We start from the raw sequence: 72089 nt of genomic DNA on the forward strand, positions 1-72089 counted from the left end.
TGAATCATCCACTGTTGCTTATACATTTAAAAAAAAAAAAAAAAGCAATTGTATGTAAGTCTATGAATACACCTCTTCAGCATCTACTGATACAACAGTGTTGAAGCTCCTAATACATGTTTTACTGCACGATTCCAATGACCTTGAATGTGATATACCACGCCATCTCATGTGGAAGGTTTGCCTCGCCCCAGAGGTTTGGATTTTAATTATACTACCAGCCCATTAAATAGCAGTGACGATTATTAGGCGACAGAGGAAAATAAACAAGCCTTAATTGGCCGACATCAGAGCAGGTTCCTTTCCCCTCTCCCGTCATTTGAAGACAGACATGGGAGCACTAAACAAACACATTGAGAACGACAGATAGCGCTGACCTTTTACCCTCAAGCTGCCATTGTTATATGTGTTCAATCGTTATGGTGATTAACTCGAAAGGTCAACAAATAGTGTCAACTGCTTAAAGAAACATTGCACAAGATCCTTGCTGTCTAGAGACACAAAGCTTCTACAAGTGATTGGGATCAAGGAGACGTTTCAAATGCTTTTTTTCTGATAAGACAAGGAAAGCCGTGGCTGTGGGGAAAATATGGATGAGAAAGTATTCAACTTTAAATGAAAACGTTGATAATTCTGACTTTAAAATTATCATCAGTGTTTAAAACAGTTGTGTTAATTTTAGTGGAAACCATAATACAATTTTACAGGATGCTTTAAAGAACAAAAAGTTCAAAAGAACAGCATTTATTTGGAACAGACGCCTTAAAAAAATCTAAAAAAAAAAAAAAAAAAAAGTAGTGTACAAAAAATTTAATATGGTATTAGTATGGCAAAAGTCTTGTATTTGTAAACATATTTGTAAAGAAGTAGTTTTGTTTCTACACTATCAACATGCAGTAATTTAGGTGTGTAGTGATGTAATTGCAGGTTATAGAATAAAAATTTTTTAATTATAGAGTAAAATGACTGCACACTTAATTTGTTGAACATATTAGCCAGTTATTTTATAATATTTTTAACTTAATTTGTTTTAGCATCTTCCATGTTTATTGCATTTCAAAGAAAAATTAATCGGACATGATTCCAGATAATGAATTGTGATTAAGGACTGTTGCGGTGTCTGTTTAGTTTATTTCAAATAATAATTAGTGGTGCTTGCCGAGGCGAGCATCTCTGTTGGTGTTGCTTATAATTTTAGGTTTACCCCTAAAAATTAATTATAATTAATAAAATTAGAAATATAAAGTCATTATTTAAAGCACTGTGGACATGATTGATGATTCAGATCATGCGACACCAACAACCACAAACAAAACAAGCACCTAGAACTAGTCTAGCATCATTTCAGAACACTTCTTAAAGCTTCCTAGCAAATATCCAGCACACCCTAATACCAAGAACTGGTCTAGCATCCATAATAATAACCCTAGGAACTACCAGAACACCATATCAGCCTTGAACCAGCCTAGCAACCATCAAAACTGGTCTAGCATCCATCAGTAAACCCTAAGAACCACCAAAACTCGAACACTGTGACGGTGACTTCAGCACAAGTACATACAAGAAAAGGTGCTTACATCTAATTATGGAATTTTGATGAATTGTGGGATTTTATCTGCCCACCACTAACCAATCACAGCCAAGCAGAACATCCGGAGGTGGTGTTCACAAGAAAAAGTGCATCGGGAATAAACTCAAATGAATGTTTAATCCCAGTGTTATGCGAACTGACAGCCCACAATGGAGAAGTGCCGCCCTATCTCTGCCTTGCAGCCGTCGCCCTCGCTCAACAGAGGCGACTCAGCAGCACAGGAGAAATCTTATTAGTGTGCACCGGTGATATTATTCACTATCTGCCATAGACAACAGAATAAACAATAATGTTACAAAGTATGCTTGTTTGTTCTTGTGCCGCCTCCAGAGATACAGCATAAACTTTTATTAAACAGGCACAAATTTGCTGCTGGATTGTCTTGTGAGTATGCAGGGGTTGCTGCTATGGTAATTACTGTACCCTTGGTTCGGTCTGCTATCTTTTATTACAATTATATTTTATTTGTATTTTTTAAGAAAAAAAAGAAACTACAAAGTTTATTTACTGCTTATAAACAGTTATTGTTTATTACACCAAATCAAAGTCATTTGTTTTCACCAAATATATAATTGATTTACTGCTTATTAATATTTTTTTTTTGTTCCACCAGATTTAAGTAAATTGATGCAAATAAATAAATATATAAAATAAAATAAAATAAAATAAAATAAAATAAAATAAAATAAAATAAAATAAAATAAATGTAAATGTCAAAGTAATCTGTTGCAACCAAAAAATGAACAAACACAAATATTTTAGCAAAGCTGGTTTACTGCTCATAAATATTTATTGTTTGTTCCACCAAATTCCAAAGTAATTTGTTGCAACCAAAGAATACATTTATTTATTTATTATTACTGATTTATTACTTTATTTATTTATTCATTCACCAAATCAAAGTAATTATACACCAAATAAATAAAATAAATAAATATTTTACACATATTTACTGCTTATAAATAATTATTGTTTATTCCCTATTTTATTTATTTCCCAACTTGTTACAACCCCAATTTCTATGACAAAATGTAATATAAGATATTTAGATGTAATTAGATAATTTCAGGATTATAAAATGTCATGTGGTGTGATGATATTTGTAGAAATGAAACATTTTATTGGATTTAGTTATCATATTAATGGCATAATTTTAACTGCATTTATAAAATTATGTCTACTCATTTTTTTATAACAAGGGTCTCCAAACTCGGTCCTGGAGGGCCGCTGTCGTGCAGAGTTTAGCTCCAACTTGCCTCAACACACCTGCCTAGAAGTTTCTATGCCTAGTAAGACATTGATTAGCTGGTTCAGGTGTGTTTAATTAGGGTTGCAGCTGCAGGACCGAGTTTGGAGACCCTTGATTTAAAATATGAAAGGATAACATTTCATTCTGTTCTGTGCGATTTCTGCTGCCAGTGCCAACAGTTAGAGTTGTGTGACACTCAGTTGCCATTTACAGATACCAGAGGAACGAATGAGAATTGCCGTAAGCTGAATCCCACCTGTCGCAAAAAGTCCATGACTTTTCTTATAAAACGACATTTTTCTTTTTCTCCAGTGTAAAGTCTAAAAATAGTTCAATCCAAAAATACTGTTTAGTGTGAAATATGTTGAAAATTAGCCTATAGGCTGTCGATTCATTAAGTCATGTTTTTCTTTATACTGTACATATTTTTAAGATTTTATTACTTTTTACTAGGTTGCATCTCATGACATTTTCAGAGTCATCATCTTGAAATCTTTTTTGGAAAAAAAAAGGCTCAAAATCATATGAAACCAACGTGAATGCAAACACAACACTAATAACAACCCACCATTTAAACAAAATCTATTCTTTCCTTTCTCACTCACACACACTCTTATACGCTATTGACCTTTTATAATACAAATATCAATGTCATGAATTATCGTTTGCTTTCCACCAGTCTTTTTTTCAGTACCTAATGGGGCATATTCAGATTTTGCTTCAATCTGCGTGTTTATGTGCTGTTTTGATTTTTTCTTCTTCCCTAATGCACCACTGCATTATCTATATTCCGCAGTATAATAAGCCTCCCCTCCCCAGCAGTGACACAAAGCCATATTTCACCCGAAGCCATTCCCCTTGCAGGGATGGGAAGGATAGATCATATAGCCTGTGCTGTAGATTTGTGGAAATGGGAAGACATCGTGGATGCCACATCCTGATACCCCCTCCATGGCTCAAGCCGGTTTGATGCATGGAGAGGGTCGACAAGCCTGACATACAGTAAATCAAGCACTCTTGTGCACATTCTACTCCTTAGTCAGTTTTTTTTTTTTTTTTTTTTTTTTTTTTCTTCACCAGGTGAAGGAAGGTGTAGGTCCTCTTGCCATACTTGTTTGGACAGAGATGAAGAGTACATCTGAGGAGAGAGATTTTCCAGGTACCGTGTCACTAAATGCATAATGGCTGCCAAAAAGCCCTGTAGGAGCAGATGTTATCACTCTGCCAATCCCTCCTCGTCTACTTTTTGGATCCCTCTGTTTCAGTTTTGTAGATTTTGTGCCATCTGATACATTTTTTATGCATTAATAACCTCCACTTGTTCTGGACATCTTATGTTTTCAAGCTTATTCTACCATAACTGTCTACTATGCATGACAATGCACAATACAAATCAGTATTTCTGTAGTAAAAATGTCTGTCATTCTTAAAACAAGATAAATGTACATGAGAATCCAGATTTTAAAGGAGTAGATGAACTATAAAATCTTATGTGATTTTGCTCCTCGTTTACACTAATTTTAAGGTCAAAGTTTGGGGTTAATTAGATTTTTATTATTATTTTATTATATATATATATATATATATATATATATATATATATATATATATAATTCAAATGTAAATACATAAGACCATATGTATTCAAGATTTAGTGTATATTTTACATGGTTTCCATACATTTCCATACATTTCATGCACCAGCACCTTGAAAACATGCCTGTTCTACTTACAGAGGTACAATCATTCCAGAACAAGCTGTACTCCTATCCATATATGCATCTGACTTGCTATTATGTGCAAAAAATCATGTTTGGCTTATGGCTGTTTCTGGATACCCTGAAGATGAATTAAGACTCGTCGCCCAGAGTGTCAGCAGAGGTGTGGGAGAGGAGCGCAGTGATAGCAGCATAATGCAGAGGCAGAGAAACCAGAAGAATGCCATGAGAGCAGGTAGAGCGGGATTCACATTGTCTCAGCAGAACAGCAGTGCATGACAGTTAAAGGCTGTCTCATTAATAATCCAAATGAAACCGAATCAAGAGATACTTAAGATGGCAGAGTAAGGGAATCGTACGATGATTTCGGGAAAGGCAGGTGGTGACTCTAGAAGATGATTAATTGTTATGCCAGGCGCCAAATGAAACTGTTTGCTTGTGGTAGGATGTGAGAAACCCATCCATGTGAATCATCACCCTCATTTGCAGAGGTTGACTTTGGATGAGCCAGCAAGCATCGAATGTTATGGATGAAAAAAAAAAAAAAACCTTGGCTTTAATTGACTGTTCTTCAGGTCAGACTCGCTTTCCTAGACTTGGTGGTGATTAGTACATTGATGCCGCACTGACAGGTCTTGGCACCCAATCTGGAACCTTTCTGCAAGTTTTCACCTAAGAAATGGTGGTTTGGAGCTGGTGAAATTGACTAAAACTCATTGGTGTCAAACCAGGAACCAGTGGCTTCCATTATAATCAATGAATCTGTCTGCACTTCAAGGTCCTGATGCAGCGCACATTCAATTGACGGGCATTTCAGTTCCTGTTTTTTGTTTTGCTGCAAAGCTACTCAAGCTGCTTTGTTTTTTGACAGAAATAAAAAGATTTTTGTATTGTAGATATGTGTAAATTGATTGCAGTTTTAGACATCTAAATCAAATTATTTAAAACATCTAAAATAAATTATTTTATTTTATTTTTGTCTTTATTCTATTAAAAATTATTTTATTACAAGCTGACTTTGACAATCATCACTCATAAAATAATTAGAACAAAAACAATTAATTTACACATTTAAATATATTCAATATACTTATTTTAGGGCTGTCAATAGATTACATTTTTTAATCTTATTATTCATACCCTTTTTCTGTGATTAACCATGATTAAATGCACACTTCATAAAATTAAGCATAGACCATTTAATTTGTCATCATTTGCTATATCCAGCAAAGTAAACCAAAAGATTGAAGGGTGATTCTCAAAAATCTGAATTTTCTGCAAGCTTTTTGCAAGATTTAGATGTCTTTCCAAAAAAGGACACTTAGAAACTCCAAAAGAACACCAAAGTACAAAATGATACAAGGAGCCCATATAAGCACATATGAAAGAAAAAAAATCTGAATTTTATAGTATGTGTACAGTGCAACAGCAAAGAGCTTTTTTACATTTTAGAGAAGTCAAGTTGCGATACAACGCAGCCGTATACCAGGAAGTTTTAGAGCACTGCATGCTTCCTGCTGCTGACCAACTTTATGGAGATGCAGATTTCATTTTCCAACAGGGCTTTGCACCTGCACACAGTGCCAAAGCTACCAGTACCTGCTTTAAGGACCATGGTATCCCTGTTCTTAATTGTCCAGCAAACTCGCCTGACCTTAACCCCATAGAAAATCTATGGGGTATTGTGAAGAGGAAGATGTGATATGCCAGACCCAAGAATGCAGAAGAGCTGAAGGCCACCATCACAGCAACCTGGGCTCTCATAACACCTGAGCAGTGCCACAGACTGATCGACTCCATGCCACGCCGCATTGCTGCAGTAATTCAGGCAAAAGGAGCCCCAACTAAGTATTGAGTGCTGTACATGCTCATACTTTCCATGTTCATACTTTTCAGTTTTTCTGAGATACTGAATTTGGGATTTTCCTTAGTTGTCAGTTATAATCATCAAAATTAAAAGAAATAATTATTTGAAATATATCAGTCTGTGTGTAATAAATGAATATAGTATACAAGTTTCACTTTTTAAATAGAATTAGTGAAATAAATCAACTTTTTGATGATATTCTAATTATATGACCAGCACCATTTAATTTAGACATTTAAATATGTTAGTTTATATAGTAGACATTCATATTTATTTAAATATATTTAAAAATGTACATGTAAACATAGTGTATAGCAATCAATTCACAAGTATGATTTCTATTATATATGCATTAACAACATTATATTATTAATCTTTTATTAAAAATAATATAATTATATCAAATTAGAAATCAATATAAGTTCTCAAAACTATCAGAAAAAAAAAGAAAAATATTTTATATGATTACTAAATATTGAATAATATTTGGGTCATTTAGAAACATAGTTATTTAGTAGCATAGTTATTTATGTCTTTATTTGGCAGTGAAAATGGGGATGTTCATCAAGGTGCAACATCTGAAAACTTTGCCCAGACCCAGAGTTAAGGAGGCTCCACTGAGGTCCTCTATCATGTAGCATATTAAGTGAGCCAGCAGTAGATGGGGTCGACCCAAAACCGCCCTTGAATTTTAGCCATGGCCCTGAAAGCTGACCTAGATCAGTTAATCTCCACAACGTTTTGACATCAAGACTAATTTCAAAGCTCCTTCTAGAAACACAGTTAATTTGTATTTAGGCATAACAGCGTCTTGATGAAGGCTTTCCAAGTTTGTTTCTTTGTCTAATCTCACTGACACTGGCGATAACTGATAAAAGCCTGCCACTTTCTAACTACCCTCTGTGTGTCCAGCGGTTTAGGGCGACATCAGTAAGGCTAATTGAAGGGATTGAGCGAGCGAGAGAATATTCTTCGCCTTTCAGGCATCTGGAGGAGCTTCCATCTCAAGTGTGCCATCGCCACGATTATCTTCACTTCCTTATTAACGCTGCTTGAAGAGCTGTGATCTAATGACTAATGACTGCAGTAGCACTGCCGCATTTTGATTCTCGGTTTTTCAGAGACAGCTCGCCGGCGGCCCGGTCGCTAATGCATCTGTGGGCGTAATGAAAAGTTTGTGTGTCAACAATCAACTATTACGAAGAAGATTCTTCAGCCATGAGGTTTGGAAATGGCTTTTGGGGAAAGAGAGTTTCCCCTTGCACAGAATTAATCTGCCTAATGTATTTAGCTTGAACACAGATAACCGCTCCAGCAAACCAGCCCACTTTCTTGTAGCTTTTAGTTCAGTTGAGGACAATATAAAAAAGAGATGGGAGAAAATGGAGTGCTAATATGAAAGTAGAGTGCTTCTATTTTCTAAACACCCAATTCATTAACAAGTGCCTCACTTTCTGGCCTACTATGACATCTAAAGTAATTACAATAATGGAAGGGACTGTATTGAGTGTAGTGCATTATTTGATCAGGATTAATTTTAATGAAATGATGTGGATTTTATCTAAAGCAAGTGTTAATCAATTAAGCGGCTGAGGTAAAATACTCCTGTTCATATATTGGCTTTAAAAATCAAGGCCATCTCAAACGGCACACTAATAATTGTCAAGAATATTGTCATATATATTAGTCTAGCTGTTATTCTGAAAAACTAGATATGTTATTCCATAAAAATATTGTATTATGTTGTTATGTTACGTTATGTTGTTATATTATATTATATTATATTATATTATATTATATTATATTATATTATATTATATTATTATATAACGTATTTATATTATATTATAATATTATTTATTTAATTCATAATAATTACATTCTCTTATAAATAAATATGTTGTATATAATATTATTGTAAGGCAAATTACCGAAGAAAATGTTTGTTGATAAAAGATTTCATGATTTCATAGAGTTTGACAATTTTTTCATCATGTTGTCAACTAAAAGGACTAAAATTAAATGTCATTTCAGTCAGCATGAAATTGACTAAAATTAATGAATGTGATATGATGAAATATTGACTAAAGGACTTTTTTTGTCAAGAAAGAAATAATCTGACAGCATATTGCTTGACAAACTTTTTTACTCTCTCTCTCTCTCTCTCTATTGTTTAATCTGTTTTCAACTGGAAAAATAAAAACATTTTATGGAAAGTGAATTATTTTCTAGAACTCCTTAGTGACTTCACTTTCCTGTGGATAAAATTATCCACTTGACCAAAATGCATGTTATATTTTCAAAGATGTTTCATTTGTTTTAGTATTTATATAAATAGTCCAGTGTCTATACCATTGTAGACCACTGTAGAGCAGTTTTCTTCTTCTGTTTTCTTAAGCTTTGGTCTTGATTTGAGCGAACAGAAAGAGCAGCAAGCAGCTGACAGGTAAAGTCTGTCACTGGAGATTCCCTAACAAGCACATTATGCCCACTGGTTGTGAAGGTGACTTCCATTTTTGAGAAAATGATTTTTGAATGTACATTAGATTGTCACGGCACCTCACGTCTGAGAGCATTGTACGACACAAATACGTCAGATTTGTTTTGAAAGAGCGAGAATGAAATACTGACCTGACAATTCAATCTAACAAGCTAGGATATATCCTAAAATTCTAGTTTATATGTGTTTGTATCCCTGAAGCATTATCACAGAAGGACACCTGCTACCCGGGGAAGAGTCCCATCCTTTAAGAGGTTCAACAGCGTGTTAATAGCATGTGTTGTTCATTGGTGGTGTTATAGCCTCAAGAAAAGCATTTGGTGGTTACTAAAGCAAGCATCACTATTTCTGCTGCTCAAACCACTAACTTGTCCACCATCATTTGTGCTACACACATAAATGACACCTCAAAAGTGTAGATTGTGAAGAAATGGTGTGTTGCAGTCTCTGGATGACTTGCAATTTTGCCTGGCAGACAATAAAATGGGCAAAAATTCTTTAGACTTATATTATTATTATTATCAACCTGACTTGATCACACTTGCCATACTATGATGGTTTGGTTTCTGTGGATCAAATTATTTCTTTAATATAAGTCTAAAGAATTTTTGCCCAATTTATTGTCTGCCAGGCAAAATAGCAAGTCATCCAGAGATGGACAAGTTAGTGGTTTGAGCAGCAGAAATAGTGATGCTTGCCTTAGTATCCACCAAATGCTTTTCTTGAGGCTATAACACCACCAATGAACAACACACGCCATTAACACGCTGTTGAACCTCTTAAAGGATGGGACTCTTCCCGGGTAGCAGGTGTCCTTCTGTGATAGTGCTTCAGGGATACAAACACATAAAAACTAGAATTTTAGGATATATCCTAGCTTGTTATATTGAATTGTCAGGTCAGTATTTCATTCTCGCTCTTTCAAAACAAATCTGACGTATTTGTGTTGTGCCATGCTCTCAGACGTGAGGTGCCATGACAATCTACAGTACATTCAAAAATCATTTTCTCAAAAATGGAATCACAACATTAACAAATATGTCATCTGGTATCAGTTATGGCACAGTAGCAATTCCCGAAAAGCAGCAAGTTAAACTCACTCATTCATTATAGAGCATATTTTTGGCCAAACCTCCTTAGCCGTCCCATCCACAGCTGTTGCTTAAAGACCCTAATAAAATCTAGACAACTAACATAGTTTTTACACATCAGTATTCTCAGAACAAACATTGTTCAGTTGGAACTGATCGACCATAATTTTGACCAAAGCTGATAAAACGTGAACATCTGTGTTGTCCTAACATGCATGAAATGTGATTATATGGAGATAAGCTGAATAATGTGCGACTCAGGGGTCAAAACTAATCTAAATTGGAATCGCTTCATCCCTTGGGCTCTAAGACAAAACAGCAAGGTGAGATGAGTTCGACTGACTCACAATAGCCTTTGATTGGATTTTTTGAGTCAGGGTGGGGCAGAGGATAAATTAGCACAAACCTTATGGCCGATCTGCAGACACTCACTCATTTAAATAGTATACAAACCTCACCTTCTTCACAAGCATTTCTCCATTTTTCTCTCGGATTTGTTATTTCTCATAAAATCACATCAAATGATCAAGGACAAATTCTGACTTTTGCATCTTAAAAAATAGATAAATAAAAATAAATAAAAAAAATAAGAGAGAGATGGAAAAGTTACTCTAGCTAAGAATGATTGTTAAAAATAACATTTTCCAAGAAACAAAACCCCTTTGTTCTCCATTTCCCCATTCTCATTATTTTCTATTTAAATAAATAAATACTCAGGACATCAAAGATTTGGATGAGTTTCTTCATCGGAACAGATTTGGAGAAATTTGGCATTACATCACTTTCTCAACAGTGGATCCTCTGCAGTGAATGGGTGCCGTCAGAATGAGAGTCCAAACTGCTGATAAAAACATCACAATATTCCACAAGCAATAAACACCACTCCAGTCCATCAATTAATGTCTTGTGAAGCAAAAAAGCTGCATGTGTATAGGAAACAAATCCATCATAAAGATGTTTTAACTTTAAACTGTTGCTTCCATTGTCCATAATCCATAATAATGCTTCTTCCAGTTAAAAAGTCAATCCCCTGTTTACTTTTCATATCAAACACCACCAATACATTTTTTTAGAACCAATTTGGACTGTTTTTGCTCGTAAACAGTGCTTGATCTGTGCATATTTCTCTCCTGATTCATACGAGGTGACCTTTTCACTGGAGTAAGCAATATTTTGGGTTATGGACTTTTGCCAGAAGCAACAGTTTGATGTTAAAAACGCCTTAATGATGGATTTGTTTCTTATAAACGCACAGCTTTTCACTTCACAAGGCATTGATTGATGTACGGGAGTTATGTGGATTACTTGTTGATTATTGTTTTGTTTTATCAGCAGTTTGGACTCTCATTCTGACGGCACCCATTCACTGCAGAGCATCCATTGGTGAGCAAGTGATGTAATGCTACATTTCTCCAAATCAGTTCTGATAAAGAAACAAACTCATCTACACCTTGGATAGCCTGAGGGTGAATAAATTGTCATTCAAATATTTATTGTTGTTGTCATTATTTCATTTGTTGCTTTTGGGAGATGCTGTGTTTAAGCCCTACGGTGCGACACATGTTGTTTTTGGTGGATCCTGCTGGGAGCTGGTGGGGATTGCCAACCTGTAGGATACAATACCCACCAGCTTTGTAATATGCTATAGGGAAACCAGAGGGTGCTTGTGATCTTTAAATCGGCCAACATGACGTTTGGTCCCTGTGGAGAAGTGATATGCGAGGGACCCTTCCTGCACCGCAGAACCCTATGGGATGTCATATTTTGTTTATGGCAACTCCAGATGGATGTCAGAAATGCTTTATAAAAGAAGTTATTTCAGAGGCTTTAACCATCTTATGCTTCAGTTATCGAATGAAACTCAACACACAGCTGCTAAACAGAAAAAAGTTTTTCACTGTTAAAGGTCTTCATTCAGCAGAGATTCTAAAAATGAAAAAGGCCATTTTCCACCAGTGTCTCATGTCTAAATGCAGCTTAATCAGAACAAACAGATGATGCCAACCACCACTATAAGGATGATTTGACTCATCCGCATTGTGTTTATTGTTTTGTTTATTGTTTTGTTTACTGCCTAGAGCTGTAGGTATTTGTCTTTGTACTTTCATGAATAATGCAGCTCGCCTCCTGGGATTGATGATCTTTAACATCCTCGACTTTCATCCATATGCTTATATATTCATTTATCTATGCTACCATTCCATTACCGGGGGAATGAGGTATCTGAGGACACCACCAGTGTGTCAGCAGGGAAGTTTTGTGCCATTTTACCTGACAGTTGGATTTCTGTTGCCTGCAGATGGTTTGAAATTTTATATTTAAATTCAGACATGCTCTGAAATCAGAATTATTCAGTTCAAGGTAAATACACTCAAGGTCGTCACGGCTATTATGTACAGTAAGTATAAACAACCAACACCCTGCAATTGAAATCTTGAAATTTTCTGGGGAAGGAAGGTGGATATACAAAACAAATAAATATAGGCCTATATGCACAAAAAAGACACATCAAATGTCACAATTTAAGCTCATTATCAAATAGTAATTTTGTTTTATTTATATGAAATATATATATATATATATATATATATATATATATATATATATATATATATATATATATATATATATATATATATAAAACAACACTAAAAGAATACTCTCTCACTCTCTAAGTTAAATATATAAATAACTGATTCACCTCATCAAATTATATATATATTGTACTAAATTAATGTGTTAAATTAACCCTATTTTGTGAGTCATATAGCACCAAACCCATTTAACTTTAAATAACCTTTAAAACAAAATTCATGTCATTCCAAACCTGTGTTACTTTCTTTCTTCTGTTAAACACAAAAGACGATATTATCAACAACCATACAAATTAAATAATCTATCGTTAACATTGACAAAAAATGAATGGACAAAAATAGAAAATAAAAAATACAACACTAGTCAATGGGAACTAAAGCTGTTTGGTTATCATCAATTCTGAATATTTTTGTTTCGGTTGTTGATAACTGAAAAGTTTTAGCTCCCATTGACTTCCATTATATTTAATCAATGAACCAATCATCTACCAACATTCTTCAAAGTAGTTCCTATTGTGTTCAGCAGAAGAAAGAAAGTCATACAGCGAGTCATACACGAGGCGAGTAAAGGTTGACAGATTTTTCACTTTTGGGTGAGCTTCTTCTTTTAAGATCAGTTTGTTTGAGGCAAAAATCTTTTTTAAACAATATTTTTGGGGTTCTGCATGAGCAAAAAAATTTACTCTTACTCTTACTTGAAATATCAAAGTCTGTTAAAGAATTAAAATTGTCAATCATTGTTGAAGGTTCTGGAATTGTCTCAACTTGGCAATCTGTCTTCTCTGTTCATATCTCACGGCTTTGACAAGCGCTGACTCTGGGTCAGTACAGCATCACAGTCCCTACATTGTACCAGTACATACAGCCTTTTGAAGTGGAGTAGCTTATAAAATAGTACAAAAGCAAATACCCCCGACACAGTCCTTAAACACAGCAACCGTTAAAATATTTTATAAGGTTATTCCCAAAGCCTAAATTTTTAAATATGTTTGGAAAAACTGTATTGCACTGGGGAGGACTGTCTGCAGTACGATTTCCCAGGAGTATTTGGTTTATGCCAAACTCAAGAACACTGTGAAGCTGTTGAATCGTGCAGCTGTTAGAAATGACTTATTACCCGGCAAGAGTCCATTGAGCACTGTCTTTCATAGGCTATTGTATCCAAATGTGTATTTCATTCTAAATGACTTTTGCCATTGACCTTGCACCTACACATTGTAGGAAAAGATTAACTAATGGCTTCTTGTTAAACGTTTCCCAATTTTGCATCTCTAGGATAATTAATGAAGTAATTAAACAGCACAGGACGAAACTGCAGAATCATCAGAAAAACAACAACAACAACAACAACAACACAAATGCTTTTAAGTGTCCTCTCAAGCTTGTCCTCTGGTTGTTCATGCTGTTTTCACACAATTGTTTTCTTGCTCAATTCCATTAGGAGGATATTAAAGAGGAAGCTCCATGAAAAAAAAAAATGAAATTTCCGTTATCCTTTACTCAACCTCAAATCGTTTCAAACACTTGACTTTCTTTATTCTGTTGAACAAAACAGGAGATGTTTGGAAGATATAGTCACATGGTTCTGTTCCACAAACAAAGGCAAGTACTAGTAACAAAATTGGTAACACTTTATTTTAAGGACCAATTCTCACTATTTAGTTGCTTATTAGCATGCATATTACTAGCATATTGGCTTTTTAATAGTACTTACAAAGTCCATATTAATGCCTTAAAGCACTGTATTATGCATGCCAGGCCGGTAGCTGGCGATGTCACTTTAAATACACACTACACGAATGCGTATTATGTGTGTACATGTCATCACAGTTTTCAGAAGTTCACGTTTTTGTAGTTTACACAAAGATGGTGGTATTAATTTCAAAAACTTGCACTTTGATACTCGTTTTCAAAAGTTAGCTTTTTCAGGCCCCCAAAATGCTGTTGTCATGTAAATGATGCATATATATATATATATACGTATGTATATAAATATAAAAAAAATATATATATACATATACATATACACATATATATAAGGGGTAGATTTAGATATATATCATATACATATATATATATATGTATATATATACATATATATATATATATATATATATATATATATATATATATATATATATATATTCAACAATAAATTCAATTTCTTGGTCACTTAATGAGTTCATTTTCTACTCAAAATGACCCAATTATGCTAAACTATCCACTGATTGTTACCATCATTGTGTATATTGTCCAAGGATTAAGATCTCTGTGTTCAGTTGGGTACCTCAATGAAGGGATAGTTCTCCCAAAAATTAAAATTACACCATGATTACTCACCAAGCCATCTTGGATGTATATGACTTTCTTCTTTTAGACAGATACAATCGGACTTATATTAAAAAAAATGTTTTATAATGGCAGTGAATGGGAGTCGAGATTTTAAAAAAACCAAAAAAGTGCATCCATCCATCATAAAAAGTACTTTTACCTATTGTGTTTTTTTGTTTCGTTTTTTTTTTTTTTTTTAGTGCATGTGGAAATCCTTATAACATCTTCATTTGTGTCCCCAGATGAAAGTAAGTCATACAGGTTTGGATTGACGTGAGGGTGAGTAAACGATGACAGAATGATCATTTTGGGGTTAACTGTCCGTTTAAAGCCTAATTCACCAATCATGAAAAATGGTCCACCTGTTTCTCATGGTGTCCCCCTTCCACTGCAGGTTTCTCAGCGCACCACAGGAGAAGCTCCGAGTACTGCTATACAGACAATTTGCTGGCCTAATGTGTAAGTGCTGAAGAATAGGCCTCTGCTGAAGACCTTGCCCACGGTGCTTTCCTGGATTTATGCTTGACTTGGTGGAATAAGTCCGTCTCCTGGGTGCCAGCAGGGTTGAAATAGAGGCTGTGATGAAGTAGGGTAAAGGACAAACTCACTTGATTTTAATAAGGTGTTGTCACAGCAGAGAAGTTGGGTCTGTATCAGCGGAGCCCAGGGATTTGGAGTCATTCCAGCTACTTTAAATACAGCTGTTCTGCCAGAGCCAGATACACTAGATGTATCAAGGTTACAAAATTTCCTGGCATATTCATAATAGTGAGCACACAAACTCTAGTGTCTCTGGCTCACCTCATCCGAACCTTCTACCGCTCTTGTCCTCACACTTATAACAGCGCTGCTGATAACAGCCAATCAGAATGGTGTCTGAAAACACATGTTGCAAGGAAGATAAGTAAATCATATTGGCTATGTTCCAGTCACCCTGAATTGCTCTGCAAAGTGCACTTCAGGTGTTCTGCCATCCTAAAAATCCTAATACTGTGTGTGTGTGTGTGTGTGTGTGTGTGTGTGTGTGTGTATTTACATAAACATATAGTTACCTAGATGTTTATGTAAATTCATATTTATTTTACGATGTGTTCGATTATAAATGTGTGTGTGTCTCTCACACTCTCTTGCTCTCTCTCTCTCTGTATATATATATATATATATATATATATATATATATATATATATATATATATATATATTATATATATTACATAAATCCATCTGTATAGTATGTTCATAGTACACCCATCTGTATATCATGCTGATAGTATTTAAAAATCTGTAAATTATGTCCATAGTACTGCCTTATCTGTATATTTATTGTACATTTGTAACATATTGTAGACATTGTATGTCCTGTACTTACTGCTTATTGTACTTCTGGTTAGATGCTAACGGCATTTCATTGCCTTGTAGCTTATTATATATATATATAATATATATATATATATATATATATATATATATATATATATATATATATAATGTATTAGATATGTAGACAAACTTGTATTTAATAACATAAAATAAAAAAATCAAATAAAAAAAAAAAACACCAACATCTCATAAAAAAAAAAAAAAAAAAAAAAAAAAAAAAAAAAAAAAAAAAAAAAAAACAATCACTGAGTTGGAAAAACAAATCACCCCTTTGTGTCAGTATTTTGTTGAACCACCTTTTGCTTTAATAACAGCCATTAGTTTGTTGGGAAATGTCTCTGTCTCTACTAACTTTGCACATCTATACATCTAGACTTTGCAATATTTGCCCACTCTTCTTTGCAGAACTGCTCAAGTTCAGTTAAATTTGATGGTGGCTGTTTGTGGACTGCTGGCTGTTGACTGTTGTGGTTTTCACTTAAGATTATGTAATAAATTTGATTTATACATTTATGAATAATTTTTTTATAACACAACACAAGATGAAAATATTAAAGGTGTATGTCGTTTGAAAGTGTTGTAAGACTGCAAGAGGTATCCAGTACTCGTTCCCACAACTAATTTGGTCTCTTAGCCTAGTGTGTTCTCACCCTCCCACTTAACAAGTGGCACCCTAACCAGCTACAGGAGCGGGCTAGCTTTAATTAAACAGTGTTAATTATGACAGAGAGGAGGGACACACTCATTATCCCGATAACAGCTGCTCGCACTAACACGAGCCAACCACCCCCGGAAGCACATACAAGATATCAGAAAAGTGTGTATACACACATATACACACACACACTCATAATCAGCTAATGCATATGCACACACAAACACACACACACACACATACACATGTCTACACATTCTCCCTTGTACAAACAGACAAGTCTTCTACCACTTATGAACTTTCCTTCACATTCAGAGCTCAGGGGGTGTGATGTGTTTTGTAAGGCCAGTGTTTGTGTGCGCTATAAATTCTCCCATTAAACCCACAGCCATTTATTCACTGTAGGGTGCAAACTTCCCTTTCAATGAGTCGCATAACCTGCAGCCATTGACTTATAGTTAATATAAATGTTTTATATATTTAGGGCTATTAGAAGTGGCAAGTAATAATATGGATAAGTATTAATAAACACGAGAAAAGCCAAAGGATATAATCAATGCAAAATGCCCCATACAAGCTGCCTATTATTTTATCTTATTTATGTTTTGAATACTTGATTCTGATAGGTCATTTGTGCCATTCTGTGGTCAAATATTTTTTGCATAATGAGCACTGAATTGGCTGTTGTCCCCAGCAACCAATTTCCTCCATAGCTGTGCTCTTTTTCTTCTCAACTCTAATCAATATTTCATGCCCATGTATTTATTTATTTTGTAAGCAGCTGTTTAATTAGCAGGATAATGTAAAGTCAGCCAGTCGTTTAAATAACTTACGATAATTATGATGATTAGTAGTAGTCGTAGTAGTAGTGGTATTGTTGTTATTATTATTACACAGTTTGTCATAATACAATTTATTATAATATCATTATTTGAAAATAATGTATTATTATTATTAAGACGTTTGTTCTAATAAAATAATTTGAGAATGTATTATTATTTTGATCAATATTTATTGTAATATTATTAATTAAATTAAATGCATTATTACTGTTATTATTATTATTAAAATTGAACAGTTTGTTATACCATTGTTTAACAAATATATTATTTTGATTAATATAATTTATTATAACAATATTATTTTAAAATAAATTATTAGTAGTAATAGTAGTACAGTTTATCATAATGTAATTTTCAATAAATGAATTAGTATTTTGATTTACTAATTATTATTATTGCTAATTAATATAATAATATTAATTAGAATATTATTACTTAAATTAATATTATAATAATATTGTAATTAATACAATTATTAATTGAAATTATTTTACAACGGTTACCACATCAATTTTATTTTATTTATTTTTTATCTAAAGACAGTTTTTCATCATTAAAACTTTTAATGCATTATTAATGATATATTCTGAATAATATAAGATGTATAAACCTGAAGAGAAACAATTTAATCAGAATCAAGCATTCAAACATATAACACAAAATCACCCCAAGTGGGGATAACGTACAGTAAGGCTTATTTTATTGTATTTTGGGCAAACGTGTGAGCAAGTGAGTGAGTTCAGATTGATGTATGAAGGATGATGTATGCCAGTTCTCCATGAAAGGATGTTTCATTTCAGTAAGAAAATCTCGTTATGTGTCCGCATTGCATTTGCCGGGGCCATTGTTCGCAGAATGATCATGATGCTGCTATATCAGCTCATGTTTCATAGAGGCTGGGCGGTGCGATAGCTGAAGCCTGAATCAAAATAGGACCACAAACACCGTCTGACTGAGGCTAATGATGTAGTCACTTCATAAGCAACCTGAATTCTCCACAGAGCACTACTCTGGGAATTGTGTTTCTTTTTTTCGTCTAGCAAAAAGCCACATTATCCACTCTGTGCCAGGTGTTCTTTTATTTCTCACACGAGCAAAAGTGACCTTTATATCCACACATTAAATAGAGGAATTTACCTCCCAGAGATCTTCCGTCCCATATATTTTTCTTAGGGGTGAAACAGACAAAACAGCCGTCTCACATTTTCCCCTGGATTTCTACTTCTGTTGATGACTACAGTCCATTTTATTTGATTATGATATCTTTATTGGCCTCCAGAATGGCAAAACTCTTTTCAAGAGTGTACTTGAGAGAGTGGATAGGAAATAAGTCTGGGATCCTGCCGTTAAAAAGCAGCTCAGCGATGCTGGAGAACATAATGTTTAGGATGTTGTTAACTGTGTGAAAGTGTAAATTGAGGCGGCTGTGTTTGATCCCCGAGGTGATGAAGAGCTCTGATCTGTTCTGACTAAAGTGCTTTCAGAAAGTGTTTAGAATGACATTACTTTTGAGAAACTCCAGCAAAGTGGCACCATTTATTATGCTGTAATATTGTAGGTGGAATTAAATTCTTATGGCAAGAGCTACAATAAAAGTAAAGGACAAAAATAAAGTTCCCAGGAAGATATATGTCCTTCCTGAATGTATTCTACTGGATTCTGAAGTAAATGTGAGTAATGCTTAACTGTGTAAAACCACCCTCATGCAGGGCTGTTCTGGGCGGTTGCCAGGATGTTGCTATGCAGTGCCTAAGGTGTTCTGGGTGCTTGTGATTTCATTGGTTGGCAGTTGCTTGCACGTTGCTATGAGCTGCTAGCATGTTGCTATATGGTTGTTAGGGTGCTCTGAGCATTTGTTATTGCATTGGTCCAGTTCAGTTTAGAAGCTTTTAGCATATTAAGTTAAAAGAGGCCACATCAAATCTATATGGTGTTCTGGAGGCAAAAATAATAAATAAGTGTGTTCATATAATAATATATTTTAATAACAATAAAAAAGGCATATTGACTTGAAAAATAAAGTGCTAATAAAAGTAAATTTATAGAAATATTAGGATCAATTAATAATTCAGTCAATCAATCAATAACCCAAACAAAATATTAAAATAATAATGCTAGTATAAGTGCATTAATTGAAATATTGTAAAATGAATGAATGTGTCAAAAAAACCTAATAAATAAAATAATATAATATATAACTAAATGATTCAATTAAATGAAACTGCATTAATTTAAACATTGGAGGTGGGGGGGGGGGGCAAAGAAAGAGCCTATAATAATAATAAAATAGATATATTATAAAAAGTAATAAAATAAGATATAGAGATAATATAAAATAATACATTAATGTTAAACAATATAAGTAAGAAATACTAAAATTAAATATTAGTGAAAGTGCACTAATTGAAATTTTATGAAATAAATAAATTAATTAATAAATAAATATGTCTATAAAACAAACATATTAAATAAAATAATATAAATACATTGAAACTTTAGGTAATAACTAAACTAACTAACTAACTAAATAAATACTCAATTAAAAAAATGTAATTAATGCTAGTGAAAGTGAATTCTAAAAATGAATTAATAAATGCATGATCTTAATATTAATAATAATTAATAATAATTAATATTTTAATATTAAAAATGATTGTTAATATAATAAATAATATATTTATATTAATTGCTACACTCATCATTATATGAAACACACAAGGCCAAAGTGACTGTTGATTAACTCTAATTAAAAACATGAGCCATATTTTTTATGCGTTGCAAATTGATAATGAAGATTTCACAGCATGCTGCAGCAAGTGCACATTGGAGTCTAGTTGCCATGGTGAAATATGGTTATCACAATGAAAATATGATTTCTACATTGTAGAGCATTAAATTAGATTAGAGGAACCGTAGAACATTTTCTGTTGCACTTTATGTACTGATTCACACTTCCATTAATAATGTATCACACTGTCTGCTGACCATCCATTCATCAGTCACTTCCACAATACTTCTCAGACACCAAGAAGGATTTGATGTGTTCCTGACTGATTGATCTATTCTCATTTTGTTTGGTCTCTTTGTAATATCCTTGTTTCAATAATGATAGCTGTACAAAAGCATTTATGACATTTAATATGTCTGAAGCTGGAAAATTATGCTTTTCTGACAATGAAGAAAACTCAAAAGCGCAAATTTCAGTGAGAAGTTGGCATTATTTTTCACTTTCTGACGTGAGATTTTGAGTTTAATGGATTTTATTCCATTCTTTTCCCCTCACTTAAGCTGATAATTAGAGCCGTATATGAGCCGTAAAGCCACAGCTCCTCCAAAGAATTCTTGAGAGTTGTGTGCCATCTGCTCCTCCTGTCCATCTCTGCACAACAACACACATTACACCCACCCACCCACAAACACACACACACCAGCCGACACATGAATGAGTGTCTGTGTTGAGATTTGAAGCCCAGTCCCCTTGTCTGAAATGAAGCAGAAAAGAAAAGTTAGGATTGAACAGACAGGTTGCAGACTAGGTAGTCTGCAGCGCTGCTTGATTAATGTGCAGATTTACTGTTTAGGGCAAATAATTATATCTATATGAATTAGTAAATCTTCTCATTGCTGAAAATACTCAGGATAATTGTACATCGTAAAAAAAAAAAAAAAAAAAATTATATATATTAAATAAAATAAACAGATTACAGATTAAAAGATTACAAGAAAATTTTACTATTTTATTTTAATTAAATGTGTTACTTGCCATTTCTTTTTAAATAAATGGTACATTTACTAGCAAAATTCTGATGGAAAATCGTATGTACATAATTTTTTATTTTTTTTTTTTTTATTGTAGTTCATTCATTTTTATTAGAATTATTATTACAATATTATATAACAAAAATGGTTTGTTTTTTAATTAATGATTTTGTATGCTTTTTGTGTGTGTGTGTGTGTGTGTGTGTGTGTTTTTTTTGTGTGTTTTTTTTTTTTTTTTTTGTGTGTGTGTGTGTGTGTGTGTGTGTGTGTGTGTGACAGTGTTAACTAAAACCATTAAAAATGTTTTGGTAATTGTGAAGCTGAAATCAAATAAAATATAAATATTAGATGAAAAAAATAGGAAATGTGGCTTTGGCAACAGACTGAAGAATTTCAATTGAAGACTTAAGAATGAAGTTTGAGTTGAAGTACCAAAATTACTAAAACTTGAATAAAAATAAATTAAAGCTAAATAAATGTTAAAATTACTAAACATTAAAATAATAATAATAACAATACAAGTGACAAAAGCAAATAAAATAAAAATTAACTAAAACCTAAATGTAACTGAAATTTAAATGAAAACTTAAAATAAAAAGCTAATTCATTATTTATAAATACTAAAATAGTATTTAAACAATACTAAAAACAGTATTCCAATCTCTATGTTTGCATCATTTTCCAATTATCAAAAAAATATATATACTGCCAATAAGTGTTTTTGTTTTGATTTGATTTATTTATTTATTTATTTATTTATTTATTTATTTATTTATTATGTATAATAAAATATTACAAATTTGATTGATTGATTGATTGATTGATTGATTGATTGACACTCCTAGTCACTGTGGATTTGTTCCATTTTTTTCCTTTTGTGTTCTACCAATAAATAACAGCATGTGGATTTGGAGTGAGTAAATGATGACAAAATTTTACATCTAAACTTCTAAACGTCTAAAAAATTACTTTTGTGCACAATGACATTTTGTCAGGTTTAGATCCATTTATCTGCTTTGTTAATAGTGTTCTCCAGTACAGCAGATTCAGATTAGGCTGTTACCCCTCAAGCCTTCATACAATCAACTGTGATTTCATGCATTAATAGCATCTTTAAGCACTGTTTCTACCACACTTCCTGTTTTGCCTGAGGTCTTGTCCGATTAAGCAGTGGCCCTTTGAGGCCCGGGCCATGAGCTTTCTGTTTTAACGCCTCACTTCACTCGGCCTCTCAAGGAAACAGTTCACGTCTGTGGCCCTCGAATGATATATATCGATACCTGTGGGCTGACGGCCGTATAAGCCTATCCGATTCCTCAGCAGCCCTCAACCAATTCCTCATGTTTAATCATTTCTCTGGCCTTCATCTGCCCCTGCAGGGTCACCGTCATTAATTACTCTTCAGTTGGGTAGCAGCAAAAACACTTGGGAAAACAGTGACAGTAATCGTATAAACCGCTGGACCGAACAGCTGAATAGAACTCCCAATGGCCCCATATTGCCAGGCTTTGAGATATAGACCAGAAGGACATTGGGGTTTTTGTTAATTTTGTTTTAAAGTGCTTTTTTGATATCATAATGAAAGAATTGATTTATCTTTGTAATTAACTACATGGAGGAATCAAATCGTGTATGTATTATATTCTGTTATGCTCAGTCTAGTCATTCTGAATATTAACAGGTAATAAGCTTCATGCAGCTTCTTACAGTCAATTACAATATCATGCATTAATTGTGCTTAAAGCTCTGTCGGCTATGAAACAAATACATCATAAAGGCATTTTTATTTTAAACCATTGTTCTGATCAAAATAAGAGTTCATAATCCATAATAATACTTCCTCCACTGAAAAAGTCTATACCCTTTTGTTCTCTCAAGATTTTAAAGACTGTATGTTAGACTATAAGGTGAATTTCCATGATGGTCCAGGCTGGTTTATACTGGTTTAGTGAGGTAGGCAGACCTACATATCCATGTTATTCTCCAGCAAAACTTGCTGCAAAAGCTGTTTTACCAGTCTTAAGCTAGTTAAGAAGCCGAGCAGCCAAGAAGTCAAGCAACTATGGTATTTTAAGCACGATGTGAGAAAATCACGAGAAAATGTATTTTTACTTAAGCTCTTTCGTTATTCTATTTATTTCTTCAACTTTTGCTTCAAAGGAAGGTTTCCAGATTCATGCCACCCGCCCGCTCAAGAGTATATCCAGCCGATTAAACACCCTAAGCAGCCGATGAATATTTCACACCAGCTACAAGCCGAGGAGGAATATGAATACAGATGTCACTCAGATGTCAAGATCTCTCCAACGCTTCTGCTGTACTGCCACAAAGATGCCACACACAGTCTCAATGGGTCCCGCCTGAGGCGATGTGCCGTCTGCTGTCTATCTATAGCGCTGAGAAATATTTTAAGATTTTATGCTTCTGCACCCCATTAACAATTGCCTCTGTGACAGGCTACAAATGCTCCTGAACTGCTGAGGCTGCAGAACCTTCATCTTCATGTAAATATTCACAGAATATTGGCTTTTGTTTTATGTTAGGTGCAACTTGTAGCTGTTTTTTTACATAATGGCTTGAAAAGGCACAAAATTATGAATGCATAATGATATCAGGGCTGTAAACGATACACTGACAAGATGTTTGAACCTCTTAAGGGCATTGTGATAGCTACATTATTGAGTGCATTTTACTTAGAAAAAAAATCAAATTTTTTCCATGCTATATGTACTTGACTTTTGAGATAATGCTAACTCCAGGCATCTTTGTGACTTTGAAACATTTGTATGTTGGCATAGGCACATTTTGAAGGAGTGAAATGTATCTGGTCTGAACAACCAAGCCTTGTTTATCTCAAATCACCTCCTGTTCGGATTGAAATCAGTCTTGAATGAGTCTTGGAGGGTGTTGACACTTGTTTTTCTTGACTGGATATCTATCAGATCAGGAAAAAAATTAAATAAAGACACACTGAAACTGAAATTCTGCCCATTTGGAAACTGTCTTGATGGATTTGCTTCTTACAAACACACAGCTTTTCACGTCACAGGACATTAATTGATGGACCGGAGTGGTGTCATGTGGATTGTGATGTTTTTATCAGCTGTTTGGACTCTTATTCTGACAGCACCCATTCACCGCAGAGTCAAGTCAAGTAACCCTTTATTTGTATAGCGCTTTATACAATACTGATTGTGGCAAAGCAGGTTTTCACTGTCAAACAGAAAAATAGTTGGTCAATAATGCAAGAAGACGATAACAAAGAGTCATTTTTCCAGCTAAAGTCAGTTCATTGATGATTTACTGATGTCATCATCCAGTTCAGCTCTCTTCCAATAGTGTCTGTGCAATCAGTCAGTCAAGTGTTCCCAACTAAGCAAGCCAAAGGTGACAGTGGCAAGGAACCAAAACTCCATCGGTGACAGAAATGGAAAAAAAACCTTGGTAGAAACCAGGCTCAGTCGGGGGCCAGTTCTCCTCTGACCAGACGACACCAGCATGGCGTGGTTTAATTCCAGGGTGCAACACAGGTCAGATTGGGCAATGGGCTTGTGATCTGCTGCCCACAGTTGATTTTGATATTCTAGGTATTATCAAATTGCCAGAGTTTTGAGATCACAGCGAACGTGAAGGACTATAATGCGATCGCTCAAGTACTGAGGAGCTAAAACAATCAGAGCTTTATAAGTAATTAGCAAGATTTTAAAATGTATCTGTTGTTCAATAGGGAGCCAGTGCAGAGTTGATACCGGGCCAATATGGTCGTACTTCCTAATTCTAGTAAGAAATTGAGTGATATACCTTGAAAAATCATGTTTTAATAAATTGTATATTGCTATTTTTATTATTACTTTGATAAGAACATTCTACTGTACAGTAGCAACATTTTTCAGTTATATTTTCTTCAAGTTAAACCAAACCTTTAGTTTGACAGGACCTTTGTGTTTCCCTATGATTCCATATCACAGAAATCATAAGGCAATATCAACCAGGGTTGCATTTCCCAAAAGCAACTGTGGTCACAAGTTCGATCCTTATCAATAGAGTTCAGTGGAACTTGTGACCACATTTAATTTTTGGAAAATGCACCCCAGGTCACTTTAAGGCTATGTAAAAACTTTGCATGAATATAAATGGTTATTTAAGGTAGTTTTTTTCCTGTCGGGTCCAACATAGATGTCACAGCCTCATCTTTCTTTTGCAGCCTCTTTCAGCAAAGCCTGCATTACACTGTGACAGGTTCACAAAACAGTGTGCTGAAATTTGCTTCACAAATGTCAAGCTGAGACTGAAACTAACTTAGACATCAGCAGATAGTTTTTAAAACTCAAAGCCAGGAACAGCAGGATGTTTAGAGAACTTTTCCTCTCTTTCCTCCACTTCCAACTTATGTACTCTGTTCTGTGCCTAGAAATTATAAACTATATGGATAAAAGTATTGGGACAGACCTCTTAATTACTGAATTCAGGTGTTTAATTCAGAGCCTTTGATGCAGGTGAATAAAATCAAGCACCTAGCCATGCACTCTGCATTAATGAACAGTTGTGAAAAAACATGCGGTTCTGAAGAGCTCAGTGAATTCAAGTGTGGTACTGTAATATGAGGCCATCTTTGCAATGAGTCAGTTAATAAAATTTAATTACTGTTAGATATTCCACATTCAACTGTAAAAGTGTTCTTTTTGGAAAGTGGAAGCATTTAGAAAAAGCAGCAACTCAGCCATAAAGCAGAAGACCACGTAAAGTCGCAGAGCAGGGACACCGAGCAATGAGGTGCATAGTAAAAGTCACCTGATTCCATAGCTTCCACTGGCATTAATATCAGCACAAAAACTGTGCAACGTGAGCTTCATGGAATGGGTTTCCATGGCTGAGCAGCTGCACACAAGCCTCACATCAAGTTCAATGCCAAGCACCGGATGGAGTGGTGTAAAGCACACCACAACTGGACTCTGGAGCAGTGGAAACCTACTCTTCTATGGATAGATGAATCATGCTTCTCTGTTTGTCAGTCTGATGGGTGAGTCTGGCTTTGGCGGGTGCCAGGAGAATGTTACCTGCCTGACTACATTGTGCCAATTGTAAAGTTTTGTGGAGGAGGGATAACAGTGTAGGAGTGTATTTCAGCGGATGGGCTTCACCCCTAGCTTCCAGTGAAGGAAAATCTTACTCCTTCAGCATACCAAGACACTTTTGGGATGAACTGAAATAGAGACTGAGAGCCAGGCCTTCTCATTCAACATCAGAGCCTGAGCTCACAAATGCTGGATGAATTGGCAAAAAGACCCACAGTAATACTCCAAAATCTAGTGGAAAGCCTTTTGGGAAACTGGTATAGCTGCATGGAAGGACCAACTCCATATTAAGGTTCATGTATTTAGAAATCAATGTTATTGACTCCCTGTTGGTGTCCCAATATTTTTGTTCATATAGTGTATAATGAAATATCATGAAAATATGTTAATGTCTTTTAAATTACTTTTCACATCACATTAATAGGGGATTTTGCACCGCGTAGTTCTAGTTCTAGGAACTTAGTTCTAGGAACTAGCCAGCAGGGTAGGTCCTAGAGAACCAATTTTTCCCTCGGTGCCCAATGTACGTGATTGCAAGAGCAAAAAGTTGGTCTAAGAGTCCATTTTTTTTATGACAACTTGCATTGTTACATATCATCGAAGCTGAGAAAAGAACACAACACTGCAGACAACAGGTAAATGCCGTTATCGCTGTTTTCCATGTTCATGAAGTAAATATGTTTAGATGGCTTTTTAAAAATGCTGGGTGGCCAGTGTTTCGCATGCATTTGGCCAATCAGCCTACACTTACGTCACTGATAGTTCCTATAGAACTATTTTAGACCCTGCTCTGAAGTAGGAGCTAATTTAGTTCCTCCAAACGGAGTTCCTAGAACTAAAACCATTCCTAGTTCCTGCGGTGCTAACACGCCAAAAAGTGGGTAATTCCATAATTAGTTCAGGTATTATGAAAAGGTGCAAAAGGCCCTGAAGTTGAAGTACTATTATAAATTAAAGCTAATTAGAATATATTAAATGAATGTCATTTAAAATGAAATTTTAAAATGTAATAAAGCAAATTTAAATTAATTTTATAAAGTAATAGTGTTATTCAGAAATAACACTGATATATGTCATATATTTGATATAATTTTCATATATTAGTTTACATTTTGATATATTAAAATAAATGTATATTATATATATATATATATATATATGTATATATATATATATATATATGGTAGACATTTTGTTTCCAGCTCTTTCTATACCCTTTACAGATGTCTTGCATAAAAATTACATAAAAAGAAAATGACATGTAGGCAAAATTCAAAGTTGTCTACAAAACTAATTTCAAACATTCAAGCGTAAGGATTTTAATTATAAATGTAAACCTTATGTATTATACAGTATGCCTTATATATATATTGCCGCTTGAAATTGGGCTCTCTTGGCTTCTGAGACAGAGTTGCTCTTCCTTAGTGTATAAGGTGTATTCAGTGTTGCAACAACATTATCATTTAGTCATGCACAGCTCTTTGGCTGTTCATAAATGTTATATACATTTTTAATGATAAGTTTTTAAAAATACTGGCTAAACACAAACTGCACACCCAAACAGATTAAGTGACACTCAGTAAAAACACAAAAAAATACCTGAATTTGCAGTGAAAATGCTGTTTTATCTTTCCCCCACAAAGCTTTGACATAATGATGTGAATGTTATGCCCATGAGGAGGATGTTCATGATGTTGATGATGATAATGATGAAACTTACAAAGAGGGCAAAGGAGATGAGGAAAAAAAGGCAAGAATATGATGTTGATGGTGATGATGACAGCAGTGATTACAAAAATGGAAAATGTCTCATGCTGAGACTGAAATAACCATTTGCCTCCAAGCAATGCAAATCTCAAAGAATGTTTCCCACAGTAACCTCGATTTCTCATTGATCAAGCATTCAGCTCTTTTCCATGCACAGTCATTAGGAACAGACAGAGATGTACACTCTAATGTACAAAGAGTGATGCTGGGACTGAAGACAGAGTGAGCGTTAGGCTGATGAAGATCAGGTCATTTCCCTCCCGTGCAAGAGACCTCCTGCATACAAGCTAGTTTTCTCTCTTTAAGCAGCTGATGTAGCGGTTAGGGATACTGATGTTAGTTGCAGTGTTAGGGAAGTTCATTTGAAAGTTAATTTTAGTTTGGCAAGCTACAAAATACTCATAGTCTAAACTGCTTTAGTAAAGATACTCTTAAAAATCTCTGATATTTTTCAGTCTAGCTTCAAACCGCTTCATTGCACTGAGTCGGCTCTCCTAAAAGTTCTAAATGATATCTTAAAGGGTTACTCCATCCCAAAATGAAAATTTTGTCATTATTCACTTACCCCCATGTCGTTCCAAACCCGTAAAAACTTTGTTCATCTTCGGAACACAATTTAAGATATTTTGAATGAAAACCGGTAGGCTTTAGAGTCCCATAGACTGCCAAATAAATTACACTGTCATGGTCCAGGAAAGTATGAAAAGCATCGTCAGAATAGTCCATCTGTCATCAGTGATTCAACCGTAATGATTAAGAAGCAACAAGTATACTGTTTGTACAAAAACAAAACAAAAATAACAACATAACTCAACAATTCCAATCCTCAGCACCACTCAAAATCAGCATAGCGCCAATTTAACAATTACAAAAATTACACATATTACGCACGCTCTTCTGTGTCAGCCACGTGGCGTCGATGCGCTGTTTGCTTTCAAACCAAAGTGTAAATACACGTAAAAAAAAACGTATCATTGTGGCATGGCTGACACAGAAGAGTGTAAGCCACCTGCGTACTGCTCAGAATTTCCAAAATGGCGCTACGCTGATTCACTCTGAAGTTTGTCACTCGATATCTCCGTGCTGCATATGCTTTTCTGTGTCCTCCGCGCCATAAGGGTGTGCTGTTTTTTTTTCAAATCAAAGCTAAATACACGTAGAAACAGCGCATCCTTGTGGCACGGAGGACACAGAAGAGCATACACAGCACTGTGATATGGAGTGACAAAGAGGAGACCGTTGACAAAGGAATTATTGAATAAAGTCATTATTTTTCTTTTCTTCGCTTTCAAAAAGTGTTCCCATCACTTCATATAACCCAGATTGCACATCTGATGGCAGATGGAGTATTCTGACGACAACTTTCATACCTTTACCTTGACACTATTATTTACTTGGCAGTCTATGGGACAGTCTCAAGCCTTCCAGTTTTCATCAAAAACAAAAATACTGTATCTTGAATTGTGTTTCGAAGACGAACAGAGCTTTTACGGGTTTGGAACGACATGGGGGTAAGTGATTAATGACAAAATTTTAATTTTTGGATGAACTAACCCTTTGAATATTTCCAGTCCTTCCTATCCAATAGAGGACTTTCAGATAGTTTAGGTGCTCATTCATCCTCTACGACTCACCTCATCTGTGGTGTACCCCAAATTATGATTATCAAACATATAACACAAAAAAGAAACCAAACACAACTAGATTTACATTTACATTTAGTCATTTAGCAAACGCTTTTATCCAAAGCGACTTACAAATGAGGACAATGGAAGCAATCAAAAACAACAAAAGAGCAATGATATATAAGTGCTATAACAAGTCTCAGTTAGCCTAAACACAGTATACGTAGCAAGGGCTTTTAAATAATATAATAAATAAAAAGAAAAACAGATAGAATAGAAAAAGAATAGAGCAAGCTAGTGTTAGAGGTCTTTTTTATAATTGTATAATAAATGAAAAGAAAATAGATAGAATACAAAAAGATTAGAAAGGTAGTTTCTATATATATATTTTTTCAAATAGAATTAGAATAGTGAGTGAAAAAGTTAGAGGGTTAAATAAAGATGGAAGAGATGTGTTTTAAGCCGATTCTTAAAGATGGCTAAGGACTCAGCTGCTCGGATTGAGTTGGGCAGGTCATTCCACCAGGAGGGAACAGGGTGCAAAAAAAGTCTGTAAAAGTGACTTTGTGCTTCTTTGGGATGGCACAATCAAGCGATGTTCACTTGCAGAACGCAAGCTTCTAGAGGGCACATAAGTCTGAAGTAATGAATTTAGGTAAAGGGGTGCAGAGCCAGGGGTGGTTTTGTATGCAAACATCAATGCCTTGAATTTTATGCGAGCAGCTATTGGTAGCCAGTGCAAATTGATAAACAGAGGTGTGACGTGTATTCTTTTCGGCTCATTAAAAATTAATCTTGCTGCCGCCGCGTTCTTGGATTAATTGTAAAGGTTTGATAGAACTGGCTGGAAGACCTGCCAAGAGAGCGTTGCAATAGTCTAGCCTGGACAGAACAAGAGCTTGAACAAAGAGTTGTGCAGCATGTTCCGAAAGAAAGGGCCTGATCTTCTTAATGTTGAATAAAGCAAATCTGCAGGACCGGACAGTTTTAGCAATGTGGTCTGAGAAAGTTAGCTGATCATCAATTATAACTCCAAGGTTTCTGGCTGTTTTTGAAGGAGTTATGGTTGATGTGCCTAACTTGATGGTGAAATTGTGATGAAACGATGGGTTTGCTGGAACCAGTCTTGGCAAGGTTGAGTTGAAGGTGATGGTCCTTCATCCAGCAAGAAATGTCTGTTAGACAAGCTGAGATGCGAGCAGCTACCGATGGATCATCAGGATGGAATGAGAGGTAGAGTTGAGTGTCATCAGCATAGCAATGATATAAAAAGCCATGTTTCTGAATGACAGAACCTAGTGATGCCATGTAGACAGAGAAGAGAAGTGGTCCCAGAACTGAGCCCTGAGGCACCCAGTAGCTAGATGTTGCAACTTGGACACCTCACCTCTCCCAAGATACTTTGAAGGACCTATCTGATAGGTAAGACTCAAACCACTGGAGTGCGGTTCCTGAGATGCCCTTTGTAAGTAGGGTTGACAGGAGGATCTGGTGGTTAACCGTGTCAAAAGCAGCAGATATAGATCAAGCAAGATAAGTACTGAAGATTTGGATTCCGCTCTTGCCAGTCTTAGGGCTTCAACAACTGAGAGCAAGGCAGTCTCAGTTGAATGTCCACTTCTGAAGCCAGATTGGTTGCTGTCAAGGAGGTTGTTCTGTGTGAGAAAGGTAGAGACTTGGTTGAAAACAGCTCGTTCAAGTGTTTTTGCAGTGAAAGGAAGAAGGGAAACTGGTCTGTAGTTCTCTAAAAGAGATGGGTTGAGAGTGGGTTTCTTAAGGAGTGGAGTTATACGAGCCTGTCTAAATGATGAGGGGAAAAAAAACACCTGTATGAAGTGATGTGTTAATGATGTGAGTGAGTGCAGGTACAACTGCAGGAGAAATGGCTTGAAGGAGATGAGATGGAATAGGATCAACCGGACAAGTAGTAGGATGATTAGAAAGGATGAGTTTGGAGACTTCTGCCTCAGAGAGTGAAGAGAAGGATGTGAATGAGTGTATGTTTGCTGGTGAGATGTGCTTGATGGATTGTGGTGTGGAAACTTGTGCACTGATGTTTTTAATTTTATTACTGAAAAAACGTTGGCAAAGTCGTCAGCTATTAGAGATGAAGCAGGAGGGGGAGGAGGAGGACAAAGGAGCGAGGAAAATGTTTTAAAAAGCATGCAAGAGTTAGACGAATTGTTTAATTTTGTTATGGTAGTATGTCTTTTTAGCAGTGGAGACATTAGCAGAAAAGGAAGAGAGGAGTTGACTGATACACATTAAGGTCAGTAGTATTTTTGGATTTGCGCCACAACCTTTCAGCAGCTCTAAGCTTAGAACGGTGTTCGTGTAGAACATCAGATAACCAAGGGGCTGAAGGGGTGGTACGGGCTGGCCTGGAAGACAAGGGGCAAACAGTGTCTAAACAAGATGTAAGAGTGGAGCAGAAAGTATCAGTAGCACTGTTAGCATCAAAAGATGCTAACAGTTTAGGGGAAGGAAGCGAAGATGAAAACCATTGCAGATAGCCGGGGAGGGTGAGAGTGAGTGTAGTTACGTCGAAAGATAACATGTGGAGGGTTAAGTGATGTGTCAGGAACCATGTTGAGGTTAAGAGTGAGGAGGAAGTGATCTGAGGTGTGCAGTGGAGTAACCAGTACATGATCAGTGGAGCAGTGTCGTGTGTAAATAAGGTCCAGTTGGTTGGCTGATTTGGTGAGTAGCAGTAGTTGACACTCGGTTTTTTGAGATCAAAAAGAGGCAAGCAGAATGTGGAAGTCAGCAGATAGAGATTTATCTAGGTGGATGTTGAAATCTCCAAGCATAACTAGGGAATACCATCCTCAGGAAAGGTTGAGAGCAGCACATCTAATTCATCCAAAAAGTTACCTAGTGGTCCTGAGGGTCGATAGACAACTACAAAATGTATTTTAAGGAGGGTAGGTAAACAGTAACGGAATGAGATTCAAAGGAACTGTTGATACCCAAAGATGGTAAAGGATTAAATTTCCAATCATTAGAGATGAGCAGACCAGTACTTCCACCTCTTCCAGTCAAACGGGGGGAGTGGGAAAATGAGAAATTATTGGAGAGGGCTGCAGGTGTAGCAGTGTCCTCTGGTTTCATCCAGGTCTCTGTCAGGGCCATGAGATTAAGCTTTGAATGACTAATAATAGAAGTAATGAAATCGGCTTTGTTTACAGCAGACTGGCAATTCCAGAGACCAATAGAAAAAGATAGTGTATTAGCAGACATAGGCAGAGTGTGCGGGTTGTTAGGATTGCGCTGCCTACATTGTGTGATGCGTGGTTTGCGAGTGGTAGTGATAGTAGGGATCTGGAAACACATAGTAATAATTGGTTATAAAAACTGAAATAGAAGTGAAACAAGTAGAAGTAAAAAAAAAAGGAGTAATCAAAACAATACTTATGATATCCCTTGCCGGTGTCCCTGCCCGGTGGAGTCCCACGGTAGAGCAGTAAACAAACAAGTGTTTCCTAGCAATGACAACTGCGCAAAACACTAATGAGACAACAAATAAATACACTTACGATCTGCTTTTAACTTCCGCTGATTTAACTGCTTCTCTCAAAGGGTATTTCTTTACACTGTCTTTGCTAGCGCTTGAACACACTTTACTGTTTATCACAAACAAAGGTCTAAGCAAGCGCACGACATTGACAAAGTATGCGATAGAGAGTACCTCTAGGGACTAATTATGAGTATTTGGTGTGTCTTACCACTGTTACACAAAAAATGACACCCAACAGTACATACCTATAAAACATAAAGATAGACTCGCACATATAAGATTAGAAGCATGTCTTCATGAACTTAAAATGTGTCTCACTAACAATTTTATGTTATTGAATGATGATAAAACCCAAAATAATCCTATTTGTTCCAAATGAGCTCTCTAACGAAAATTGTATTGACCTAGGTACCCTCTCACCATACCTTACCTCCATCATTAAAAATTTAGGATTTTATCTTGACAGTAGTCTTAAACTAGACAAACAAAACAATATCATAATTAGCACCTGCTTTTATTATCTACGCCAGATAGCCATAGTCAAATAATTTTTATGTAAAGAAAGCTTTGAAAAAGTTATTCACACTTTTTATTTCCACATGACTCCACTACTATAAGTCATTATATGTCAGGCTACCTTTCCTCAATTTCCCATCTCCAAATAGTCCAAAACGCAGCTGATTTGAAAATTTTAGTTTACAAAGTTTGTTGAAATCAAGCCCCCAAATACCTCTCTGACCTAATTGTCACTTTCAACCCATCTAGATCACTCTTAGATTAAGAGATCTATATCTCTTGTTTGTCCCACGATCTTGCTTACAATGCAGGGCTGATTGAGCTTTCACAGTGGCGGGCCCTAAGTTGTGGAACAACTTACCACTATGTTTTAGAACTGCTTCTATGTTAGCTGATTTTAAATCCATGCTTAAAACTCATCTTTTTCTCTTGTGGTTTTAATTACTTTTTGTAATTTTATTGTTTTACTGTTATGTACAGCACTTTGGCAAAACCAAGATTGATTTTAAATATGCTTTATAAATAAAATTTAATTTGATTTGAAAAAGCCCTAATTTTAAATTCCTAATATGGACGAAGACATCACTAGTACTGTAAACTGAATAAAAAGAAGAGAGAAACATTTTGAATGATGAAACATAAACCAATAAACACTCGCTTGCGACAATTATAAATAGTTTATCTTTATTCTTCAAGTCATCTTGGGTTTTCTCATAATGATTAAGTATATTTATTATCCATTGCTAATTACATAGCCTTTATTACAGTATAGAATATATTTTCTGTTTTATTCTGTGATAAGAATCAGATCACAAACGGAAGCTATTTCAAACAGTCGGCAAATGTTTTGGATTAAAAACGTGTTAAAATGTTCTCTTTCATTGGACAGCAGGTTTAGAAACATTTCTCATCACAACGGAGGATGTTTGATGTGTGTTGCTTTTTCAAATGCATGTTATAAGCGGGGAGGTGTTTCCGCATCTCAGCACATAAACGCACGGGCACACACAAACACACAGAAATTATTTAAATGGCAAAAAAAAAAAAAAAATGTTGTACTAAACGATTCAATATTATATTTAAAATTGTGGCACCCCTAGTTGTTATTGTACATTTCATTTTTAAGGCAACTGATTTAATCTATTTGAATTAAATTTTGGTGCATTTAAATTTATACATTCACTTTTTTATTTATTTACTTACCACCTACAATGCTGTCACAACCCTGCTCTAATAAACTAATAATTTTCACACACTACACTCCAAGCATTTGAAAATTAGTTTATTGCTAAAAAATGTCAAGGCTTTTAAGAAAATTTTAGATGGGGCATAGGCTTTCCGTTAAGTAATCCGTCATGGTCAGGAGTCATTTTTCCCAGCAATTTTCTCAGTGGTTTTGTTGTTAATGAAAGTGTCATTTCAGCATGTGCCAAGCAATCCACTTCACCTTTAAAATATCAAAATACATGACTGCCCCTCTTTTTCAGCCTTTCTGAGGTCCTTTTTGTAAATGTATTTTTAGTGGATATGAACACTCCAACTGGACTATCTGTTTGTTGACTAATGGAAGATGAGGAACTCTTGCAATTCTGTTTCATGATGCTAATGGCACAGAAATTACACACGTCAGATTTAATGTCCAGTACAACGCTTTAGCAAAATCTTAAATATTTTGTTGACGCACTTGAGAATAAGATGTGTAGATAAAGTAGAACAGGAAATACACAAAGGTGTCGCCTCTCTTGAAAAATATATTTAAGTAGAAGCCATAGATCAGAGAGACTCCAGAGCAGCCAGGAACATTAATCAGACGCCAAAAATAGAGAAGTGTACAATAGTGTGTACATGGCTTCTTTACACCCAAAGGAGTGAGAAAGAGCTCTCTCCCAAACACTGGATCTCTTCCAAAACTAGTAAACTGGCTTGCTGTCTACTGCCTACATAGCAAACTATCTAAGATAAAAACTATTTAAGTGACAGATTTGGAACACACTGTATAGGCAGAAACTCCATGTGTCATAGAAACATACCACTATTCACTGTTCAACAGAGTTTGCCATTAGCATGTTGCTAAGCTAAAAACAATACTTGAATAACCACTAACATATCTCACACTTTGAATGTGTAGCTTGATAAGCTACAAGCTAATCATAATCTGAAATAGTCAAACTACAGCAAGCGACTGCTTTAAAAAAGTAGTCAACTACACTACAAGCCAAGGTAACACTTTAAGGACTAATTCTCACTATTAACTAGTTGCTTATTAGCATCCCTATTATTAACATTGGCTGTTTATTAGTATTTATAAAGCACTTATTCTGCATCACCATATTCTACATCCCTAGTTCTACCCAATAACTAAACTTAACAACTACCTTACTAACAGTTAATTAGCAGTAAGCTTGGGGGGCAATTTAACTCGTGTTCGGACTAGGCAGTCGAACCAAGTGTGAAAGGACCCTTTGTCACTTTTAAACAATGTTTAACTAATTTTATTTGTATCCAAAATATAGCATTATTCGAATGTTTTTTTTTTATTATTATTATTCTAAGAATGCCTTCTCTCGACATTATGAAAACGTTAGAATAGGCCTATTGATCTCAGATGTTTTCTCTGAATGTTATAAGAACATTCATGAAGTTAAAATAACATCATGAGGACATTCAGAGATTTTTCTTCTCCATGAACATTTTCTCGTAATGTTATGAATGGATACCAAATATATAATAAAGTTACAAGAACATTCCACAAATATTACTTTAAAATGCTTTGTCCTAACATTTATATACCTAAGTTGGTGAAAGTTGTGAGAATGTTCTCTGTTAGCTGGGTTACCTACTTACATGACACATCTCAGGTATATTGCTCAAGTCTTTAAATGCACAAGTGTAGAACTTTTGATTATCAGATGGCACACACTAAATTATAGTGTTGTAAAAATGCAACTAAAATTTTTACAGAGCTTTATATACACATTTCAATAATTTGCATTAATAAACGTCTACATATCTGTACAGTAGTCCCTATTGTACAGTAACAGAAAGTGTTGTTTATTAATTGAAATTCAGTGATAAAAAGCTGTTGCAAACATTTTACAAAGCAAATATGTTTTTGTAAAACACACTTTATGTTTCACAACCACATTATATGTAATATCCTAATTTAACTAAATGTAGGTTCACACTGTGATTTTGGCCCAAATTTTGGCTGTCTGAGACAAATTTTGCAATTCCCCTGATCCTAGGCAAAATTCTGTAGTGCTTGATCATTAGTTTGACATGTTCGTTGACAGCCAATTAATAACCAGTGCAATTAAATCTTACCTCCAATTAAATTCTGCCAGTGTCAGATGTTTTGAGGCACAGCCCTCCAGTGTGGCTTCTCCTACAACAACCGTCAAATCAAGAACCATGATGACGCAATTAGTGTGACAACAACAAACCACCATTTACTCCACACACACTGTCTTCATTTCTTTTTTCAAAACAAGCCATGATCAAAATTATTGCCAGATATTGTTTTTGTTTGTTAGCTACCATTTCAATTTAGTGTGTGAATGTGACTCACTATCATCAAACATGTCACAGACTAATAATCTAAAACTCCAGATGAGTCATTTTGCATATATCAGTTTTTAACAAGTCTTGACTGTCTTACTGCCTGACAGTTGATGATATCCCACAGTTGTGAAGACATGGCTTATAGCTGGGATCATGCTCTGACAAGCAACAATCGTAAAGGACTATTATGAATATATAAAGTGTGCACTCTGCTTTGTCAACATGAATTCATCAATATGTAGCAAGTTAAAAGATGGGCTCCTCTTAACCTCAAATTCTACTCAGAGGAGGTTCTCGAGATGTGGATTTAGTGTGGGTTAAGGGCTCTGAGCTTTGGCATTTTCCGATGCGGGGCAGTCTTGCACATTTAATTCTTGTTGCATACAAACACTCTCAAATGGCCAAGGAGACTGCAATTGTTGGTATTGGGACAGGCCCACATATCACTGCCTGAGAATTGGGACAACATTAGGTATCTTTATGAGCATAATTATTCTGCCTAAGTCTTGGAACTACCTTCATAGTCAGGATAGCAGCTATGATGCCTTAAAATGCTGCCTACGTAGGGAGCTGTCAGACAAAACACATATAACTGCTGAGTCACTCTGTGGGGAATGAATTCTTTGAGAACATCTTCAGAATAGAAAAAAAAAATGCTGTGCACACTGTTGTCATTATTGAAAATTTATTTTTATTTGTAGTGACACCTTAATATTGGGCTGATAAAGAGAAAATCCGAAGGCAAGACTCACCTTAGCTGGGACTGTTCGAGTTGTTGGTGGAGAAGTGAGTTTTAAAACTGACATGGCAAGCTTGAGTGCCTTAACACGAGGCAAATCAATTCCTCAGTAGGCCATTAGAGAATGATAAGCCCTGTCTCAATTGTGTAATTTAAGTGACTAAAACTTGTTTAGCTGTCACCTGTCAAGCCAGCTGTGCTTGATACCTAAACCTGATTAATGGCAGGAAATTAGCTAATCAAGGTGTCAGTGTTGTCTTATCTCTCCAAGTGTCTTCACTTTAGCATGGGTTTAATCTAGACTCATTACTTGCGTCTCCAGTGAGAGAGGCCATGTGGCTGGCAATGTTGTGCCAGTATCTTATTAGCATGTCATGTACCCTGTTGAAAAAAACAGCATATGCTGGTTAGGTATGTTTGGAAGCTGGGATGCTGGTTTGAGCTGGTTTAAGATGCCCCTTTGCTGGTTTATGATGGTACTTTGCTGGTTTAAACTGGTCCTTTGCTGGTTTAAGCTGGTCCTTAGCTGGTCATGTGCTGGTCCTAAACTGGTCTGACAAGCTTAGACCAGCACATGACCAGCTAAGGACCAACATAAACCAGCAAAGGACGCGCTTAAACCAGCATCCCAGCCATCCCAGCTTCAAAACATACCTAACCAGCATATGCTGTTTTTTTTCAACAGGGTACTCGGACCAGATACATCAAAAACACATTAGCATTCCAGATTTTTCCTTGCGGTTGATCTCAGAGCTCAATAACATCCCAGAGATTATCCACTTTAGAGCTGTAATCGGGCCTAAAAAGTTTAGGCCCAACAGGACCCCCAGCCCGACACAGTACATTTTTGATTGACAGCTTTTTAAAAAGCCCGAACCTGTTTACAGCCCGGCATTATTCTAATATACGCACACATACAGCTCTTTTGCCTTTTGTCAAGAATGAGTCATTTATACATGTTTTAACATAATTTATTCATGACTAACATAGGCTATAGGCCACTTGGAAGTTGGAACAAAGAAATCGCCAGAGGCAAGCCTCCGTTTCACCTCCTCAGCATCCATTTTCTCATCTTTCTCGCGCTAATCGAAACGCATCACATGACTGCTTATTTACCACACAAGCCAGAGCGCAAACCCGAGCCCGTGTAAAATTATATAAATTAAGACCGGACCCGTCGGGTTTCGGGCAAAGATCTTCAGCTCTAATCCACTTCATATTGATAGGTTCATAAGGTTTGAAAGAGACTTCGCAGGTCCCAATGTCAACCGAACAGTCCTTTTTAATAACTATTATTTGCTATGCTAATGCCATTTCTGTCTGCTAAGTTGGCTAGATAGCATGATCCTTTGCGCCCCCTGCTGGTAAATGGTGCAACTACACCTGAACCCTCAAATTGGTGGCGGACTCATTTCGAGAGAGATGTTGGGAAATGAGTGAAAATGCTTACATCACCTTTAACAGTTAAGATTATGTTAATAGAACTGCAATCAGGATTAAATGTTACAGCTCCTATTCGTTCTCATGAATCACCTGGCACAGAAATGAAATATTGCGCCCATTCAAACACCATTACTCATGTTGTGCAGCAGAATGTGTAGATCAAAGCCCTCTGCATTTTAAAATGACTCCATCTTCCGGTTGCTTTCAGGTCGTGAGGGAAATGTCGCTGCCTTGTGGCTGTGGGAAGCTTGCTAAAATTTTGATTCGCAGAGATAAGACAGGAAAAAATGTGTGGAGATGAAAGTGGACACACGTTTCCTTTCATATTACTATCAAAGGCAGAAGTCCACAGTAGAGCTGGAAGATGGACTCTTGCAGCATCCGCAAAAAGACAGCCCATTGTTTTATGGTGGATTTATTCATTGGATCCCTAATTTGTTTCTGTGCAGTCTTCACAGTCGTCGCTACTGCAAAACTCTCAGTTTTCTAATATTTGTGCAGGAATAGTACAGCATATCATGTGATTGTTGTATTATGCATCATTACACATTATTTCTAGGGGAACGGTGCTCATTAAAATCACTTTTTTATTGCTTTTGCAATAGGCTTGGTTGAGCTGGAAAAAGATTGCCCCCCCCCCCCCCCCCCACCCCTATTGTTGAATTTTTCCCATTTAGCTAGTCTCATTCTCTTATGTTTCTTTTTGTATCTCAAGAGAGCAGAACTTACATAAATGTTTCAAAAGCTGTATGAGATTTCTTCTGAATGTTCAAATGAGACAAAACAAAACAAACAAAAATATTTGTAATGATTAGGCATACCCAGTGTAGAGGTCTCATTTGTAGTTGTACTTCACCTAACAATCATATAGACAACTACTGTAAATCTGTTGTGGGCATACCAGGGCATTGCTATTCATTTGTTAAAAGAATAGTTGAAAAATGAAAATTTGCTGAAAATATACTCTGCCTTAGGGCATCCAACATGTAGATGAGTTTGTTTCTTCATCAGAACAGATTTGGAGAAATTTAGCATCACATCACTTGCTCACCAGTGGATCATCTGCAGTGAATGGGTGCCGTCAGAACGAGAGTCCAAACAGCTGATAAAAACATCACAATACTCCACAAGTAATCCACATGACCTCAGTTCATCAGTTAACGTCTTGTGAAATGAAAAGCAGCATATTTGTAATAAACAAATCCATCATTGAGGTGTTTTTAACTTAAAAACATTGCTTTTTAAAGTAAATTCTCGCAGATACCTGTTTCTTTTTTTTTTTTTTTTTTTTTTTTTTTTTTGTCATCGTCTCATTATTTGGGAAAATCTGTTTTAAAAAAAAGTACCTACATTTGCAATCCCATTTGGTGACAATAGTTAAAACAGAAATTACACACTTCAACTTAAAATACAAAGTCAAAATCCTATACATTTTTTTTTTGTTGTACAAAATTACTATAAAAATTCAAACAAATTCTTAAAAATTTTTCAATATTTATGGTTTCTCATGTGATCGGGTTGTGGAGTTCTGACACTTTGTCTATGTGAGATTTTCCAAACCTTCAGATGTGAAAATACTGTGTGACTATGTTGAAACTAAACACAATGAGAACAATCAATATTTGAGTTGATTTTTATCCTAAACACGGGCTCTTCTGTAGAACAGCTATGAATAAATAATAGGCTACATATATCCATCAGGGAAAAATTGTTATTCAGAAAAGAAAATAAAACGAAAATAAAAGTGATAACACATCTTTCCTTAGCAAGTCATTAGATTTAAGGTACCATCCTCGCTTCATAAAACATTGCATCCAGTGAAAATGTGTCCCAGTGCAACACTGAGCACAAGATTAAACTGGTTTTTAATTCGTTACTGTTTTGACCCACAGTTTACAGCAAATACTGGCTGTCAGACTTTCTTCACCCAGCAACAGCATGCTAGCCATTTGCAGAAACACATGATAAACACAACCTCTCATCCCCGTCCGTTAAATACTGCTCTTGTCCAGATGTTCTCTGCAGATGTTTGGTATTCTGTCCTACGGCGGAACTCAAGCTGCCCAACTTGGATTAGTGATGGACACACAAGCAATGGGTTTCCCTGTCATTTGGGATGCAAATAGACGGCTAGTGGCCATGTCTCACATCCCTCACTCCTCACTTCCTCCTCACAGATGCACAGCAGCAGGCGGACTCCATTAAATAAGTCCAACTTCATAAAGCTGACAGACTCGCTCTGCAAACCGTTTCAACAGCACAAGCACATCAGGGGAGTTCCAGGTTGTGCCGTTGGGATGCAGGATTAATCGCAGGCAGTGCTGTGAGCAAGCACATGAGTATCTCTTTAATACATCAGATGCTTCCCACTTAAAGTGTCGGTTTGATTTAGAGATAGTAAATATGATTTGTTCAGATGTGTTGGCGGAAAGCGGCGAGTTGAACATTTTGTTTGAGAAGAGGCCGGATATTATGATAAATGATTCAGAGACAGAAGCATAGGAGACTGGAGTGGTGTAGCCTACTTGCAGTGTTCTAGAAAATAAATAAATGAATAAATAACTGCACCACTGCTTTTATTTCATGTAGTCACGCAAGTATTTGTCTTTAACTCTATTATGGATGCAGTAGTTTTCCCTGAGGAGGTTAGCTAAAGTCGTAATTTGTTTTTTACGACCTTACTAAAAAATTGCGTACTATTTTTGTCCATGAAGTTATGAATATGTTATTTCTGAATGTTCTCGGAATGTTCAATATGTCCAGCTTTTAAAAGTCCAGTCCAGTTTTTTTTTTTTTTTTTTTGGTTATGTGAACATTGGAGAAAATCAAGAGAATGATCAGTTTTATCATTTTGCAAACAAACATTATGGGAACATTACTTTTGAATGTTCTCTGAACCATCTGAAACAAGTAGCAATGTTTAATAAAAACACATTACTCCAATGTCCAACTAAAATGTTTAAGAAAAAAGTACAGTGAGCAATGTATAAATATAACGTTTTTGTTCTAACTAGTTGTCTAACATTTTAATAACATTATTAAAGAGCAGATAACAGTTTATTCATTTTACTAGTGGAACGTTTATTCAAAACTTGAGAGAACCTTGCCAGAAACTTTTTTTTTTTTTTTTTACCCCCAGACAACAGACACTCCTACTCTATTAATAATTACATATATTGCAGTGCCTTGCCAATCAGTACATGATGTGAAAAATGTCCTGCATTAATGAATGTAACTTTGACGTTGTTTAGAAAACTTATGATATCTTGATCTGTCATCAAAATCCAGTGACACTTTTAGGTGTCTTTGTTATTTCCTGTTCGGTAGCTTTTGATATCTTTGGTTCCATTCGTGCAGATAACGCGCATTCTTTCAGCCATCTCTCTCCTGAGGTGTAATGATGTCGCAGTGGCACTTTAATTAAGACATGGAGACATCCCTTGGAGACATGTGATTAAGTGACAAACTATAATCACTTCCTGATTACCCTCATCTTTCCTCCTTGTGTTCTTTTTTTTGTGTTATTTTGCAGTTTTTGTCACAGCTCATTAGAAACGCTACAAAATTAGCATGCTGCCACACAATGGCCACCATTGTTAATAATCACAAATGAATGTGCTGTCGCGTGTAAGTCACTTTCATTTGTTTCCACCCTTCTGGTAATGAGTATGCATTTTCAAATTCGGTTTCCTGGTGACTTTCCCTGCTGGGATGTTCAGCTGTATCATCAGGGGGTAAAATACACAGCGCTGATAACTTATCTAATCTAGTCATAACAGGACATGTGTTTGCGTCAACCTGTAACGGGATGTCAGATTTTAAAAAAGGTTTGCTGACTGTAAAAAACTGAGTTCCTGGCAGGAATTTGAAGGGACTGTCAAGTCAAACCTGACAACCTTTATTAACATCACTGTAAAAATAAATAAATAAATAAATCAGTAGTTTTTACAAAATAATTTTGACAGCTGTGGTTGCCAGAATAATTTTGTAAAAAAAATACAGAAAAACTGTAAAAACATTTACAGAACAAACTGTAAATTGTACAGTGTAAAACTGTAATTTACAAACAAGAAAATGTGAGTGTAAACTAGTAAATTCTACAATGCACCCTGCTACTAAAATCTGTTTTGTATTCTTAACATAAACTGACAACCACCATAATAATGCAGGTGGTAAAAGAGACAGCAATATGAAGATTCAATTCATCACAAGTAGTTTTTCCACAAGCTGAAGTATATACTAATATATAGAAGGCACACAGTCATTCCCGCAAACACTAATCACCATCATGGTAACACACGACACTTAAATAATGCAATAAACAAAATGTTATTTTCCTGAAACAGTTTAGTTGGAGGTTTTTTTTTTTTTTTTTTTTTAATGTTAGTATGCTTGTTTCACAATGTTCAAAAGCAACATTCCCAAAAATGTTTGCAAAAAAAAAAGGGGGGTAACCAGCCAATCGTAGCACAATGGAGATACTCATTTCCATTATTTATTTAGTGAATCAGCTGCTAAAACAATTTGTGCAACAAAACATTGTTATCTGCTGGTGCTATTTCCCAGGAACAGATGTAGTTTATAAAAACATTATGGAAACATCGTTTTGAAATGTTTCTAATACATATAGATTTCTTGATGTGATTAGAATGTTAAAGTTTACAACAACAACAACAACAAAAAAAAACCTACATTGTTTACCACAAGGTTAAAAGTACAAATAACATCAAGGATGTTCCCAGAATGTTGTTCTAAGAAAGTTTTTGTCTCAATATATAGATATGTATAGGTAGATTCAAACAGTCAAGGTGTTGTCACTCACACATTAAAAAATCAGTTTTTCAAAGATCTACAACATTGCGGAGCCTACGGTTGTAAAAAAACAACAACATTTTTATTCCCGAAGAAATGGGATAAACTTTCACAGGTGAGAATGTGTTGGTTTTATGTTTTTATTAAGTATTGACTAATTATTAGAGGTTTTACTCGACTGCTCGACTGAAATCGCATCACCTCTTTCCTGAGAAATTCATAATTTCTCTTTCAGGATTCATAGTACAGTATTTATCTTCATAAATATACACCAGCAGCGGCTGGATCCACATTCACCATTGAACATTTCCCTCAGTTTAAAAGATTTAAATGACAAAAGCATTAGAAAAGACAAAATTTCCCCCAGCGATTTCCCCCAAACGTATTCAATAACCCTATTTGGCAGGTGCAGAAGGTTCAGCTCGATCCTGTCTGTCTTCATTGATCTGGCTGTGGACTGCACAATAGATGGCTTGAGTGCAATGCTCGAGTACAACACCCACTAATACTGCATACAAAACATCAACACTCCAACCCACTCGGGCTCTCCACATGCCACCTTCATCTTTCTCCAGCCCTCAGGGCAAAATCAATGGCTTTAGCTGGCTGTACAGAAGGAGGAAAGAGAGATAAACACAGGAGCTAAACTGCTGTTCAACAACGCCACGCAAGTGGGTTCTTTTCTTCTGTGTGGAGATGTGTATAACTAAGATTATGGTAGGAATATAAAGGAGTTGAAGAGCTGGTCTGTGGACTCAGAAGCGGTGAGCTGTATGAATCTGTTGATGTGCCAGTATATGACAACATGTGAGAGAAGTCTTTGAGAGTGAGTCACTGAGTCATTCATTCAAATGAATTGCTCAAAAACACAGATTCATTCAAAAACAAAACAAAGGACTGTCTTTATAAGTGATAGTATAATAGTTCAAAATCACAGATTCACTGTGGAATGAAAAAAAAGTTTTTTCAAGTGATTCACTCAACCGTTTCATTCATAAACATGATTCATTCATAAATTAAACAAAATACTGTCTTTATAGGTGATCATTCATAACCGGAATTGAATCGTTCAAAAACACTGGTTAATTAAGAAAATAAATAAAGGAAGTTCTTTTGATTCGCTTTTGATTAAAAAACCATAATTCATTTAGAAATGAAATGAAGAACTGTCTTTATAGGTGATCATTGAGTCTATAAACGAATTGATTCATTCAAAAATATAGATTCATTCAGAAACAAAACAAGGGATTGCCAGACTTTAGCTGTTAGCATATGGTCTTCGACAACATAGCTTTTAGTCAAATTAGATGAAAAGGGGTAGTCTGAAATTAAGGATAAGGACAAGAACACTATTCATTCAGGAACGAACAGGGGACTGTCTTTTGAGTAATTCACTTAATTGATTAATTTAAAAAAAGCATGATTCTTTCAAAAATGAAACAAAGTACCGGTTTAATAGGTGATCATTGAATCATTCATGAATTGATTCGTTCAAAAACTTACGTGCATCCAGGGTCAAAACAAGTGATGTTCTTTTGAGTGATTTACTCAAACGATTCATTCAAAAATGTGATTCGTAGGATTTATACAAAAGGTTGATTTTATAGGTAATTAATGAATCATTAATTGAATCGATTTGATTAAAGAGACTCATTTATTCAAACCATGTATTTAATTCAAATTAAAGTTGCTATATGTAGGATTGACACCAAGTGGTTGAACTAGGTATTGCAGTCCAAATTCAAAATATTGGAGAGTGTTTTTTTCACCCAGACCCTCCTCCTCAGACTTGACGCAGGTTGCCATATTGATGACACCAACACAAACGAGCGCACTTGACGATGAATGCAATGAAATACGCCGTGTTTTCTGCCAACTGGCAACCCGGGGTGCCGAAATACAATTGGGTAAACTGGCAGGTGGCGGGTGTTTCACAAACCAAAACAAATAGCGACATTCTTTCTTAAATATCTGCAAACATATTATGGAATAACTGACTGTAGCATTGTTTTTCAGATAAACAAGTATGTTAAGTTAACATTATTCTAAAATAACTCCAAACAAAATATTATTCAATAGTTTAGTCAAAGAGTCAAAATCTTACATACAGCACCTTTAACTGTTGAACTGTTGGACAAAATCAATATCAGACTCACAATCATGATGTTGTTCTCTCAGCATGCCAGTGATCGTGTGATATTGTTTAATTAGAACTATAGGCATGCACAATATATTGACACCATACTGGTTATCATCCATTTCTTTTCATGTAATATTCTGTCTATAGTGGATTTAATTGTTTCTGCCTATTTTAGATTACTTATTTTTAATTGCTGATGTTAGAAATTAATTCCCAAAGGATCAAATCAAATTCTGGCATATATTTTTCACCGTGAAATGACATCACATTAAAATTAAACAGGAATGGTATCTTTGAGAAAGATATTCTTCACTTCTGTAAAATATGCTTCACTTCCATGATGTTTAATCTAAAAGTTCTAATCACATTTAGTATGTATATCGTCTTGAAGAGTGCTATCACCAAATGCACTGGTCAATTTCAGTGTCTCTTTTGATCTGTATTTCATTCCCATACCCAAAGCTTTCGTGTAAGTCTCTCATGCCGCTAAAGCAAACATGAAGTGAGCAATTGATGAGTGAGTGATGTTTTATTGAGAGTGTTTGGCTCTGTGATATTCTGGCCTATGTTCCATTTCCTGTTGAGTTTCTTTTTGACCTCGCTTTCTCTCCCTCTGATACCTCACATCCATCTGTCTGTTTCTGTCAGAATCTTCTCAACATGAAACAAGCGGAGCTGGCACAAAGACACAGCGCTGCTGAGAATCTCCCTCCATTTCTATCTCTCAGCCTCTCTCTTTCCCTGGCCTCTCTTTACGGCAGAATTGTTTGGCATGAGAGAAAATGAGTTGAAGTGGCATTTTCAGTGTAAACAGTGGCGGTTTAAATTGGTCATTCTTCTGGAAGTACATTGATCAATTAAAAAGTTGTTTTGAAGTAGTTTCCCAAGGTACAGTTTTGAAGAGAGTCAACAGTTCTGTTCCAAAACCTAGTCAGCTGCCAGCAGCAAGGCATGTTCCCGGGCGCAAAGCCTCTTCAGTAAGGTAGGCAGCGATTTTATGTTGACTTTTGAAATAGGCTATCTTGTTGTGGTTGGACTCTAAAGGGGCCTTCACACATACAGTGAGTTTATTGCTGGAGGCTCTATTTTTACTCACAGTACTGCTGGATCCCCTAATATTATTCATGGGTCACATGGCCTTTTGACAATCTGATCACAAATGAAGAGTAAAAATAAGATGTTTTTTCTAAATAGATAAACAGATAGATAAAGTTAGCTAAAAACTAAAATAGTTAACTATATTAAATAATATTTAACTATATTATAATATTAATAGAAATTATAAAAGTATCTCAATGATTTACATTTACTTTTACATTTTATAATTTAGCAGACACTTTTATCCAAAGCGACTTACAAATGAGGAGAACAATAGAAGCAATCAGACCAACAAGAGAGCAACAATATACTGTGCTGTGACAAGTCTCAGTTAGACTAGCACAGTAAACATAGCAAGGTGTTTTTTAATAGAATAGAATAGAATAGAATTGAATAGGTAAGTGCCAGTGATGGAGGAGGGTGAGAAGGACAAAGAAGAGAGGAGGTTTTGAAAAAGGTTTTGAAAAGTGTGTGAGAGTCAGAACAATTGTTAATTTGGTTTTGGTAGTATGTTGTTTTAGCAGTGGAGACATTTGCAGAAAAGGAAGAGAGGAGTGACTGTTAAACACTAAGGTCAGTATAATTTTTTGAGCAGCCAGGGAATAGAGGGGGTGGTGGGTGCGTAATAAAATTACATTGCAGAAAATATGCATCTTTGCACTGTAAACAGTCCAGTAACGAACAGATGTAAACTCTTCACTGTTGGGTTCAACCAAAGACAAGCAAATAAAAACAAAACAAACATTCAGGTCTTGATGTTGTATCATCATCATCATCATCATCATCATTATTTTATTTATAAGCAACATTTAGGACATTCAAGGGTACCTTACAGCAAAATAAAAAATATACAGTAATTATAATATACAGTTAACAATACAAAACACAAATTATAATCAGTAAAATCATAAAAAATTTAAATAAATCATACAAATAATTTAATAAATTATTTTTTTTAATAATATTACAATATAATAAAAGGTTAGTATTTTGAAATTTAGAAAACAATAAAATGTATTAATCATATATTTATATAACGTTATATAATGTTTTAATCCTAAATGTTTTAATCCTTTGTTTTAAATGTTTTTAATATTTTAATCCTAAATGTTTTAACCCAGCATTTATTAATAAAAATAATTTTGGGGGTTAATTATGGCTAATTATATAAAGCCTATAAAACATTCTTTGTCTGACAGTTTTAAAGGGGTCATTGGATGCTACATGCACTTTTACAAGTTGTTTGAACTGAAATGTGTGTTGGCAGTGACTACCCTATAATGATAAAAATCCACCCAGTGTTTTTTTTGTTTGTTTGTTTGTTTGTTTGTTTTTAATCTACTAAAATCTTTACATCTTTCTAAAATCGAGCCAATCTCAGATGCCAGTCTTTGTGACATCACACAGACAGGCCCCTTCCCACAGTAGTTTGATTGACAGTAGCATTTAAGCACAGACTGGACTGGCGTCTTACTTTAGACTTGCCCTGAGTGAGCTGTCATCAGTCCAACATTGTTTCACCGCTGGAGCAGATGTAGATGAGAATGACTCCTAAGCAATTGAGGTGTTCTGTTGTTGGATGTAATAATAAACAGAGCAGTCTTCATTTACTCCCAACATCTGAGCCTCTAAAGACGCAGTGGATAACATTTGTTTCTGAAGGGAATGTGCCCCCGATCTACCTAAATGCATCTATCTTCACGCGAATCATTCGTGATCCAGCATAAGGTTTTTTAATGAATCTTTGCTAATCGCCTTTCATAACAAATCTAATTACCTAATAACGATCAAATAAGCAACTAAAACAAACAATGCCTCTAAAATAAACATCCTAACAGAGAGTGGCTCGGAAGACAGGGGCGGGGTCAGCAGAGCTCATTAACATTTAAAGGAAAATGCTACAAAACTGCTTGCCTTGAAAAGAGCTGTTTTTGACAGGTTAAAAAAGTTTTTTTTTTTTTTTTTTTTTTACATTACCACTGTGAAATTTTAACCAAACTATGTTACAGGTTTTTTAATTAAGACCCTAAAGAATCATATAAACTTGTGGAAAATGGACATCTGATGACCCCTTTAATTCTTACAGAAAAAAAGGAAATACTGAAATGACCATTAACACTTTAACAGTCCTAGTGAGTAAATTAAAGTCACGCAAATTCCCATATAAATAAATAAGCTTGATTTAAAATTCCTGTTACAGTCCTGTGAGACATTTCGGTGTTATCCAGATGTTTGGGTGTGGCGGACATCTTTCCACTTCTCAGAATCCTTGAACATGGCCCAGAGGGAGTGAAAAAGACATCAAACAGCGCATAAGCATTCAGTTCTTCTAAAGCAATGATGTCCTAATACAGCATCGCTACAACCGCCTCCATCAGAGAAGACTATGAGCTCACCTGCAGAAAGCAGATAAAGAGAAACAGTCCACTTGTGACATCAGAAAAAAGTCACACCATTACCCCTGAAAATCCAAACCAATTTTTCCGGGAACTTTGATCTGGGATTAAAAAAAAAAATACATTTTTGGACGAGATGGAGGTGGGGCAGATCCGTCGAGAGCTCCACAATCAGCCGGAGCATGAGTTAGAGGGCCTGGAGAGTCCATTAGGTTTTCTTATAAGCGTGCAGCAGCCAGAGATATCGGCTGATTTCAAATCGCAATACATAATGTAATAAGGACATTTCAGTGGTTTGTCATGAGGTGCAGAATTCTTGCGGAGAGAGGAATCCAGCAATATTCTAGTTCTCTGCTTTAACGTCTCCATCTCTGGGGTGCCACTTGTAATGTTTGATGAATGGCTCTCTTCACAAGGATAAAATTCCGTTTGCTGCCTCAAATGCTTTTTCCTCACTTTTTGTCAAAACCCTTGAGTGGAGTTCAAATGATGGATGCCTTTGTCTTGTCAATGGTCATTTGCAAAAGCGCTGTGCTCAAAGTCTGCTATGCCAAAGCATCTTTCTGTCAGTGATGCCTCACACACTGCAGTATGAAAACTAGAAATACGCAGTTTTTACATTAAGGAGCTATTCTTTCTGCTTGAACCCTTAAAAATGCTTTCATTACAACCGGAATCAATACAAATTTTAAATGTTTTTTAGAAAGAAGTCTTATATGTTCACCAAGGCTGCATTTATTTGATCAAAAATACAGTAAAAACTGTAATATTGTGATATATTATTACAATTTAAATGTGTTGTTTTCTATTGTAATGTGTTTTAAAATGTAATTTATACCTGTGATGTCTTCAGTGTCACATATACTTCAGAAATCATTCTAATATGCTGTTGTCATTTGTGCTCAGTTATTAATAGTGGCTTCTATTATCATCAGTGTTGAAAAACTATGATTTTTTCAAGATTCTTTAATGAATAGAAAGTTCAAAAGAACAGCATTTGTTTTTAAGAAGTAATAGTATTGCTATATGTGCTTTTACTCTCATTTTAATGCATTATATTAAATTTATCAGATAGATTTTAAATATTTCTGACTAATACTAAACCTGTTAATTTAGATTTTTAAGAAAAGACAGCGGGTAAAAATGTAAGAAGTAACACAGGTGGATTTGGCAAAGCCGTTTAAAACCTTTTTATCCTGATGAATCCATTTGAAATTGCTCTGAAAACTGACATAATGGATTTCTGTCAGCTGAATTCTTCTCCGTCTCTCTCTCGCTGCCTTATTACCTTGAGTGAACCCACAGTTCTCCACTGAATGTGTTTTCTTCCCTTTTTAACTCGATTAAAAGGCTTGGCATTCATTTCACGCCGCTATTTCAAACAATGTTTACCCTCATAGGAGCAGAACATCTGCTCGGCTCTCCTTGTAGCTTGTGGTGAAATCATCAAAAATCCTCCTTGGGATACTATAGACTTCCTAAACTTGCTCTTCACTAATCAATTACATATACGTATACGTATCATGATACGTATGACAGTTGTGCGCTGTTGGGATGGTGTGGACCGAGATTTTAAAGTCCAATCGAAGAGTTTGTGGCATGTTGGGAGTAATATGCAGTCTGTAATCCAACAATGCCTCCCACTTTGAGAAGAAGAATTCATTTTCTTTGAAAAAGACCATTGATTATTGCTGGAAGATGTGTTGAAGCGTTTGGTAAGCTGTCATGGAATATTCAAGTCAAAATCAGCCTTGAATCACTGGCTGTGTCCGTCGAGGACTTTAATTTGAGAGTAGTTCATGCTCTAAACACAAAAATTGAACTAGAAATGTATTTAGGTTATTAATGTGCATTCAGCAGCCGGGTGCTTTAGTAAAATATGTCATTTTACAGCCTCATTAAGCACATTACTGCAATACCATACTTCAAGTGAGAAAAGTTTCTGCCCGTATACTAAATGGTCCTCGGTGAAAGGAGAAAATGAGGTCAATGAGGTGCGTGAACAGTGGTGTGGAAAGGTCACTCTATTACGAAGCCTTCGGAGGACGTATAGCCTTCTCTTCTAGTCGATACAGATCCCATGAAACCTGTGCTTGCAAACACTGTGCATCAACAAGAGTGTTGTTCAGATGATGTTGTCACAGTTACAGACTGTCACAGAAGACACAAATTTCCCCGCCGCTATTTATAATTCACAGCTTTTCAGTTGGGCAAAGGATCTCTTTACACAAGCCAGAATAACAAACAGTCAATTTTTAGGATTCTGTATTTATGAAGACAGAAGCTAGTGAATAAAACACTGGAAAAGGATGTATAAAATGTTTTGAGGCCCTGCTAAAAAAGAAGTACTTTGTGCAAAAAAGTACACAAATAATACAGACAAATCTGAGGTGTTTTTTTCTCTTTGAAACATAAACAAAAATACTTTTTTAAAGAAAAGTTGTCAAAAAAAAAAGTAAGATTTATTTTTTCTTTGTTTGGAAACTGAAAAATACACAAAGAGCAAACAAAAACAAAAGTAAATGAAGTAGTCAATAAGACTGCACATATATATAATTAATTTTAAGATTTCGTTTTTATTAAAACAGACTTTTTATTATTGTTTTTTTTATTATATCTACTTTTGTTACTTAATCATTTTTATTATTATTTGAGATACTTTGTTTTTATTAATTAGATTTTTTATATTTTCTGTTTTTATTTTCATTTTAGTTAAAGTATTAGTAATTTTGTTGTGTTTTTTTAAATATGTCTATGTTGTTTTATTCACTTAAATTAAACAATTATTAAATAAATTTTATTACAACAAAAATTAAAACAATTTTAAAATAAACACTTTATAAAAACTAACTATAAAATAACGAATAAGGTCAAATCTCTAGTCAAAGAGGATTTCAAAACCCATTCATAACAATAATCAGGGAGCCGATCAACAGACTCCCTGGAGTCCCCGCTCTCACTCCCAAGGCTTCAAATCACCAAAAAACACTCTTTAAAGTGAAAAAGGGAATTTATTAAACAAAAAGTAGATAAGGAGCAACATAAGCTTCAGGAGGGGGAAGAGCCAAACACAAATAACAAAACAAAGCTAACTCAGTTTAGAGATACTAACCTAGAATTAAAGAAACTAAACAAAAAGTACAAAAGCTTCCCTCCCTAATTATCATAACCAGGAGAAAACGAATAATAAAAGAAAGGCACCCACCCTCCCTACCATGCTCCAATTAGGTAAGGATCAGGATTTAACAAAAAGAGTCATAACATAGCAAAAGATAGTGGTTTACAACAAAGGTCTCATAACAACCAGTTAACAAACAACTATGGGCACCATACTACATAGAAAACACATCTGTCTATCAGTCAAGGAAGCCCTGAGAGCGGGGAGCCGTAGATCCATGGTTCAGGAGACTTAAATACAGCGCCAATCACTCCAGTCACCAATCAGGGCACTCGTTAGCAGCTCCACCTGTGAGTCATTGCAGTGAGAGTAACAAAAGAGGGAGGAAGAAAAACCACGCCAGGGAAAACTAGACCACAAATACACATCTTCCCCATAAACCACACACTCACTACTACACTCCCACGTAACACCTCCCCACCAGAAAGATGCTAACAGGAAGTTTGTATCTACTACACTGCACTACTGTAATTATTTTACACTTCAGCACCATAAACTCGAGACAGCGCATCCGCGACAATATTCTACGAGCCTCTTTTATGTCGGATATCCAAATTAAACTCTTGAATTATTAATGCCCAGCGCATTAAACGTTGATTCGAATTAGACATCCGAGCCAAAAAAACAAGTGGGTTGTGGTCGGTATACACCACAATTGGAAATGAACTTCCACCTAAATACACCTCGAAATGTTGCAACGCTAATAGCAACGCAAGAGCCTCTTTTTCGATGGTACTATATCTGCGTTGACATAACGTGAACTTTTTCGAGAAGTAACAAACTGGGTGATCAACCTACTCCCCTACACCTACACTCCCACGTAACAATTATAAGTAACCTCTTTTAAAACCTTTTTAGGACTAGAGCAGAGAATTGTTTTTTCTACCATTTAAAAAAAAAATAAATAAAAATTTAAAATGTGGGGAAAAGAAGTAAAAATGTTATTCAGTTGTGTTTTTTGCTGTGATTCCAAAAAATGTTAAAAACAGAAATTCCACCACATTAAACATGCTTTGAAGTTGATTGATAAATTCAAGAACGGTTCATTTATTAATGATTCAGTACTTATTTTTACTGTAAACAGGTGAAACTCATATTAATGTGAAATGTTATAAGGCTTCGCTCGTCCCTCATATCTGATATTTGTAAGACAGCCAGCCCTGTGAAAACATATGTGAGTGTTTCTCTGATAGCCTCTAACTGTGCCTACACGCACTGTTGACAAAAGCTGTTTACATCAATCTGGATCGTAGCGAAAAAATTCCACATTGCCCTGCCAGAGTTATTTGTGGTCTGGACAGCGTGAGCATGTCCCTGAGCTTGTTGTTGTTTTTAATGAGATGATGATCCACTGCCTGCCAAAGCACTGCATCTGTGATTCAAACAACACTAAGGTGAGAGTTTCTCATTCTCATTCGAAGCTTAATCATTCCCCATTCTTAGATGAAATGTATTGCCATTCCATGTGTTTTGGCCACAATATGACATCCATGTTGTGTTATTTATTTATTTTCCAGCTTTTTGAAAGAAGGAAATAGCCCATATGTGTGTTTAAATGTATTTATTTATTTATTTAATTAATTTAGACTTTTACATTGTTATGAAAGATTTATATTTAAAAAATGCTGTTCTTTTGAAATTTTTTATTCCTCAAAGAATCCTGAAAAAATGTATTGTGCAGAATGTATCAAAAATGTATTAAAAAAAACATTGAATAACTATTTTCATACTTTAACATTGTTACAAAAGATTTATATATATATTTTTAAATGCAGTTCTCTTGAACTTTATATTCCACAAAGAATACTCTGCCAAAAATACTGTATCAAATGGTATAAAAAAGTTGCATAAAAAATGTTTTCAATATTGTTTTTTTTTTTAAATCTAGTTTCTTGAGCAATAAATCAGCATATTAGATGATTTCTGAAGGACACTGAAGAGTGGAAAATTCAGGTTTGCATAAAGGGAATAAACTTAAATTTAAAATAGATTCACTTAGAAAGCAGTTACTTTAAATTGTAATAACATTTCACAATTCTACTCGTTTTACTTAAAAAACACAAAACACAAAATTTATTATTCTTGGTGCTTTTTGTACTTTTTTCTATATGGAAAGCATTAACATACTTCAAAATATGTTCCAAAAAAAAAAAAAAAGATACGAGTTTGTAATAACATGAGGGTGAGTAAATGATGACAGAGTTTTCATGTTTGTTTTGAAAATGAAAGTCATTAACTAAAGACATGCTATGTAATTGCCCTCCTTGTTACTGATAATCATAAAAACAGAAACCTCAGTTGCTCCTGCAATAACAGCACAGAAACATGTAATCAGCGAAAGACAGCATTTTGGAGCTCAAGTTCAAAGGCCTCGTGAACGTCGCCACTGCTTTGATGACATTCATGATTCCAGAGCCAGCTGATCAGGCCTGTGCTACCCATGACCCTCAGAAACAAAGGCCATCCAAGCCCTCACTCTGATAAGTCTGCTATCACTCTCACACTTCAATGGGCCTGGAAATACATGCTCTCTGACCTTTTTATATATCGAGCCTTTTGAGTTTTTTCTATTAGCTCTGAGGAGATTACATAGACTCAGGTCTTTCACCTTCTGACTGCCATTTATAGCAGTTTCTTTGGACTTGACCGGATCTGATCCTCTGGATCTGTATACATATTAAACAGGATCGAATGTATTCATATATGTATTTGTGCAATAAATTTGTAGCTGCTAAATGATCTGTGCAAGTTTTAAGTCGATCTTAATGTTCATCTGCTGCTCCCATAGAAGTTGACCTAACCGGTGTAAAGGTGTGTTTTTAGACACATACTGGGCTGCAGTGTGAAGTTGCAGGATTATAATGTAAATCGCATATCACCGAAAAATGTAAATCAATTATTATTATTATTATTATTATTATTATTATTATTATTATTATTATTATTATTATTATTATTATTTATTTATTTTGTTTGTTTTTTTTATCAGAAGAAAATCAAGTTTGGAATGACATGAGGGTTGAGTAAATGATGACGGAATTTATATTTTGGGAAAACTATTCCTTTAAATTCAAAATGACAGGCAGCTCAAATTCTTCAGACTGACTAATCAATGCAGTGGTCAGATTCTTTTGACCGTTGTTGTTTACAAAGCCTGTGGCTGTCAGAGAGACAGGTGTGATATGTGTCAGGTGATAGAGACATTTTCTGCGTGCTTTTCCATAAAAAAAAACAAAAAACAAAAAAACTTACAAACCATTGAAGGCTTTTTGTGCCTCCAAATTATGTGAAGATACAATGTCGCATAAAAGCTGTACTAAAATATGCTGACTCCTACCTTCTTTTGCCCCTTACTGGCTTGGTTCCTGTCAGAAATGCAGATCAGATGCTTTAGTGTTCCTGTAGCTCAGACAGCCTGAGGCAAACAGCACTAAAAACATTTTTTTGATGCCCAGGGAATGTTTGAACGGATTAAATCTATAGCTTCAACGCAAGTCGCTTTGGATAAAAACCGTCTGCCAAAGGCATTAAAGTAAATGCATTTGGAGGTGTGCCTTGTCAGTGAGTGTGTGCAGGAGAATTATTTATCAATGTTCAAGCATGTGATACAGTTTCTCACAATCAGTGTATTCCACCAAAACATTATATTTAGTTATATCATTTATTACATATTCGACCTCTGAGCCAGATTAAATAGTCTTTATAAAACAGCTTTGAGCATGCTTATCTATCTATCTATCTATCTATCTATCTATCTATCTATCTATCTATCTATCTATCTATCTATCTATCTATCTATCTGTCTATCTGTCTGTCTGTCTGTCTGTCTGTCTGTCTGTCTGTCTGTCTCTCTGTTCATATCAGTTCATCTATCTATATATCTATCGTATCTATCTATATATCTATCGATCTATCTATCTATCTATGTCTACAGTATCTATCTATCAGTATCTATCTATCTATCTATCTATCTATCTATCTCTATCGATCTATGTATCTATCTATCTATCTATCTATCTATCTATCTATCTATCTATCTATCTATCTATCTATCTATCTATCTAACGTATGCTACAGTATCTATCTATCTATCTATCTATCTATCTATCTATCTATGGTCGACAGCATCTATCTATGTCACAGTATCTATCTATCTATCTATCTATCTATCTATCTATCTATCTATCTATGTCTACAGTATTATCTATCTATCGATCTATCTATCTATCTATCTATCTATCTAGCTATCTATCTATCTATCTATCTATCTGTCTGTCTGTCTGTCTCTCTGTTCATATCAGTTCATCTATCTATCTATCTATCTATCTATCTATCTATCTATCTATCTATCTATCTCTGTTTGTCTGTCTTGTCTAGCTAGACTCTTTTTAGACTTTTCATTCAGACTTTATTTTTGCTCAGTTGAATTTCAGTTAATTTCCTCACATTCAAATTTAAATTTCAGTTTAGCGTTCTGATTGTGTCATGTTTCTGTTCTGTGCTTTTACATTTTGGTTTTCTCTGTATTTTCTGTTCCTTCTACATTAGGTTCCCTGGTTAATCTGTTTCCTTAGTAATTCATTAGTCTCATTTGGTTGTTAATAGCCCAACACCTGTTCTGTTTTCTCCCTGATTGCATTGCTCCCCTGTATTTAAATTCTGTGTCTGGTATGTTTTGGTGATGTTGGTTTGTGTTTGGATTTCCATTGGCCACTCGTGGATTTTGCATTAAATGCTCTCTGGAACTTTACTCCTTTGTCGTGTGCTTGATTAGACAGCCAACCTGTTACAGATTGTAACGTCAAATCAGATTCAGTTCACAGTTTTTTGTATTCACTTTGGTACTATTTTCACAAGCAACTGAGTTACTATATCACAACAGATCATGAAATGCTCACTTTCTCAAATATTTATGAGGAAAATCACCAAAACCTCCCTTTGAGGACGTCCTCAGAGTCATTTGTAAAACTGTGTTTTTCAATTTTGTGAACGTACAGCAGGAGACAAGGGAGGAGGAAACTTGATCAGAGATGTATCAGAAGAAGGGAGACAGATGGCATCAAACAGCATGTTGCATTACATTATGCCATGTGATACTATATACTATAACTCGCCTTTCATCTGAAAAGTTCAGCTACATTATAGATTCAGTCATATGGCACGGTGAAGATATTTACTGCATTGACAGTAAACTTTGTTCTGGCACAAAACTTTATGGCCATGTCATAGCTTCAACACATCTTTTGATAACACTGGATAAATAATTTTACAAACATTGTGGATTTTATGTGAGTTAAGCAAGTAATGTATTTACTGTATTTAATCTATTACTGTAATTATTTCAGCAAAAATGTGATTTGAAACATGTATCTTGCATTGTTTGCTCTTAAACGAACCGACTGTTTAAAAGAACTAAATTGAAAGAAGATCGTACTCTTGTGTTTTGGTGATTAAATCAAATGTTCTCAATATTACAATAACCTTATGTTTTGAAATTATAATGAAAGCATGAGATCAGTTTTTTAAAAGAATGACAAGTGGTGTTACAAGTGTGATCAGTTTGGATTTCTGTACTAAAAGTTTTAAAAATATACACCTTACTTGAGAAAAAAGTACCAAAACGAATTTAAAAAAACTGATTTCAAGGACCTGAACTGGATTTTAAAAGACATTTCCAATATCAATTCTGACTGAAACACAACTGACCTTTTGTAGCTATACGTTTGCCTCTTCAGACGGCCTCTGTGAAGTTAAAATGACTTTAGTGCAACATATTTGGGAGAAAGGTTTTTCCCAGAACTATTCCTCCTAAATAACACTTAATCCAGTTATTTGTGACTGTAAATAACAGCTATGCATCATTGTCAGCCGATGCATATTATTATTCAATTGTCCATGCAGGCTAATATGAAGGTTTTTGTCTGTGTCAAATCCAAGGTAAACCAAGGTAACTATGAATACAGAGTGTGAGATTATTATCCTGCATGAGATGTACTGTGATAATTGCCATGCTAGAAAATTGAACATCACATTTAAGGATGATTTTCCGCTCCGATTAAAGATCTCCAGAGTGCTGCTGTCCCCATAAAAAAAAAAAAAAAAACTCAGCATCAGGATGCGCAACACTCCAGAGTACGGAAATGAGCGGTGCTTCATAATGAAGCAGTTCAGCCGAAACACTTGCTCACTAGCGGGTGAAATATAACAGTGAATGAGCTTAAAAAACAGAGGAGGGAGGCTTGCGCTAATAGGCCTTCTGGAAACTCCACTCAGCCCCTCGAGACGGCAAAGTACAGCCCTTGTAATGAGCTGTGGGAAACTGATGTTAAAGAAGGAAAATCCTGTGAAGGTAAAACGATCAAGGGCTGTTCTCCTGCTGAGCCCTGAGGCCAAACCGACACAGAGGAGCCGAAATGAAAAGGGAGGTGAGGAGGTGGAGGCGATGAATCACATCTTAAAATATGAAGTGACGCACACCGGAGTGGTACATGCCAGCAGCCGTGTTATCTTTACCTGACATCTCTTTGTTCAGTGATCTATGTTGATATAAATGCTTTGAGTTATTTAGATTGGATACTTCAAAAGTGAACATCTATTTTCCACAAACGTCCCTATAAATCTACAACGTATTATGTGGAAACGCTTCCATATGTCATGAAATGATATACTAGAATCGTACGGAATAAAAGATGCAGTATTCACAGGTGCTCGCTAATTAAAATGTCAAAAAACACATGGTGGCTTGTTACCAATATAGCACCATTGTGATGACTGTATGTTTACATATTCCATAATAGAAATTCCAGATGTCAAGTTGTAGAGCTCTAATTAAACACCTGCTGGTAACAAACCATATAATAATTTCAGATTTGTCATGTCTGATTTGATCGTTTAATCGGGAAACTCACCTTCGTGGTCTTTATTGTAACATGTAAAAGCCAATTTATCTGTTTTCAAACAGGCTGCGAGCTCGGAGGAAGTGCTGGTCTTCCCATAAACGAAATTAATGATGTGTCAGAATCCAGGCTTACTACTGTGGATGGTTTTTGTGGAAGTGGACCACACTACAATCGAGGTGGCTTTTCTGTTTAACCCTAAACAGAAGCATAAAGAGGTCAGTACTCTAGGGAGGTGATTATCTTTTTGTCTGCTTAATGGTCCTCATAGACAGGCCTTAATGAGAAATAATGAAGGGCCATAAGACCCCACATCTCCATATCCTCAAAGGAACCTTATGAGGATAGCACTGGATATGTAATTTTTCATTGTATATTAATCATAATTTTCAAAAATGACTGTTCTTAAAACTTAAATTCTGAAATTTAAAGGGACAGTTCAACCAAAAATGAACATTCTGTCATGGAAATAAAGTCATATAAATCTTAAATGACATGAAAGTGAGTAAATTATAACAGAATGTTCATTTTTGGATGAAAATTGCATGGTCACAGATTCCGATTTTTTTAGCTTCAGACTATGAATCCATCAATCATGTTTGATATTTTCAGCTGATTCACATGTCTCCTAGCAACAAACCACAAGTTTCTGCATGAGTTTGTTGTGATCAGAACTATTTTAAAGTCTGGTAGTGTATGATTCTCAGTCATTTAGTGTATGTTGGCCAGTTTTTTTCTTTGTGCCTATTTACAAAGTCAGTAAGATGCCTAGTGTTTTAAAAAAAATCTATATACATACATCCTATTCATTCAAGGAACGCATATTGTACCCATAAATATCTATGGTTGTATTGGCCTTGTGGCTGCTATTCACTTTAATAATGTTTCTGAAGATAAATGTTACTTTGTAGAGTCTTCACATTACATTTCTTCATAGATGACAGAATATTTACTCACAATTGCTGTCCTGTGGCAAAAGATGACAACAAATGTGTTTTAGACCACACCTGGAATCTTGATTAAGAGTGTGACCTGGACTGGTGGGATATTTTGTTAATAACTGAATAATAGTGTGAGTACTTTATTATGTCTGGTCTCTTAGTATCATCTCACTGAGCGTTTAGTACTTTTTACACATGTGCGGCAAGATGATTTAAGCATTTTCAGATGTGTCAGTGTAAACTGTTGAAAAAAAAAAAAGTTTGTGTGGGTGGAGAACATTTTGGAACGAAAATGCCATTTCGCAAATATATCTGGATTATGTGGACGGAGCCTCAAACTTTCCTTGAGAGATAAACCAGCTAAACCATTACTCAATTACAGGATTGTTTACTTAATTAAAACCAATGTTTATTGTGATGAGTTAATTGTGATCTAAATGGCATCTGGCGTGCTAATGATGCTACTGAAAGAAGGACATTCTTATCTCCAAATGAGTTCCACAATCACACAGTCAACAACAACTCATTCTGTTGAGCATCTTTCTGAGCGTCACACTTGTAAATGTGGACAGTGATGAGCATCTCTCATTGGCACCAGGGTTATTACTGAAGTTTAAAATGAAGATTGGTTTTGAAAAGTGATCATGAAACTGAAATATAATATAAAACAATACAAAAATGTGTAATACCATAAAATGAATCTAAAAGCATCACAGTTTTCACTTACTGATTCTATTGACTACATTGTTTAATACATTTTTTAATTAATTTGATTGATTTATCAGATTAAAGCCATTGCGTCATGTGATCTCAACATTCAACAATCTTTTACGAGCCTTCATCATGCACATGTTAATAATATTAAACATGTTTTTCGAAAGTGCTGTTAATTTCTTTTGGGGGAAAACCTTTTAATGAGGAATTAATTAATGAGTGGACCTTTAAACAGTCATTTAGTTCTTCATAAATAACAAGCCACCTCTTGCTAATTAAAACGTTAGAGAACTTTTCCAGTCTTACAGAAATATATATATAATATGACAGTTTTTATTTATTTTTTTGTCTCTGATGCTCCCCAAGGCTGCATTTATTTGATCTAAAATACAGTAAAAACAGCAATATTGTGAAATCTTATTACAATTTAAAATAACTGTTTTCTAATTCAGTATATTTTAAAATGTCATTTATTCATGTGATGTCAAAGCTGAATATTCAGCATCATTACTCCAGTCTTCAGTGTCACATGATTCTTCAGAAATCATTGTAATATGCTGATTCACTGCTCAAGAAGATAGATAGATAGATAGATAGATAGATAGATAGATAGATAGATAGATAGATAGATAGATAGATAGATAGATAGATAGATAGATAGATAGATAGATAGATAGATAGATAGATAGATAGATAGATAGATAGATAGATAGATGGATAGATCGATTGATCGATCTCGGTTGCTCATCTCATCTCTCTGAAAACTGCCGCATGAAATGTTTCAGGGCTATTTACAAAAAGCCCGGCTCTGGCACTCTGCAGCAAGGGCAATCAGAGCAGATATTCCTCAGTGGAGGGAGCTTCTCTCTGGAATGGATGACTGCAGTGGTCAAGTTCAGAGCCCTGGCAGCCCGAGTGTCCTGGAGGTCTGGCACTCATGTGTGAGCGTGCCTCTTCACACTGTAATTAAACCGCCATCCCTCAAAAGTCTGTCAACACCGGAGACCGATCCAAGAGCATGTGAATGCCAAATGCACTGCCCTCTATAGTCTGCTGGTATAGCACCCAGGCTGTTTTTCTTCTCATATCTTTAAACTTCGGTGCTAAACCTATTGCAAATATCAGTAGTGAAGTGTATTAGATTTTAGCCACCATCACATGAGAAGGCGAAATGATGATGCCCTTCTTCCTGGTTGCATCTAATGGTTTTCTACTTTTATAAGGCCAGTATCAACTCTTATCCATTTAGACTGATCCAAAATCGGTTTTGAGGAAATAATGCAATAGTTTATGGTCTGTGAGAGAAATCTGCTCACTGTTCATCAAGGGTGGATCAATACTGAAGTATTTTGATGGTGCAAGACTGCCACCTGCTGCTAGTTTTTCAGTGCATCCGTGCTGTACTCATTTGTTAGGAGTTTTAGAGCAACACTGCCAATTAGTCTGTTGGATGGGCAATGCAGCCATCTGTTGACATATTCTTGTTATGTTTACCAGAACATCCTTCAGAATGTACCGACCCTAATCACTGTTGTGGCGCGTGGCAGGAATCTGTAATCTTTTATTCTTTGTAATCTCATGTCCATGTATACGTTGATATGTGATTTAAAATATGTTCTGAATAAAGAGCTCAGTTGGTCATCCCAGTATGTGTCAAATACACCTGCAAACTACTGCTTATGAACTAAGTTGTGCATACATTTTTTTTCTATTTCTGTTTCTTTTTTTCCACATTTGTCAGTTGTTTTACAGAACAGAACAACCCACTTTAAACTGTTATAAAGCTCTCTTGCACATCTACAGGCTAAGGTCAAACAGTCATGTCCCACAGAATGACTGACTGTCCTTCACCTTGCTTACAGAAGTATTTTTCCCATTTATTTTCTCCATGGAATTTAGGTAAAATAACAAAAAGTAAAATAAAAGGTATTCTTTATTAGTGTTTTTTGTGTTTTTTATGATAGTGCTTTTATGAAGGTGTTCCTTGCATGAACACAAGCCACTGGCTCAGATCATTATCTGTTATGTGTAAGACTTTACATGGTGTAACTCATAAGAATATAGTAATTATTAAACTTTGTGGTTTGGAGGGATTGTTCTTTTATGCTGGTTTTATGGAGGGTGATTTTGCCCCGATATCATAAGGCAAAGATAATGCAAATGTGAAATGGATTGTCATAATATGTATTTTATACTCCCTGCCATTGCTTATGCATCCCTATAGGTACTGAAGCCACTCTGAAGAGAGATCCTCCTTCTGACCAGCATAGAGACATCTTTAGGTCCACAGCTAAGAAATGATTGCCACGTTCCTATGGCCCTCTGTGCTGAACACTCCATTCAATTTAGGTTAAACAGTCAAACAGTGACGGGACTTAACAACAATTAAAAGAGAATCATCAACGGGAGTCATCCTAGTTCATGCTTTTAATAAATAGTGTTAACAAATAATATTGTTGTACACAAAAAAAGTTGTCTCTTTCTTCTCAGATGGCTGAATGGCCCTTGAAATTTTAGAAAAGGGCGAATTGTGTTTGTCTTTATAAAATGCTTTGTAGGACACTGTTCTTTTGCGGTATGACAACCAATGGAGAACACTAAAGCATAAATCAATATTAAATAAATATTTCATTGATGGTCCATATGATTACACTGATGGGCTAAATATTGTTAATATCTAAATGTAACTTTATATATAAATTCCACTATTTTTTTTTTCAAAAAACACTTATTCAGTTGTCTCCTGTAGGCTATGTATATATTTTTTTTGTATGTAGACAAACAGTAAATATTTACAGATATTTTAAACCGTAGTGCAGATCATCTGATATCTTAATGTAATGTTTATATTTAAATTTACCAAAAAAAAACAAAAAAACAATCAATTAGTCGATGTCAATGGACGGGACGGTTATTAATGAAGTTTCGCGCGTGGGTTTAATCCTTTCGCCGTGTATCCTCGTCCCCCTATTGGACGCATCAGGAACAACAGGGGTGTAGATCTGCGTGCTCCAGGTCTGCAGCCTCCCCAAAAATCATCGTAGTTACGTCATCGTCCCCCAGCATCCAGTCATGAATGGCCAGTGCGGATGGCGTCACTGCAGGGCGGGGTTGCGCCATTTTGAATTTGAGAGAGGTTGTAGGAGGATGGAGCTGTGAGGAGGGAGGGCTGCAGGGAGAAAGCCTCGGGATCTTCAGATTAACGAGTGAACGAAAGGACTACCGAAAAGAGCTTCTTTCCGAGGTCCGTTTTCATTCACCCTCAGGCGAACTGTTTGCAATAAAATAAATCCGGCAAAGTTATCTGGACAGTTCTGATACCAAAAACTAGCAGCAGCAAGCAAAGGTAAGAGCCGGAAGTGACGTGGTAGCGGGGACCGAAAGCGTGATTTTCCTTCAAAATACAGCTGGGATAATCTAAGCTTTTAATAAAGTTTCATATACGCAGCGTTATAAGTTGTAATATTCCTACGTTTTAAGTATTAATACGTTAGTGAATTACCTCACAACCTGTGTTGTTATAATTGTGACAAAACAATTTCAAAATAAAAGTGAATAACAAAAACAAATGTGTTTCATTTTAATGTAATGGAACAAAAATCTTTTATTTTCATAATGGTGTAAATCCGTTTTATATGGTACATCAGTTATTTGTTAATAATCTAAACAAATTACACTTTAAAATTAAGTAGGTTTACATTCACCTGTTTCAAGATCTCAGTTTCATTTATCCATTATAGATTTGTAAATTATTATCAGATTTAAGGCAGACTGATTAATTTAGTCATTTAGTTTTTTATTCTCAAAATCTGTAGTATTTTATACTGTGAATGTAATTGTGTAAGTTTTAAAGTATAATTTTAGTTTTTTTTTTTATAATAATAAAAAAAGAACATATAATGTTGGCACATCATGCATCTTTAGATATAATAAAATGGGCATTGCTCCACAGCACTGTGACAGTTAAACTGAACACTAGAGATGCCTGTCACATGAAGCTCTTTGGCATCATTTACGTTCACCAGTATCAATATTTCAGTATCATTTACCACTAATAAGTTTTTTGAAAAATAATGTATCAGCCCCACTGGCTGCAGAAACATCATCAATATTAAATAAAGTGCATGAACACACAGGTACAGTAGACAGTAAAGAAACATTGCATTGTGAAGATATATAATTAACGGATGCATGTAAACGAAAGTGCCACCTGAAAAACTATTATGAAAAACAAAACAGGTTACTTTTGGTCCTCCAAAGATTTGCAGAATAATGAATGGAATCGGTTCCCTGCGAGCAGGATGAACAGAAGAAACACAGGAGACTTTTATCTGTTTGTTTTTCTTACCTACTTGTATTTACTTGCTCGACTAACTCATAGAATGCAGGGAAGCTCTCTGTTAATCTGATAACCACTCATTTTTAATAATAAATCAAATTGTATGTTATTAATTGCATTTCTGTACCATTTTTCTCAGGATCAAGCGCTTTTATTTTGAAAAACTGCATTTTCGGCGACTCTCTTGGAACTCTTGCTCTGGTCGCTGCCTTCACACTGCTGATCAAGACATCGCCACTCTCGCCATGGCAGGTAACTTGGCAGGTTTAGGAGCTGCTCGGGCACGGGTTGTATTAAATGAGTTTTATTGTAGCAGCAGCTTTTGTTTGTTGGACTGAGCGCCGCGGCTGTGCTGAAGCCCTCGTCGGCATCGCTGAACCGCTGACAGTAGCCTAGCATCTTAGCTGCCTCGTTCCCCTCCCGTTCGCCAGCAAATCGGCAAAACTGATTTCGATCGGGTTTTATTCGTAATTGGACGATTATTTCAGTACTGATGCTCCTCTGTGATCTGGGTATTTCAGCGATGAGCTGCATTTGCGCGGAAATCTGTCCGGCTAAACCCACTCCTCGTTCGTTAGCGGGGATGCGCGGACGCTACGGGGTTTTTAATGTCGGTTGAAAAAATGAATAGGCGCCGGATAACGTGTCCTGCTCCTCGTCCTCCGTGTTCATGTATCACCTGGCCTGTTGTGTAAATCTGCTTGACATCTCGCCCTTTTTTAAATCACCCCCGTTAAAGTAACGTTAGCGAACTTTAACCGGCATCTGCAGAGTCATGAGCAATGACAAACCCCATCAGACTTATTATTATTATTATTATTATTATTATTAACAGAAAAGAAATCAGATCAGTTGTATCAAACCTATACAAAAACAAAATACAAAAATCAACCCTCAACAAACACTCCCTTATATATATATATATATCATGACTACTGAACGCAATGACTACTGAACGCAATATTATATATATATATATATATATATATATATATATATATGTATATATATATATATATATATATATATATATATATATATATATATATATATATAATGTATGTATATATATATATACACAATCATGACTACTGAACGCATGTAGAAAAAGAAACAAGAAAGAACGTTCCAAGTTGTTCAGATACTGTCCGAAATTTAAGTATTTCAATGTTTCTGACAAGAGACAGGATAGATTATATCAGTTTCGATTTGTGTTTTTGCAAAATCACTGTTTTCTCCTTATTCATGTTTCTTATCGACAGGCCTGTTATTGGGTTTCCTGTAGCCGCTTGTCTCGAGAACAAACCCAACCAGTTTGGCGCTGCCTCAAACAGCACCTCTCGGGATTTGCCTCGGCCCGTTTCTCCACTCTCATTAAAAAATGATGCAAGAGCTGTCCTTTAAATTTGATTTGGATTATTGCGAGTGTAGACAGTATTTTAGCATTGTTTTCTTTTTTGTGTGATGCATTTTAGCACTGTTTTCTCACTGCGCGTCAGTCTTTCTTGTAGTAGGCTATACCCTTGTTGTTTTTTTTTATGTTATACGGAAAGATGATTTTTAAATCAAATCAAATATTAAGAGAATTTTAGCAAACTAAAAGTGCCTTGTAGGTTTATTGATATTTCGAAAGCTTCAAAACTATCTTTCCCAGAGATGTCCAAGGTTATTTATTTTTTTTTAATTGTGGGCTGCAACAAACTTTAATTGGCTTTTATGTTTTCAGGAGCCGGAGGCGGGGGAAACGATGTGCAGTGGTGCTTTTCACAAGTGAAAGGGGCGATCGATGATGACGTAGCCGAAGGTGAGTTCCTGTCTGAATAGTCTCTTCCTATCTAAGCAGGCGATTCATGGACCATTCTCAGACATGCAAAAAGACAATGGTGTGTCCCCAGTGACATACAGACTGCAACAGTCGGGATCCAAAAGTAAAAACCATACATTTTTCTCCACAGGCAAATAGATTTTTAATGAGAACTTATACGTAATTCTTTAAAGACAGACATGTTGTGAGCTCCAAGGTTGTTGATCAGTGGTATATGCTTTTTTTGAAGCCATCCGTGAATTCATGGTGGAAAACTACATTACCCATGATTCTGTGCAGAAAAATTACACCAATCATTGAGTCGCGGTGAGCTCTGCATAATCGAGTGGGTCTCAATAAATGTAAAATCTGTTGTTTCTATAGAAATAACAACTTTAAATGAAAAGTTTTATAATTCACCATTGTTATTAATTTGATTGTCATTTGCAGTGCTTCATGGGATTGTAGTTCTTTCCTTTATTAGTGCTATTAGGTAGACAGTCTAGTACCTTTGTCTGATTTTCAAATACTTTTTTGCTTCAAATCAAAGGTCGTAATGTTGTGATTGACCTCGTAGCTGGTTGATTTGGCTCACTGCTTAGAACTCTTTAATGAAGACTTCTATTGTGGAAAAACTAAACAGTAAAAATACTTCAAGAACAAATGAAAAGTTGTATGCACTTTTGCGTTTTTTTTAGATGGTTATTTTGTCCTCCAGCATCTAGTCAGATTTTCCCATTTCTCCTCCTCCTGCTACGTAAGGAAAATTGATTTTTGATTGCATGAAGAGTACGACATTCCAGACTTTGTGTTTTCGTTTGGTGTATCATCCAGGGATTTGAAGTGCAGTACTCACTGCAGGATTTTTTAGTGAGAGCACTACAAAATGCTATAGATTAGCACATAAGTATGTGAATGGGGACACCCCTATTGTCATGCTTATTAATAGACTATAGGGCCTTTTGCACCGCTTTAGTTCCAGAACTAAATGTCAAGTACTGGGACGATTTTGCGTGAACTGTTTCCCAGTACCATATGAAGGGTTGCATTCGTACCGAGAGTGTGTACTAGGACGTGACGTAAACCGGTCAACAGCGATGTCATTTATGCATGGCTTTCAACAACGTTAACAACAGGAGGATGGAGGAAGCTGTGATCAGAGCTGTGGTTTTGTTGTGTCTCGCGGGTTTCACAATAATGGACATGGAATGTCGATGTATACGTAAAGCGATTGAAACAATGGAAAGGAGTACTAAGAACCAATGACAATTGGTAGTGCTACATTTGCTGCAAGTGCCTGCACTTTAGCGTCCGTATATTTATCGCTGTTCGTCATACTTCAATGTTTACAGTATGTTACATGGCGTTTTAAATCATGGCGGGTGAGGGCGTTTTCGAACGTCACGGGTAGTACCAGTTGTGCTGGTTAGACCCTGCTCTGGGGTAGGAGCTAATTTGGTTCTTGAAAAAGGCAGTCCGGTACTAAAATCGCACTCAGTTCCTGCGCTACTAAAACAGCCAAAAGTAACTATTTCCACATTAAATTCTATTACTATGAAAAGGATCCTGCGGAGCGAAAGGCCCTTATGTGTGGTGGATTATGTGACCTTTAGTTCACCAGACTTCACTCTCCAAGAGTCTTGCAGCACACTTTGTCTCTAGCAGTCAGTCGGCTGATTTCAGACATTCAGGCTCAAATGCATGTTGCGTTCTCTGCAATGCAGAGCACTTTTTTGTAAGCTGCTTCAAAGAAACACTTGCTCCGTTCAGTTGTGTCTATATTAGCTTCACTGTGAAATGTGCTTATGGCTCCGTTTTATAAGTCTGGAACTTGATTTCTGAGTTAGAAGCATGTTTATGCCAAAGCTGATTGTGACTCTCGAATTCTATTAATGTTGATGGTTATACAATAATTTTTGTAGATTTTTCTTTTGTATAGCATAACTGAGATTATTCATCATGGGGTGATGGGGTGATGGCTGGGTGATGTAGCTAAACAAATTGCCTTCATTCTGATTTATGTTTTGTGCAGATGTTTCCCACTGTCAACCACAATTTGAACTAAAGTCAACATGCTTTTTTAAACTAAATATATCGGTAGCATTTTAATATGCACCCTTAACACAAGAATGTAATTTTTGAACGGGTTAAAACAGATAATTAAAACAGTAAATCTGTTAAAATTATTTAAATTTGCAGCTCATAAATATTTTGGCTAATTTGATCATGCTTTGTGCCGCCAGTAACGCAGTACTTTCAGCTCCGCTTAACACATTTTTCCATGTTTAAATCCATCGAACAGATTTTCCTTCAAAAGTATTGCAAAAAATGCACAAAAACTGTCTAGATGAGAAACTAGTCTACTGACACCAGTCTATTTTCAGTCAACTTCATGACCCTAGAATGTCTTACTATTCATGATGATGGTTAATTATGTTACAGACAAAATATAGAATATAGGGGTGTAACAATACACTTGTCATGATTTGGTTCAATACATAGTACTGATCTCATAATACAATACTTGCACAATATTCAAAATATTTTTTATTTTTTTTTAATGTTACTTTAAAGACGTATGATAAACAGTTAACAAAAAGAACTGTTCATTAGCTAGAATGGAGTTAGTATGGTTCTGCTTAGTTAAAAATACAGAATTATGTTGCACATTGCTGCGTCCCAATTTGCCTACTTATACTATATGCCCTAAAAGTATGTTCTCTTTTTGTGAAGAAAAAGTACATACTTTTGAGTATGTAGACGAATAGTTGGCAAGCTTTGGTACATGCTACTTCATCATAGCTGCTTCTTTAATGGATGATCTGTTGCTTAGTTACATGCATTCTGTCACTGTTTAAACTGGCCTGTCAATCATCTTATCACAGTTAACATCACCCACATTTTGTTTAATTTGATTTCCTAACGTATTGGAGAGAAATGAAGAGGCACGTTGATCTGCTAGTCACGAGTCTCTCATGCCGAGAACTCTGCTCATGTGTTTAAAAGTTAATGACCAGGTCATTAAGGTCACATATATATCTGCCTTGTTTTTGATGTTATTTGATGTATTCTTTGTATGTACGTTTATCAGCCGATGCCGATATTTGCAAAATGCCAAATATTGGCCGATATATCGGCCTTGGCGATATATCGGTTGACCACTACTCTCATGCATAGATGTAGACTTAATAAGGATAATCAAAAGGTTTGTGTGCAAGCAGTAATGTCCAACCAGATCTTCTCAAGTCTTCAGTTTGTATTTTACAGGCCTCTTATCAAAGTCTTCTGACCCGATTCAGTGACTTTGTTTCAGTTTTGGCCCTCAGGGAGGTCAGATTACACAAAAAGGCCTTTGCTTTCTTCTTGTCTCATGCATTCTTCTGCTCTACTGGTTTATAAAGGGTTAAATTGGTGTGAGGCAGTCTACAGCTAATCGATGACTGAGACATCTGTCTCAGTAGTATATATTATAGCAGGAATCTGGGTTACAGATCCGCGTGTCACAGTTCCTTTTTATTTAAAGATTCATCTCGAGTCAGTCAGTGTCTCTCTGACTTTTGAGGAGAAATATGTTTGAAGCAAATCACACATTTAGTTATGACTGCTGTGGGTGTTATGGGCAATATCCCAGTGGCTGTTGAGATCAGTCAGTTGTATAACTCTTTTGGGGGGGAGTGGAGCGAGGGTGAAGGAAATCTGACAGATGTCTGTGTGTCTGTTTCTGCCTGTCTACAGCCGACATCATCTCTACTGTGGAGTTCAACCACTCAGGGGAGCTGCTAGCCACAGGGGATAAAGGCGGTCGAGTTGTCATCTTCCAGCAGGAGACTGAGGTAAAGGATCAGGCGAATTCACAGTAACATTATTTCCGCTTTCATTCCCGGTTATGTCTTTCTCACACAAATGTGCTTTTCCTTTTCCAGAACAAGAGTCAGCCACAGTGCCGTAGTG

General features: G+C 35.6%; 1 protein-coding gene and 1 long non-coding RNA gene across 2 annotated transcripts in view; one reads left to right on the forward strand and one right to left on the reverse strand.

The window, feature by feature from the left end:
- Window positions 1–20795: 20795 nt before the first annotated feature.
- Window positions 20796–38563, reverse strand: LOC122144382. The gene is made up of 3 exons (XR_006159688.1): window positions 38391–38563; window positions 37402–37462; window positions 20796–21300 (listed from the first exon to the last, which is right to left on the reverse strand). It is a non-coding gene; the product is annotated as an uncharacterized LOC122144382 (long non-coding RNA).
- A 26551-nt stretch (window positions 38564–65114) lies between these two features.
- LOC109097300 (serine/threonine-protein phosphatase 2A 55 kDa regulatory subunit B alpha isoform-like) overlaps window positions 65115–72089 on the forward strand; it is a 20467-nt gene continuing 13492 nt past the window's right edge. Inside the window, exons 1-5 of the mRNA XM_042755230.1 lie at window positions 65115–65341; window positions 66474–66586; window positions 68061–68138; window positions 71874–71971; window positions 72062–72089. The exon at window positions 72062–72089 is cut by the window's right edge and continues 138 nt beyond it. Of these exons, the coding sequence (XP_042611164.1) occupies window positions 66580–66586; window positions 68061–68138; window positions 71874–71971; window positions 72062–72089 (211 nt within the window). The 5' untranslated portion in view covers window positions 65115–65341; window positions 66474–66579. The remainder of the gene's footprint in view (window positions 65342–66473; window positions 66587–68060; window positions 68139–71873; window positions 71972–72061) is intronic.

Source organism: Cyprinus carpio, unplaced genomic scaffold (assembly GCF_018340385.1).
Source record: "Cyprinus carpio isolate SPL01 unplaced genomic scaffold, ASM1834038v1 S000006657, whole genome shotgun sequence".
Lineage (NCBI taxonomy): Eukaryota > Metazoa > Chordata > Actinopteri > Cypriniformes > Cyprinidae > Cyprinus > Cyprinus carpio.